General features: G+C 37.9%; 1 protein-coding gene across 1 annotated transcript; it reads right to left on the bottom strand.

The window, feature by feature from the left end:
• Positions 1 to 29,070: 29,070 nt before the first annotated feature.
• On the bottom strand, positions 29,071 to 33,428 carry LOC133834620 (uncharacterized). Its single transcript, XM_062264287.1, has 3 exons — positions 30,663 to 33,428; positions 30,340 to 30,531; positions 29,071 to 29,974 (listed from the first exon to the last, which is right to left on the bottom strand). The coding sequence occupies exons 1-3, from the start codon at positions 32,879 to 32,881 to the stop codon at positions 29,395 to 29,397; spliced, it is 2,991 nt and encodes a 996-aa protein (XP_062120271.1). The 5' UTR covers positions 32,882 to 33,428; the 3' UTR covers positions 29,071 to 29,394.
• Between the last annotated feature and the right edge of the window lie 38,661 nt (positions 33,429 to 72,089).

Genomic DNA, 72,089 nt, shown 5'->3' on the forward strand with positions numbered 1-72,089 from the left:
TCGGGGGGTCTGCCTAGTTTTTTCCATGTGTCCAAGTTTAGTGCCATGTCAGATATGCCAATTTTTGGGATAATAAACGTGCAGAGCCTAACAGGACGCATAGCAGAACTAAGCAGATTCGTGTCCAAATCTACTGACAAATGTATTTCGTTTTTCAATATCTTTAGAGGTATAAAGAAATTTTAATGGACCGAGGAGTGCAAACAAGCTTTCCAAGCTCTAAAGCAGCAACTGGCACAACCCCCAATCCTTTCAAAACCTCTGTAGGGCGAAGAGCTTTGCATATACCTAGCAGTAACTCAACATGCTGTCAGAGCAGTCATGGTTAGAGAAGAAAAAAAGATTTAGCATCCAGTCTACTATGTCAGTAAAAGGCAAGTCGGAGTCGAGAGCAAGTATCCTCTAATTGAAAAATTAACTTACTGCTTGCTCCTGTCATCTAGAAAACTTTGCCCATACTTCCAAGCTCATCCCATAAAGGTTCTTATCGACCAACCATTGCGCTAAGTCTTGCAAAAGTCAAACACCTTTGGTCGGCTAATCAAATGGTCTATAGAGCTCGGGCAGTATGATATCACCTACCACCCTTGAACAACAATTAAAGGCCAAGCTCTTGTAGATTTTGTAGTTGAATGTGCCGGGTTACCAAGAACATATTAAGAAATGGTCGAGCAGTCATCAGAGTCTGGAGCACCACCCAGTACAAGTGCTGAGCAGAACACCGAGCACCCAGCGTCCATCACTATTCATTCTGAGGAAGAACCCCAAGTCTGGAAGCTGCATGTCGATGGCTTATCTACTGACCAGCTGTCTCGAGCCGGTCTCACAGTAATCACTCCTGAAGGGCAACGCATCCATTGTGCACTTTGTTTTGGATTTAAGGCATCTAATAATGAAGCAGAGTACGAATCATTAATCGCGGGGCTGAGGTTAGCAAGGGAAGTGAAGGCTGAAGTCTTGGACATATACTGTGATTCGCAATTGGTTGTCAATTAGGTCCTCGGTGAGTACACTTCTCGGGGAGAAAAAAATGATGGCCTATCTTGATAAGATCAAAGACCTTCTCACTCAGCTCAAGAGGTACAACATCCAACAGATACCAAGAGAACAAAATGCCACAACAGATGCGCTGGCCAGACTAGCCAACAGTGTTATGGTGGACAAAGACAACCTAGTTCCTATTGAATACCTGGTCGAACCAAGTATCAACCTACCAGAACTAGTATTTCTTAAAGATAACACTTCATCCTAAATGACCCCGATTGCAGCTTATCTAGAACACGACGCCCTACCCATTAGTTGCAATGAATCCAAGAAACTGATGAGGAAAGATGCTCGGTACCTAATCCTGGACTGGGTTATGTACAGAAGAGGGTTCTCCATGCCATTACTCAGGTGTGTCATCCAAACAAAATCAGGACGGTTGCTGGAGGAGGTACATGAGGGTTTCTGTGGGAACCATGCAACAGGCAAAGTCTGTCTAAGAAGATTTTAAGGCAAGGCTACTTCTGGCCAAGTATGAACGAAGATGCCTTTGCATATGTTCGAAGATATGACAGGTAATCGTGGCAGTTGATAACTTCACCAAGTGGACCGAAGTCGAGCCACTGGCAACCATCACTTCCAAAAAAATTATTGGTCTTTGTGGTGAAAAATATAATCTGCAGATTTGGTCTAACCCAGAAGATAGTGTCAAACAACGGCAACCAATTTGATAGCCAACTGTTCACTGATTTTTGTGCCAAGCACGGCATCACAAAAAGTTTCTCAGTAGTCTTGTACCGCCAAGAAAACGAGCAGGTAGAAGCAGTTAACCAAACTCTCAAAGACAATCTGAAGAAGCATCTAGAGCTAGCTAAATGAAACTGGTCTGAGAGATTTCCTGAGGTACTCTGGTCATATAGGACTACCGAGCGAACAACTACTGGTGATACCCCATTTGCACTCACGTATGGGTATGATGCAATGATGCCAATCAAGATGACTCCACTATCTCGCTGACGTATAGTATACAACCAAGATCGTAACCACCAATTTCTGGCCGAGTCCTTAGACCAATTTGAATTAAGATGCGAAAAGTCCAACGTACGCCTGGCTGCCTACCAACAAAAAGTTTCCCGGTACTTCAATTCTAGAGTTAAGGAATGAAAGTTTGACGTGGGATATTTAGTATTGCGAAGAATATTCCTAGAAACTAGAGATGCCTCAGCAGGAGTGCTAGGGCCAAGCTGGGAAGGGCCTTACCAAGTCACAGAGATAGTACCACCCAGCACGTACAAGCTAGCATGGTATGATCAAGATCTCCAGTTAGTACATGTCCCCCAATTACTGGAATGGGGAACACCTGAGGAAGTACTACCAATATAGATCACTTTTAAGTGATCGTTGACTAGTCGGTGCAGGCACGAACTGCCCATACCACCAACCAACTCAAGTTAGCTATATTAATTATGCATAGGCAATTTTCCCATTTATTGTAATAATTAATATTTATGAATGTAAGCTACATTATAGCGACGCAACTTGTATGGTTAATTTTTAATCAATAAGACACAATTTTTGTCTATTTGTACAAGCCTTATTTTTACAATGATTATCTTGCTAACTAGTGATTTATTTCCCCGATTGTCAGCAGTGTATGAAACCTTTGTAGGTTTTGGCAAACCCAAGTACCCCTGAACAGTTTATTACAAATAGCTCTAGTCAATTAGCAAGTGACCAAGAGGATAACCCACGAGTTATGAACCATGCTCGGTCACTTGGGGGGAACCATAGTCATACATGGACAAGCAGAGAGAAAAGCGCGTAATCAAAAGGACTTAGAAACGTTAATCTTTATTAATGTTAAAGTGCTTGCGCGTTGTTCGGTATATACCAGACAACAAAAAGGGCCATAAAACAATTTCTGTAGGTAGGGTTGAGTAGTTTTTGTTTACAACTCATTCAAAAAAAATTGAACAGCTCCGATTTACAAAGTCGCACAACTCCAAAAACAATATATGTCAAGTAGCAATAAAAAATAAAGGCACGAGCATATATATAGTTAAAACGAGAAGCATTTTATAGAAAGGTAAAATATTGCTCGAGATTAAAGGCTACTTGGCTCAACCATGCTTTTTTACCAAAGTAAAAGATTGCTCGAGATTAAAGGTTGCTTGGCTCAGCCATTTTTGTCTTTGCAACAATAAAGAAAAGCTAAAAAAAATAAAGTGTTTCAATGGTCTTGAAGCTGATCGGTTGGTTGTTCTTGAGGCTGGACGACAATCAAGTATTGAGGCTGGTCGGTAGGAGCAGAAGTGTCAGTCAAAGCATTCAGACCATAAGGCAGAGTAGAATCCTCGTGAGTAGAAGGGTTATTTTGTTCGGCAACGGAGAAAGCAAGACCCTGGACAACTGGAACCTGTTTGGTGGACACAGTCTGGGCCTCGACTTGTTCTCGCTTAGTGCAGTATTGCATAATCTCATCAAAAGCCTCCCACAAATAACTATAATTCACCCCCTTATTGCGCACCCAGAAGTCATAGAAAGTGCTCATGCCAAATGCCTCATAGGTCGCGGCATCAACAACCCTGCCAGCTTTCTCTTCATCAAGGGCCTTCACTAGTTCATCCCTCTCTTCCTAAACGGCTCTCCCCTCGGAAACATTCCTCATGGAAATGTCCTTCAGTTCCTCCACCCTTCTCTCTAGTTGATTGACATCAAGATTCCTCTGGTTGGCGACAGTCTTGAGCCCCTCGTTTTCTTTGTAAATCTGTTCGGTGGTCTGCTGAAGATTTCAAACTTGCTCGGTCAGTTGGGAAAATTGAGAGGCTTTTTCCTCGAACTCTTTCACTAAGCCATTCACATGTTTGCTCACCCCCATTGGCTCAGTAATGAGCATAGCTGATAGCCAGCATACACTGCAATATGAAATGAAGAAATTTAGAACAAGTAACTAAAGAAAAAGATTAGTTAAACACCGAGCAAATCAATTATTTACCCTAGCAACATCATGAAGACCGGTGCTAGTGATGTAATCCAAGGATTTTGTATCGAGGGTATCCATGAATTAAGCTTGGGAGGTAGACACCCTTTTTATATGTCTTTACTGGATGGCCAGGGATTTCTTCAAAGGCTCGTGGACCTCCTCAGTAGGGTCCTCAACAATGCCTTTTGGAGCTTTGCTCAGGCTGGCCAGCTCTAGTGCAGCAGTCGTACGGGTAACCTCCTCGGCAGAGAGTCCTTTGCTTTTTCCAGATTTGCGCGACAATGTATGCGTCTTTTTCTTAGAGGAATTCTTATCAAGGGTCTTCTCGACCCGCTCAGTAGCTTCAATAGGTGGGTCAACTTTCTGATGCTTGGCTGAGGGAACCTCACTTCTAGGACCACTTGTATACTTCTAGGCAAACTTCTTGAAAAATACGGATGACATATCTGCAAAATAAAAGCAAAATATTAGTAAAGGTGCCGAGTAGGGTCAGAGCAAGCAAAAAATCATAATTAAGAAAAAGTAAAAGCAAGTTGTGAGAAGAGAGTCAGATTACCCTCTTTGACTCCCCCCAAGCATTCGATTGCCTCGAGCAGAAGATCCCCATCATTGCTTGACGAGTCTGAATCTATATGCTCTATTGCATCCTGCTTACCCTTTCCAGGCTGGGGGTAGCAACAGTTTTGAGAGGACATTGCTCAGCAGGCTCCTTAATAGTGATTTCGGCAGAGCTTCTTGTTCGGTGGGATACGCAGGGTCTGGACAGAGGAATCGATGACTTGGTTTGCTTCTTGCTAGGTGGTGGACTACGTGACCAGGCGTTGGATGGAGGTTTCCTAGGCGATTTCTTTGTAGGGGTGGCACCCTTGGCCCTCGTCTTGGGATCAAGGTAGAGCCGAGCAGATACAAGTCTTTTTGCGGTGGTCAAGGCCACCAGATCTTTACAGCAAGGGTCCATAGCAACTAGTTCTTTGGCCCTTATCTCCATTTCTATGGTGGGGGCCAGCCAGATAAAGGGATCGTTGCGACGGAAAGACAGGTGATTAGCAGCAATGTTTTCTGTGACAATGTATTGGCTGGCATACACCCCAACCTTGGAGATACCTTCTATATTTTCTAAGTCAATGTTGGAGTCTCGATGGCTAAAGTAAAAATACCCTGAACTGCCTTGTCAAGGGCTGGACTTGAGGTCAAAGAGATAATTTATTTCGTGTGCAGTCGGCACTGGCCAGTTTAAGGATTTGTATAAAACATAGAGGGTCGAGAGGAATCGAATGCTCTTAGGACTGATATGGGTGCGGCAAAGCCCAAAATAATCTGCCACACTGTAGAAGTATGGAAAAAGTGGAAGGGTGGTGCCAGCGTTAATATGAAATCTGCTCCATGCGTAGTATTGGGCTCCAGGGTGCTCGACGATCGGTACAGTAGTAGGTTTGAGGATGGAAACATCTTTTGAGATTGAAATGCTCTTTTATGTTCTCCAACTGTTTGTCAGAAATAGTGCTAGTAGGAGTTACGTACAGAGGGGCCTCCTCTATCTTTGATGTACTGTTAAGAATGGCCTCGGTATAAATCTCCGTGGCATAGTCCGTTTCAACTTCCCATTCCTTCCCTGAGGTGCTAGATTCTTCCTCAGAGGGTGGGACCTCCTACGCATCCCCGGTGGTGGCACGACGTGCCACATGGGGATCTTCCTCCTCCGCGCCACGGTTAGTTTGTTTGATGCGGGCCATTAATTGTTCCAAGTGATGAGTTACAAGCTGGTTCGGTGGTCACCTTCCCTCTACATATACAAGAAAAAAGGAAAGGTGATGCGAGAGCAGTGAACAGTGCTAGTTGGTATGGATGTCATAGGTTGTATTGATCAGCCCAGAAAAAAACGGGATGACATACCAAACAGAATGCAGATCAGATTAAAAACAAGTGAACCTAATAAAGTGGAGGGTTTTCCCCAAAAGAAAGTTTTTTTGAGTGGTGTTCTTCGTGTTCTTCAAGAACATTGAGTGTAAATCAACAAAAAGGGGACGTTAAAACCCAATTGTTACAAAATCATCGGTTCAAATAGATTACCCAGGCCGAAAGCTACTCAAAATATTCATCTATTTACAGATTCAAGCAACATTTATTCAAGAAATCTAGGGATTTATCAAGAAAGTTACCCACGGTCACAATGAAAAAAAAATTTAAAGAAAAAAGAAAGTATTTTTCATGACTTACAGGAATAACGAAAGGGGAAATGGAAGACTTACTGGTAGCAAGTGGCTGGAGCAAGTGCAGTGCAAAGAGCCTCGGTAGAGCACGACTGAGCGATGGTTGGTGTGGGAGTTTGAGGTTCGAAGAGCTCCGAGTACTGGTAATGTCTAGAAGAGGGAGAGTGTAAAATGATATTAGGGAAGAAGTAGGCTATTTATAAGCTAGGTGCAACATCTTCTCTCCTCCCACGGCATTGATGAGTCATGTCTTCAACTGCTGCAGGCATTCCTCCCCAGACACGTCAGCATGTCCTTCCAATCACGTCACCTCAACCGTCAAGTACGTTAGCCACTTTCTGGTAATTGCACGGTACAATTAGTATAGGAGCATTATGGCGCTTCATGGTTCCAAAAGGAGGCGGGAAAAACTGAAAGGTCATTTCTTGGAAATACTAAGGCTATTAACTACACCAAGTGTTATGCCACATAGCAAAGGGCATGTACCCCAGACCAGGTTAGACGGTATGGTCCCAGAAGAAAAGTTTCCATGTTTTCTTTACACCATTTCAAACTTGGGGGGAAAATGTTATCCTAAAAATTGACATGTATGACGTGGCACCAGAATTGGATACATAGAGTAGGCTGGGCAGACTCCCCGACAAGTTGGTCGATGTAGACCTGTAGGGTATACAACCAATTACTACTCGGCATACTATCTCTAGAAGCTCAGCTGCTCGACAAGACTCCCAGAAAACTTGCTAGTCTATATAATGGTGACTACTCGGTACGCTTGCCAAGAGAGCAGCTGGTTGGTATGACGAACAGACATACCTGCTCGAATGAAAGCAGTTACACTCTCCGTTAGCACTCCGCAAGAATCATCCAACCACCCACAAAGAGCGCCTAACAGCCCTGAAGACTTGGTCAAACCTCCTAACAAATAGGATTGTAACTACCTACGAGAATATAAGGATATTTCCCATCAGTTACGCCCAGGCGCAACTCCTGGGGGACAGAAGCAATATAAATACGAACCTTCTACCACAGTGGAGGGGGTTCAAAGAAATTGTCTACCGACCAGTATTAAAAACATATCGAGCAGACTGGCTTGGTACTTAGCAATGATTCTACCATTCTGTATTGTTATTTACACTTAGAAATCTACCTATATTCACTGGTTATCTTGTGTAAACCCTTAAGATCAATACAAATCTAAGAGGAAGCAGGTCGTTACCAATCCTTGGGGTCGAACCTTTATAAATCCTGGTGTTTTTTATTATTTATTACTCATTATTATCAAGTTCTTGGCTCATTTATGGTGCATTGATTGTCTAATTGAAAGCTTTCTAATTAATTATTTGACTCTGCGTCAGTTGGATAAAAAATTAGTCAACAACTTAAACATGCATAAGCAGTCATAACATGATATAACTCATATAATTCACCTAATTGCACATGTATAATCATAATTAAAACATAAAAATCTAATTATACCAACTTGGCACAGTAATCAAGGCACTAAGCCTTATTAGCGAATTTGGGACGACACTTATGCTTTCGGGGAGATGGCATATCGACCAGGGCTTTGATCTTCTTGGTGTTTGCCTCTATCCCTCGAGCACTGACAATAAAGCCCAAGAACTTCCTAGAGGCAACTCCAAAATTACACTTCTGGGGATTCGGTTTCATCCCAAACCTGTGAAGTACTAAAAAACACTTTTGCTAGATCCTTTATGTGGTCAGGGGTTGTTCTAGATTTGACCAGCATGTCTTCTACATAAACTTCCATGTTTCGTCCCAACTATTCCTTGAACATACGGTTCACAAGCCTTTGGTAGGTGACACCGGCATTCTTCAGCCCAAAGAGCATCACTTTATAGCAGTAAACTCCTTTATCAGTTCGGAAGTCGGTGTGTTATTGATCCGCAACATGCATGGAAATATGGTACGCATCCATGAAGGGCAAGAGCTCATACCCGGAGGTGGCATCGACCATCTGTTCTATTTTCAGCAGCGAGAAATAGTATTTAGGGCAAGCTTTGTTAAGGTCGGAGAAGTCTATGCAGATCCTCCAGGTGCTATTTAGTTAGGGCACGAGGAGCAGATTGGATACCCACTTGGGGTATTGGGCATCGCGAATGAATCTGTTTGCGAGCAACCTATCCACCTTCGCCTTTAAGGCTTCCACCCTGGTTTGGTCAAACGTTATTTGCTTCTGTTGAATCGGAGCGATGTTTAGATTGACATTAAAGTCATGACAAATGATATTCTGGTCAATGCCAGTCATGTCAGAGTGAGACCAGGCAAAAACGTCTTGATTTTTCTCGGAGAAAGCCCACCAGTGCTTCATGGACTTCTGCCTTTAGATTCTTTCTTAATTTTATCTTCCTTTCTGGGATGGAGGCATCGAGGTCCACTTCCTTGACTTCCTCCATGGGCTCGATAGCCCTCTCTTCCTGAAATCGTGGGTCCAACGCATTGATTTCATCAACTTGAACAGCCTGCACCTCCACCACCTCGGGAAAAGGTTGTTCAGGGGCCAACGCCTCAACTACCATTACTGGTTGCTTGAGAGACACATTGTAGCATTGCCTCACCTATTTTTGGTTTCCTCAGTCTTCCAATCCCCAACTCCGTGGGGAACTTCATGCACAGGTGCCAAATGGAGGTGACTGCCCCGAACTCCACTAAGGTCGAACGCCCCAAGATGGCATTATACACCGAGGAGAAATCCACCACCACGAAGGTGCAATACTTGAAGGCCTGGTGAGGCACTTCTCCAAGTGTCACAGGCAGCCTGATTTGGTCCATCGGTATCAGACCTTCCCCCGAGAACCCATATAGAGTCTAGGTGCACGGGGACAGGTCGCTTGTGGTCAACCCGTTCTTTTCGTAGGCTAACTTGAACAAGATGTTCACTGAACTCTCATTGTCCACTAGGATCTAAGCCACCATTTTATTAGAAACTTGGCTCTCGATCATCAATGGATCATGGTGTGGAAAGTGCACTCTTCGAGCACCGTCCTCGAAGAACTTGATGACTTGGTCGGTCATCCTTGGCATCTGGGTTGGAAATTGAGCTAATGCTAACACCTCATTGTCATGGTTTAAGGCACGTGCATACCTATTCTACGAGCCTCAGGAGGTGCCCCCAAGTGGGGTCCTCCAGAGATAGTCCCCACTCGCCCATTCACTAGGGGAGGTTTGTGGACTATCTGCTGTTGCGGAGCTGCAGGCACTGTACCCGGAGCCTGGGGAGCTGCAGGTTGTGTATGTGCTCCCATAGCCAGGGCCTAAGCCTTGCGTGCTCCATCCCAAGCATACTGGTGGAGGTGTCCCAGTTTGATGAAGTCTTTGATCTCATCCTTGAGTTGGCGGCACTCATTGGTGTGGTGCCCCACATCGTTATGAAAATGGAAAATTTGTTGGGATCTCGCCTTTCCCAGTCTCTTTGAATGGGTTGTGGCTTCCGGTAATGGACGTGTTGTTCTGTGGCCACGAAGATGTTCTCTTGAGAGTCCACTAATTCAGTGTACTCAGAGTACTAGGAGACATACTTTTCATCGGGGGCAGCTCCATGTCCTATCTGCACTATCCCATTTCCTTTGGGCTTTCTGTCCTTTCCTTTGCCCCCACGTCTACTGCTTCTAGGGGTACGACTGACTGGGATGGAGCAGCAACTCCAACACTGAATGCAGGATGATAAGCATTGTATCCAATGGGCACTACTCCATATCCCATCGAAGCGGCACTGAAACCAGTAGGTGGCACGACACTAAAGCCAGCTGGCAAAACAATTGGACTGGGCTGGGCTCCCACCACACTCGGTTGGACAGGAGTGTGGGCGGATACTGGGTCCCTGAAACCACGGGGCTTGGCATCATCAGACCGGGAAAGGTGACGAGCCCACCAAATGCTCTAATCCAGTCATCTTCCCAGCTAATATACTCTTGTGCTCGACGAATGAAGTTGGCAAGCCTACGTCATCCTTTCCGCTGGAGGTCATCCCATAACGAGGACCCCGTGTGGATGCTGACCTGCTAGCCCATCAGATGCTGGCCATCGTCGACCCTCTTGGTCCTCGCAGCTTCCTCCTTGAATCACTTGTAAGCTTTGAGGGTATCGAAGGGTCCCTGCTTTATGTTGGCCAAAGCGTTGACCTCAAAGCTCACCTTCTGAGCAATTATGAATTGTCTTCAAAATGAAGACAACAGCTAGTGCCACAAATGAATGGATATAGGCTTGTGTTTCTTGAACCATTCATCTGCTGACCCCGTCAAGGTTAATGGGAACACATGACACTTGGCATCTTCAAAGATGGGATGCACCGACATCAACCTATTGTACTTTGAAAGGTGGTCGGTGGGATCCGTGGTGCCATCGTAAGACATGATGGTAGGCATCTTAAAGCCTCATGGTAATAGGGCTTCCACAATGTGAGGAGCGCATGGCTCCCCATCCTCATCCTCCGAGTCGGAGTTATGGCCCTATTGTCGGGTCATTTTGAGCATTATCCTCTTCAAGCTCTCCAACTCCGCGTGGAGGGGGTCTCAGTCTTGGTTGGCACTTTGTGCCGGGTTATCTCTCTTTCGAGTGTTAAGACTATCCAGGAGGTCTGGTTGGTCCTTCCTCTCGGGTTTGCGCTTGAAAGCCTTGTTACCCCTACGGGCATTAAGGTCTTCCTGTAGGTCAGTTTGACCTAGAATGCACCACTGTCCTTGGGGTATGCTACTTTTGTTTCCCCATCAAACTCATTATTTTCATTGTTAACCAATATGTTGATGTCGCGTTCTCGGTTAATGGATATGTTTTGCTTATTGGCTCATTGGCCATTGTTCCTATGGTGATGGCAAGGTGTTGGCGGACACCACATCCAGGCCTCGCGAGATCCGTATCGGCCCGCCTGGGCGGAATGCTGCGCTGACGGCCTGGCGGTGTCCTCGGGCACCTAGGCCTTTATCCCTACTAGTTGGCCTCCAGACCTAGTTTTCTTCGGGGGTCTGATGAGCCTTCTTTTGCTTGGGAGTAGGGTTGTCGTCGACCTTACCTATGCCATGATCTTGTGGCACAGGTGGGGCTCTGTTGGTATTAAATGATCAAATCAAAGGTACGCAGCAGAATATGGACCCATTTTAAAAATATTAATACCAGTCAAGATCATACACATATATAAATATTAAATCACATACAAATAGATTAGGGATTACCTCTTGTAGCCTATCAAGTGTCCTTAAGTCTTTTTGTATAAATCAACGATCTTCCTATCCAGGTCCTGAGATCTTACACCCTGATCTTCCATAACAATCCTCAAACACACAAGGACGTGTGTGGGCACGTAGGATTCAAAAGGTTGATTTATGTGACTCCCTAGATGTACTCAGCACATGAGATCTAGAGAGTTTTGACAGAGATCAGGTTTAGAGAAAAATATCGCTTTAGAGAGAGTATTTGTATTTTTATTATTGAAAATAATAATTCAAGCCTCTTCTGAAAGTTATGTACTATCAGACTTATAAAGATTTTTTTTTTTTTGGTGAATAAGAATCATTGCATTACTTCCAAATCACAATTACATCAGCACTGAAAAAATAGAACACCTATATCCAAAGCTAATTTCTCCCCTGTAAAGAACTACATATATGCTCAAACCAGACTCTATCTACAACCTTGGCCTTCTTAGGCATTACATGATATATACGAAACTTAACATCACTTTGAATTCTCTATACAGTATGGTTAATTTGCCAAACTTTGTGAGACCTTAGCACATCATTCTAGGCTATCCAGATGTGATAAACCAGAGCAGCCAGGACCATAGTATATATTTGCTTCCTCACCTTGCTAATTTGCTTAGCTTTGTCAATCTAATGCAATAAGCTGCCAAGATTCTTAGCCCGAGAGCCCCATCTCAGCCAAGCTTTCAATTTAGTTAAACAACTCCAGCTGTAGAAGCACTCAAAGAATAAGTGTTTCTCATTCTCCTCGCAGTCTCCACACAGAAGGCAAGAACGATCAATAGCGGGGATATATTTGCTAATCTGAATCTGGGTACAAAGCTTCTCCTTCATTGCAAGCCAGAAGATGAATCTATGTTTAGGAATATTAAGTCTTCCCCAAACATAATTGTTCCATTTAACACGCTCATTAAAAGGATATATAGAGTCAAACCGAAATTGAATACTATAACCTTTAAGGATAAAAGTATTCAAGTCCATCTTAGCTTTAATGACATCCTTAACAGCAACAATCTTCCTCCAATACCAACTAGAATTTGGGGGGGGGGGGGGGCTGTATAACTCCACCAAAACCCAAAACCAACAGGCAAGTAGACACTGTGAATCCACCTTACCCAAAGAGTGTCCTTTTTAGCAGCAATCTCCCAAACGTATTTTCCCATAGCTGCTGTATTCCAGTTAATTACATGGCGAAATCCCAAACCTCCAGCTGTTTTCGACAAACAGAGACTCTCCCAAGCTACATGGCCTGAACCTGAAGCATCAGCTGTCCCTTTCCAAAGAAAAGACCTACAAATAGCTTCCACTTTCCTCAATAACAGCTTAGGAAAAATCATAATTTGAGCCCAATAGGAATGAATTGACATCAAAACAGAATTTATAAGAGTGACTCTTCCCATATAAGATAGATTCCGCGAGCTCCACAAGCGAATCCGCTGGACCATTTTATCAATGATAATCCCGCATTTAGTAGTACTGATTCGTTTGGAGCATATCGGGATGCCTAGATATTTGAAAGGAAGGCGACTTCTCATGAAACCCGACACCTCCAGAACTCTTCTCACTTCTGCATCTGCCATACCACTACAAAAAATATCTGATTTTATAGCATTAGGAAAGAGACCAGAGGTTTTAGAAAATAAAGTGAGCCCCCTCAGCAGCAATAATATAGACACATAATCACCATGACAAAATAAAAGGAGATCATCTGCAAAACACAAGTGATTCAATCTCAAAGGGGTACACTTCTCATGGAACTTAAAATCTGCCATCTTACCAACTTTGGCCAGAATCCTAGAGAGATATTCCATTCCAAGAACAAACAGAAGCGGGGACATCGGATCTCCTTGACGCAAACCCCTCTTGGAAGCAAAAAAACCGTGCATTTCACCATTGATCAACAAGGAGTACTTTGGTGTTCGAATACACGTCATAATGAGGTCAATAAAATTCTGGGGAAACTTAAAAGCAGTTAGCATTTCTTCTAGAAAATCCCATTCCACCGTGTCATACGCTTTCCTCAAATCAATCTTTATCATACAACTTGGTTTACTATTTTTCCTACCATGATGACGCACCAAATCTTGACAAACCATAATATTGTAAGCAATATATCTTCCATGCACAAAACCTCCTTGATTTTCAGCTACTAAATTCGGCAAAATCTTCTTCAATCTAGAACAAACTAACTTGGTGGCTGCCTTATAAATTACATTGCAACAAGTTATTGGTCTAAAATCCCCCACATTATCTGGACACTTAGATTTTGGGACAAGAGTGATGGTAGTGGTATTTACCACAATCCGAAGTGATCAAAGAACCTTCAGGCAGGAATACAACCTCAGAATTAGGGAAAACATCTGACCACTTCGGATTCACAACAGCTCGATCAATTTTAGAACAAATTCTATCTTCTTCCTGCTGCTTATTATTCCATGTATAAAAGCATCCGGAATACTTAAGATCTTCCATCTGGCAGTGCCGCAAACAGTCTCTAAAACTGTCAGAAGGTTTCTGATTACAATTCCTTCCTATCCTTTCCTCATGGCAAAGAATTTCATTAAAATCCCCCAAAATCATCCAAGCCTCATCAATGTTATCATCCAATCCCATAAGCTCTTTCCATAAGTGCCCGCGACCCATATCATCATTGAAGCCATAGACAAAGGTAATTTGAAACCGCAAATTCTTATGAGGAGACTGAGCCACACAATGAATTAGCTGACTTGAGCAAACTCTGATATCTAAGGTATACAAACTAGGATTCCAAGCCACTATTATTCTGCCTTTATCCACCCAAGAGTTATTATTCACAAAACACCATCCAGAAAATAGACTACTGTAAATGACTCCCATGTTTTTATTCTTCACCTTAGTTTCTAAGAGACTAACCAATCCAATCCTCTTCAAATTAATCAATTGATTGATCTCATGATGCTTTTGAGGATTGTTAATCCCTCTAACATTCCAACAAAGGATTCTATCCATTAGAGGAAGAGGGAACTCCCCCCTCATCCATATTCAGCCTCTGTACTTGTTCCAAATCTAACTCCAACAGATCAAAGGAATTAGCCACTTCTGTAACAGAGCCCACAGCTACTGGCAATTTCTTCCCTTTAGCAACTTTTTGAAACCCATCTGCATCCACCTCTATCTTCTTCCCCTCCATTTGGACAGTGTGAACTGGGTTCTTTGGTACCCAAGTGTGCTGTGTTAACCCAGCTTTGGACCCTTTCTTCTTGCAGTTAGAAGCTGAATGACCCATACCTTTACAATGCTCACAAATAATTGGTAACCATTCATAATTCATAGTAAGCACAACATCTTGATCCAGTTCATTAGTAAAAGAAATTACATGTGGAAAGGCTTGTGTAATCGATACCTCAACCAGAAATCCTTGGATAATGAAGTCTCTCCCTTCTTTTGGTGATATTATCCACCTGAAATGGTTTACCCAGCTGACCCACAATCTTGAATAATGCCTTATCACCCCAGTATTTAATATCTAGACCCCCAAGTTGAATCCAGATAGGGACTGACTTAACATCCTCCTTGGTGAAATCATCATTAGGATTCCACTTTTTCATGATAAGAGGTTTCTTATCAAAAAATATGTAACCATCATTCATGGCCTTATCCCTATCTTCCATACTCTGAAACCGAATAATAAACACACCATGAGATAGAGATCCCACTTTATCAATTCCATACTGCTTCCAAATCCTTCTCACAAACCCCTCTAGCACATGTAATGGAGGATTAGCTCCTAGTACATAACAGACCATGGTTGAATGCCAGTAATTGATTTCCTCTTCAATATCTTCCATCTCAATTTTGACTCCTACTGGCTTCCCCTTCTGATCCTTATCATTCAGCAGCTCCCCTGTTTTCAAACTACCGAAACTCCTGTCCAGATTTTTAACCACACTTCCAGTATGAAGGAATGGGGGAGAAATCGACTTACCTATGGCAACGTCCTACGTAGTGTGATTCGATGCCATCAACCAGTTCGAGAAATCCTTCCTGACCTCACTTTGGCGCTTCAGAAACTCCTCTGTCGATCTAGGCGACAGGACGACTTCCACTTGCTGAGAACCTTCATCTTCCTCATCCGCAATTTCCAACTCCTTAACTCCCAAAATCTCATCCATCGATCTCGTTAAAAGTGTAATTCTTGTGAACTTAAATGCTATATTAAATTAAGTTATAATCAATCTTTTTAAATAATTAATATGATTTATTTATATTTGAAAATATTTGATTGTTATTTAATTTATGTTTATCTTGTAGGAATTATATTGTAGTTTTGGGAAAAAGAAAGAAAGAAAAGTGGCATTTGTGAAGAGAGAATAGCACATTTTGGCAAAAAGCCATCTTACTTCAGCCCCACGGATTGGGCCTCACAACCAGCCAGCAAGCTAGGCCCATGCCTGATACACGCCTAGCTATCTCCAGCCTCCACGCCACTGTTGACTCCAACATCACACAATTCCAACTCTTCAGCAGCAGCCTCCTCATCCGTGTCCTCCAAGAAGCCGCCAGCTGTCCATTTCCTTCAACTTCCAAGCAAGTCTCATCACTTCAGCAAAGCACCCATTCGGCCCAAGTCATCTCCCCAACATGCAATCAGTCGTGGCCCTTTTTTCTTCACCACAGCCAGCCCAATTGGGCCTCCTGCCCAGCGTGAAGCCCATTCGGCCCAGCCCCAAAGCCCAGCCGAAACCACCTGCCACCAACACCTTCAGCCACCTCTTGAGCCCATCATTTTGCATTTTGTCCCCTATGACAAAATTGCCAACTTTTTACCCTTTTGTCTACACATTTTCACCACAACATCATCATTACACCCTATATTTTACCTCTACATACCATATTTATTTTATTTAATTAATTTAATCAATTTAATTCATTTAAATTGATTATTTTAATAATCTCATTTTGGCTATAAATATGGAGTTTCAAGACCATTTTAGGGTGCTTAATTTTTGGTTACCATCTTTTTCTCCCATTTTCTCTCTACCATTCTCTCTTCCATTTGGGTTTTTCAAGAGCATTTTGCAAGTATGTATGTCATTTATTTTGTAATTTCTACTCTAGTTATGTGCTTCTAATCTTTTTCATAAGATTATTAAGATCATGATGAAGCAACTTGTAACTAGGTAATATTTATGTTGTATGTTGATTTCCCTAGTAATGCAACAAAGTCTATGGATTTTTCTTCTTCATATATTTCTTTCATCTTAAATATCTTGTATTTTAGATTGTTAGAACATATTTACACTTTGTTCTTCATTAGTGCATAAACATAATATTCTTTGTGTAAGATGTGTCATTAAATTGTACACATCCATGCTTAGAACAAAAATATTATGTTTTGCCTAATAAATAATGTTCGTTGATTTATTTGTTATTTCATTAGATTGATTTACACTAAATGCTTTGAAATTATAATTTTGAAAAGTAAGAAAAATCCTATCTTTTTATAAGAAATTTGTGTTTAAAATTATAAATCTTTTTGGAAAAGGATAGTTTAAATTATTTTAACTATCACTAAAAACGTGGGAATCAATATACTAATAAATATTATTAAACTTACATTTTGTGGATTCTAGTATCTTAATAATCTTTTCTTTTAACACTTATTGTCAAATCATTATTGGTTTATTTTCATTCTCTTAAATAGCTTTATTTTTCAGTCTTTTATTTTATGCTCATAATATTAAAACTCATCAATCTTTGGAACTAGGTTAGAATTTATTAATTTTGATTTAAAATAGTTTTCTTTTTTATTTTAGACAACTCCTTTGGGTTCGACCTCGTGCTTACACGAAAACTATTCTATAAATACGATTCGTGCGCTTGCGAGTATAAATATTTAAACATACCCGTTTTGGATCCATCACCTCCATTATTGGTTCGTTAATTAGAGTTGGTAAAAATTATCATTTTACCCTTCTAATTACCTCTTGATCCTTAAGTACCATTAATTCACTAGCGAATAATTAATCTATAATCTAATTATAGATTTGAGCTCAATAATTATTCAATTCCAGAATCAACTCTTAAGGAAACCAATATTCGATCCATTAGGAGAGCATGGATTCCATTATTGTAATTCATGTTCCCAGCCATCTACGATATTGAATCTCCAAAAAAAAAGTCATTAGCCTCATTAGTCTAAGAGACCTTAACGAGTGAATCAAAAGATCCAATGAACATAAATAGGAGTTCATGAATACTCAGGATTTAGACTGATCTACAAATGATCATCTATTATCACAAGAATTAAATCTTTATGTCAAACGGCAAATTTATAAAGATAATTAATTATCATCGGTCCTGCCATATATAATCTCTATTATATATAGCACATTTACTAAGATGTCTATCCACATCAGTAATCCAAATATAGATTACTTGCATCTCGTATGCTTAGCAAACCGTACTAGTAACCATTCATTAAAGATTCCTTACTTTAATATGTTACTGACTATTTTATTTTTTATATATGATCTTAATTCTCTCATACCAATACAGATCATATTCTCATGAATAAATATGGAATTTTCTTGATATTATTATATAATTAATTCAAACAATAATTTTAACATTAAAATATAATAAAAATGTACTTTTATTTAAATGCTTTTTGCAAGCGTCTACTTTGAGACCATTTTTGCGAGCGTCTACTTTGAGACCCTTTTTGCAAGTGTCTACTTTGAAACCCTTTTTGCAAGCGTCTACTTTGAGACCCTTTTTGCAAGCGTCTACTTTGAGACCCTTTTACAATTTTTGAGGTGATCTCCCCTCGGGTTGGGACTTTTATGGCTAGATGGTCCTCATCCAATTTTAAACTTGGTCAGCGACCCCTCTAGCACAACGTCCCCTTCTATATGGAATCTTCAGACGTATTGGTAGTAGGGCGACTGGAGGAAGGTTCGCTTTCTTCAACATGCGAGCTCTTATGGCCTTCTTCCACACGTATGTACTTCCATGCTCTTTCGAAGAAATCATCTAAATTCGAAACTTCTATTTTGAGCATGTTACCCCATAACTTGCTTCCTGGACGAACTCCGGCTGTAATAACCATCTTGAGATCCGCTTTGGTTAAACTTCCCACCTTTGTTGCTTCCATATTGAACCTATGGATATAGTTCCTCAGACTTTCATTTTCGCCTTGCTTTATGTTAGCGAGGCTGGTAATTGGCATAATGTAATCACAGACCGCATGGTGCTGCTGAAGAAATTCACCAGAGAATTGTTGCCATGATTTGATTGTTCCTAGCCTTAACCTCTTGAACCACTTGTATGCAATACCTTTAAGTGTAACAACAAAGAAATGACATTTTGCTCTGCTGCTGACCCCTCTTAACCTCATCAAGTTATTGAAGTAGTCTAAGTGATACTTTGGGTCCGTAGTACCCTCGTATGGAGTCATGCGAGGCTCTCTGAGGTTGGTGGGGATTTTCTCAGCCTGGATCTCCCTTGTGAAGGGCGAATCATGGTCAAATTCTTCATCATCTCTGTGCCCCCCAGGCACAGTGATAATCTTGCCTTGAGGGTGCTGCATTTTGATGTCTAGTTCCCTCCTCTTTTTGCATAAGGAGTCTAGCGGGTTCTTAGGCTGATCCCTTGTCTTGGTTGTGCTCCTCGAGGAAGCTGCAAGGGGTGCGTTTCTTACTTCTGACCTCTTCCCATGGAGCTCTTCTCTTAGGCCAGGGGGCGCATCTTTTGAGGTGACTTTTGCTTCATTCTTACGACCATCGTCTTCCCTCCACCTTTCCTCCTGGGGGCATTTCGTCGGCCTAGGTCCCTCATGGTACTTTGTCTGGGGAGTTTTACTGGTGTAAAATTGGGTTCTCCCATCATCTGCGGGGACAATATTTTCCCCCTTTTCACGCTCCTTCTCTTTACACTTAGGAAGGGGTATGCTCGTCTTTCCTTGCAAGAGGTCGTTTAAGACCTCCTGCATGTTCTCTATCGTGGTTTCCAGCCTTCGAGTCTTTTTATGTAACTCGTGAATTTCATCCTTGTAGAAGCGAATCCTTGAGCTAGAACTTACCGAGTGTACTCAGGGACTCTTGCCTGGCATGTGCGTCGAGGGACCCGGGTCCTGGTAGCCTGAGCACGGTGTCACTGGGGACCAGGGATGTGGGTACATTGGTGGCTCTAAGTGACCTCTGTCGGGATGGATAACTGGAGATGATGCTTCCTTCTCCTCCCCCGGGGGAGGACATTCCTCCAGCATATCTCCATGCCCAGGCGGAGGAGGGTCTTTCTTGGAATCCCTCATCCATTCTCTGTTCAAGTGAACCCCAACGTCTTGTAGTTGCCGCAAGCGTTGTGAACGCCTTGGCATCTTTCTTTTCTGGAAGTGATGAAAGAACATTGGCTTGATGCTTGTTCTTCCCACAGACGGTGACAAACTGTTGACGGTGAAATCTCTTCAATGAAATTTGATCGGAAAAGTCAAAGGTAAGTATGGAGATATTTAGATCATAACTTAGAATGAACTTGTGAAAAGATAAACATAGATCAACAATGGAGTGAGCCTTTGTATATTACTTAATAGCTTGAGTGTACAATGAATTTTCCAACCCCTTTGCTGGAGGGTTGAAGTTCTATTTATAGATGAGCTCTAATGGCCCCTGATACAAGGTGGTCCTGGGGGACATAATCGTACATAGGTACACTGTCAGGGTAGTGGTGCAGGACGTTGTGGTGTCGACTCTGGTACATGATCGGGGATCCTCAAGTAGTGCCTCCACTCTTCGTACAAGTTCGAAGCACCACTACCTGTTGGGCACAGATGTCAGAGTCATGCCTTTGCTCTTTTCAGGGTTGTACATCCCGTGCTCGTACATATATTTCATGCCTAGTGGTCCCCCTTACCTAAGTATCTTCCCTAGGTTTCTTTATATTTTGGTAAGTATTGAACCATGCTCCTTTTCTCCTGGTCCTATTTCTAGGTATGAGGCCTTGAAATAGGCATGTACGAGGCTTGGGGATGGGTCTCACAAGGCAAGACCCTTGGTGCCTAGGCAAGCATCCATGCGTGACTTGGGCATTCACGAGGCTCAGGGATGGGTTTCACAAGGCGAGACCCTTGGTGCCTAAGTGAGTACCCATGCATGACCTGGGCATTCACGAGGCTTGGGGATGGGTCTCACAAAGCGAGACCCTTGGTGCCTGAGTGAGTACCCATGCGTGACCTGAGCATTCACGAGGCTCGGGGGTGGGTCTCACAAGGCAAGACCATTGATGGCTAAGCGTGATGGGGTTGCATGAGGGTCGCGATATGGTGGTGGCGCGAGGCTCCTTGACGTGGTCGTACCTCGCAAGACGTGCGCGGGTGAGGTGAGGTGTGTCTTGTTGTGCAAGGCTCTAGCGTGCAGCTAGGTCGCGAGACGCGCGCGGGCGAGGTGGGTTGCGCCTCGTTGTGTAAGGGTCCTTGACGTGGTCGTACCTTGCGAGATGCGTGCAGGTGAGGCGAGGTATGTCTTGCTGTGCGAGGCACTGGCGCGCAGTTGGGTCACGAGACGCGCGCGGGCGAGGTGGGTTGTGCCTCGCTGTGCGAGGCTCCTTGGCGAGGCCTTATCTCGTGAGACGCACGTGGGTGAGGCAAGTTGTGTCTCGTTGTGCGAGGCACTGGCGCGCAGCTGGATTGCGAGACGCGTGCGGGCGAGGTGGATTGTACCTCGTTGTGCGAGGCTCCTTGGCGGGGCCTTATCTCGTGAGACGTGCGCGGGCGAGGCGAGTTGTGTCTTGTTGTGTGAGGCACTGGCGCACAGCTGGGTTGCGAGACGCGTGCGAGTGAGGTGGGTTGTGCCTTGCTGTGCGAGGCTCCTTGGCGATGCCTTACCTCGCGAGACGCGCGCGGGTGAGGCATATGACTCAAGTGCCTTCAACATACATGGATCGGGTGCCTTCTGCACGTAGGTAGGCGTATGCCTCGGGTGCCTTTGGCAACTCTTACGCATGTGAGTGCATCTTGACCCATGAGCATGTCAACCTCGCGCGGGCACGCCAGACCTCACTATGTGAGGGCCTTGTGCACCCATCATCTTACAATATTTATTTTGGCCCCTTAGCTTAGCAGGGCCAAACCTCATGGCTCTTAACGTGTTGTTTCCCTTGGGACAATCTACCGTATTCGAAAGACCTACGGCTCGAGCCTGATAGCATGACTAAGTGACCTTTATCCCTGTGTTCTAACCAGGGACTAGAGATTTTTTCCTTGGTGGATTTTTGGCATCCACAACCCTCTTGGGTGTCGATTTTCTGCTACTGAGTGGCCCGTGGTCGCGGAGTGCCACCACTTTTGGCGTCTCCTCCGCATCCATGGGCTGAGGATATTCCTCCTCATAATACTCGTTGTCACATGCGTCGTCTACACCGTCGTATTCGACGTTTTTGTCATAGTCTTCCACCATCTCAGGGAGGTCCTGTGGTGGTGGACAGCTGGTTTCTCCTCCCTCAACTTTGGCGATAGGAGTGTCATCGTCTGGTGTGTTTCTTCGAGTGGTCACCATGAATATGTTCTTTAAGTTTTCTTCAAGCTCTCAACAAAAGTACCAAAATGTTGATTGTCTTTTTCGCTATCAACCTAATCCAACAGTTTAAAGAAAATAATGGAAAAAGAACACAAGGATTTTACGTGTTTCAGGCTATAAAAGAGCCTTAGTCCACGAGTCTCTGGTATTTAGTGAGCTTGAACCTTGTTCGAGCAAGCTTCAATGTTGGTTCTCAAGCAGTGTATATATTGCACTAAGTTACAAAGTTTCTCTCTCTAAAATCTGGACCCTTTACAAGGAGATACCCCAGCCTTATTTATAGAGGCTGGGGTTATTAATGTCAATCTTGTATTATTAATACAAATTCCTCCATTATTGGGGTATTAATGTTGAGTTGATACAAAAAGAGTTGCATTAAATAGAGACTACTACCCAGGCAGATTGCACGGGGCCCATTGCAGAAAGTTGTTTACCAGCTTTATGGGGAACATGCCTCTGCCAGTGTCAAGGTGTGGCTGCACATTTCTCCATGTCAGGCGGTGTCGTGAAAAATGTTGATTATCGAGTGTACGACTTGACACCACTACTCGAGGCTCTCCAAAGGTTGTCAAACGATCTTCTGGTGGCTCATATTCACAGTGACTGATACCTGGCGACTCTTCTAGATCTCGAGGACAAATTCCTAGACCTGGAGGACATCTGACTGAAGAAGCGCGAGGACCTCTAAAATGGTCCTTGGGGCATGACCTCACCTGGAGACATCCACACCTCGAAGTCCAACCTAGGGGGTGGCCTCCCTTGGAGACATCTGCGTCTGGCCGGTTTGGGCTATCTGGAGGAGTTCACACTCCAAGAACATCATGTCTTGTCTTGTCTTGTCTTGTCTTAATTACTCCTAATTGCCACATGTCTGGTGGTGAAAACACGGACAACATAGATAATCAAACACATTAGAAAATAATTTAACCAAAAAATTAAAGATTTTAATTTAGTTTAGTTCAGAGTATAGTATAATTTAATTTAGAAATACTGAGTTTAGTTGTTTTTAAATAGTTTTGAATCCAATATAATTTAAAAATAACTAAAATCAATATCTCTAAACTAAATTATACTTTGAGCTAAACTAAATTAAAATCTTTAATTTTTTTACTTAATTATTTTCTAAATGTGTTTAATTATCTAAGTATAGAATTGGTTGAATTTTAATTTAATTTAGTTTAGAGATATTGATTTTAGTTTCTTTTTAAATTATATTTTGGCTATATTTTTCTATGTTGTTTTATTTATTGGATTTTATATAATTTAATAAATTCAAAAATTAGTTTTTATTTTTTAAAATGATTTTTCTAATTTAAAATCAATCAATTAATTAACAAAAAATTATTTTAAAATATTTTAGTAATTGCCACGTCAGCAAACCGTAACAATTTTGGAGGAAATGGACAAAAGTCTATAAGTGATATAATTTGGGGGTATTTTTACCAAGGAAAACAATTCAGGGGGCAAAAGTTTACAAGTGTTATAGTTTGAGGAAAAAAAGAATTTTGTCCTTTTATGAAATTAGAAAAATATGTGAGTCCACAAATTTGCCGCCGGTCAACCATTTCCTTCAATTCTCCTTCATTTTATTGAAGACGAAACCACTATTTTTTCTTATTACAAGTTTTCACCGGAGATAAGCATGACATTCTTCAATATCACCAACTTCATCTTTCTTGATTGGCTAATTGGGAGAAATGTAATTTCCCTTCAAAAATTTATTTATGAAATGATCTAAATGATTCTAAATATTAGTTTGATATAAAATTTCATTATGAATTCCGAAACTGTTGACATTTTTTAAGCATGTTCTTCATTTCATGTTTTTTGCTGGTTGTTCATTTTTTTTTTTTTTTTTGAAAAAGTAACTTGGCATTTGAATCCCTGCATTTTTTAGTAGAATTATGTAACCTGATACCTTGCAAAATTAATTTGATATAGTTTGATGAATTCACTTTGTTTTTGCAAATGGTTGCCTGAATTTGAAAAAAAAAGGTAACTCGGTATTTGTATCCCACCATTTTTCTTGAGTTGGATTGTGTAACCTGGTACCTGACAGAAATAATTTAATAGAGTTTGATGAATTTGCTTTGGTTTTGTAAATAGTTTCCTGAAACAGAAAGAAAGTAACCTGGTATTTGTATCCCAACGTTTTTTTATGAGTTAAGTTGTGTAACATGTTACCTTGCATAATTGATTTGATAGAGTTTGTTGAATTTTCTTTGTTTTAGTGAATAGTTTCCTAAAACTGAAAAGAAAAAAAATAACTTGGTATTTGTATCCCAGCGTTTTTTATGAGTTGAATTGTGTAACCTAGTACCTAGTAGAATTAATTTGATTGAGTTTCATGAATTTGCTTTAGTTTTGTGAATAGTTTCCTGAAAAAGAAAAAAAAAAGTAACATGGTATTTGTATCCCATCATTTTTTATGAGTTGGATAGTGTGCCCAAGTACTTTGCATAATTAATTTGATATAGTTTGATGAATTTTCTTTGTTTTTTTAATAGTTGCCTGAAAGTGAAAAAAAGTAATTTGGTATTTGTATCCCTGCATTTTTTTTAGTTGGATTGTGTAACCTGGTACCTGACAGAATTAATTTAATAGAGTTTGAAGAATTTGCTTTGATTTTGTTAATAGATGCCTGAAACCAAAAAAAAAAAGTAACCTGGTATTTGAATCACGATGTTTTTTATGAGTTAAATTGTGTAACATAGTACCTGGCAAAATTAATTTGATAGAGTTTGATGAATTTTCTTTGGCTCTGAGTAAAGTTGTCTCAAGTGTTAAAAAACTAATTCATCAATTTTTGAATTCATCAATTTTTGTAGGTTTTTGGTGTAACCTGGTATTTTAATTATGTTATATGTTTCAGGAATGGATTTCATTAAAGCATTGATTCATTATGGAGGAAAATGGGATGAAAACATCTGCTACTCGAATTGTGAAGTAGCTAGAGCACATATTCCATCAAATTGCTCACTTCAAAATCTAAAGAACTTGATAAAAAAAATGAATTAAATAGTGACTTGGAAGATGTTGAGATATCCTACTAAATAGATAAAAGTGACCGAGCAATCAAGTTGTTGACTGAAAACTCTGTGATTTTTTATATGGACATGAAGAGAAGTTACAATTATGTAATTGAATTAACATTGTGTATACAAGGATATAATCAGGCTTCGTCACTAGATTTGGTAACCATTTTACATTTAATCTTGTAAATTCTTTTTATGTACCAATAAACACATAGCTGATTTTATAATTTTGTATTAGGTTACTGCACAACGGTTGATCCAATCACATGCACAACTTTTAGAAAATCTATAAGGCTCGATACTAAACATGGGGGTTGGTTACTTGCTACTCCAACAAACCACAAGAGAAGGAAATGAGATGATCCCATTTGAAGTAGGAAGCTCAAGTAACTGAATTGTTCTTTACCACCTATTATAGAATATGCCAATGAAGTTGTTGAATTCATCATAGAAGAAACAAAAGAAAAAGGGAAGAACAAAGGACAATCATTGCAACTCACAAGTTGCAAATAATAGAAGTAGGACAATTTTTCATAGATAAGAGAATGTTTAAATCTACACTAAGCTACTGTGCCATGTTCAACAACTTCTAGTTTAAAACGAAGAGATCAGAACCTAAAGAGTACGTCGTAACATGTGTCGCAGATAAATGAAAGTGGTTCATTAGAGCTACTACATTAAAAAATAATGAAAACTTCATAGTTAGAAAATATGTGAAAGAGCACACATGCTCATTGAAAGTAATTATGGAGAATCATAGATTGCAATGTCATTTGGGAACTTGTCAAGACTAAATTCACACCATTCAAGAGAGTACACACCGCAAATAATATCACGAGAGATATGTTAGAATACTTTTGCATATCAATGAATTACACAAAGACATGGAGATCAAGGGAAAAATCTCTACAATTAGCAAGAGGAAAAACAGACGAATCATACCAACAATTACTAATGTATCTTCATATGTTGAAAGTGGCAAATCCAGGAATCATCACTACATTAATCACAGACAACAAAGATCGATTCAAATACTTGTATCTAGCATATTCTAACTCCATCAAAGGATGGCCACATTGTAACCAGTTATTATGGTTGATGTAACCTTCATGAAATCTTCATATAGAGATCCCTTGTTCAAATAATAGAAGTAGGACAATTTTTCATAGATAAGAGAATGTTTAAATCTACACTAAGCTACTGTGCCATGTTCAACAACTTCTAGTTTAAAACGAAGAGATCAGAACCTAAAGAGTACGTCGTAACATGTGTCGCAGATAAATGAAAGTGGTTCATTAGAGCTACTACATTAAAAAATAATGAAAACTTCATAGTTAGAAAATATGTGAAAGAGCACACATGCTCATTGAAAGTAATTATGGAGAATCATAGATTGCAATGTCATTTGGGAACTTGTCAAGACTAAATTCACACCATTCAAGAGAGTACACACCGCAAATAATATCACGAGAGATATGTTAGAATACTTTTGCATATCAATGAATTACACAAAGACATGGAGATCAGGGGAAAAATCTCTACAATTAGCAAGAGGAAAAACAGACGAATCATACCAACAATTACTAATGTATCTTCATATATTGAAAGTGGCAAATCCAGGAATCATCACTACATTGATCACAGACAACAAAGATCGATTCAAATACTTGTATCTAGCATATTCTAACTCCATCAAAGGATGGCCACATTGTAACCAGTTATTATGGTTGATGTAACCTTCATGAAATCTTCATATAGAGATCCCTTGTTCACAACATCAATAATGGATGCAAGCAACAATATCTTTCCATTAGCATTTGGTGTTGGTGATGCAGAGAATGATGGAGCTTGGGAATGGTTCTTCACAAAGCTTAAAGAGACATATGGAGAACGTAAAGGTAACCGATTACCTTACCTTTGTAATTTAATGCACTAATAAAGTAATTTGTTACAAACAAAAAAAATCCTTACAATACAAATGTTATTGCAGATCTAGTAATCATATCTGACAAGCATCAAAGCATTGAAAATGCTATACAAAAAGTCTACCCTAATGCATTTCATGGAGCATGCATTTTCCATCTACTCAACAACATTAAAGTAAAGCTTGTTATCCATGGAGATGATTTGACTATAAACTTAAAATTCAACATCTTCTGTCATTGAACACACCTCTCGAAGCATTATATGATGAACTAGTTGAGTTTGAAAGCATATTCTAGAAACTCTCGAAAAATGTCCAAAAGGTGTCGACTAAAACAAAACCTTTTGTTCTTCGGTCAAAATCTTATTTATCTCCTCTAATACCTTCACCTTATTGAAATTCTGAATTATACAACCAAACCTCTTTGTTTGGATAATAATAAAATCAACATTCTTCATTAAAAAAGATAAAATAAAATAGGTTACAATGCAACAAAACAGTATGAGTATGAAGCTAACAAGTATAATATTAAAACTAACCAATAACATACCCAATACCATAATAAATACATGATTTGCATTATATAAAGAGAAAACATGGTACTTTGATAAATATTACCCAATGAAAAAAAAGAAATCAACAACTATCTACTTTTGATAAAAGTAAACTGAAACATTCAAATCTATTAATCAAAGAATAAAAAGTTCTTTAAAACTAATAAGCATATACCAAACATATATCAACAAAGTAAAAGGATACTTTTTAAAACTTTAGTGTCCATTAAAGTAAAATGATAATTTTTAGCAATATAGTGATTAAAAAAGTAACATGTAACATTCCAACATATAAATCAAAAAACACAAAAAGTAAGCTGGAACAAATAGCCACATAACAAGAAAATTTAACACACAAAACATGTCCAAAAAAATACTCTAGAACATTTCACATATACCAAACACGGCTTAAAAAGGTAACAAGATACTTTTGATAGCTCAATTACATATAAAATAAATTAAAAAAATGATCTACATTAACATACCATTTTTTATTTGGATCTTCCTTTAACAGTATTTTTTGCAGTGGCTTTCATTTTAAAACCACTATTAGAAGAAGGTGAAATTCCTTTTCCAGTTGATTTCTTCATTGGACTTTCAAAGTCAGATGAAGACATGATAAATCAAAATCCTGAAGAATGTCCACGCAAATAGATTTCGATTTTAGCGTCTGTTAATAAAATAAAATATAATAAAAACACTCTCAGGAAGTGCTAGGCAAAGAAAATAATGTATCAATAATTCTAAATCATTATGATATCAGCAAGTTAGATAGTAACAAGTTGTGACAACAAAATCTAAAATCCATATCCATAAAATATTATTAAGCAAGCAGTGACAGCATAATTTACAGTGAAATTGGCGCAGCAAAACTATTGAGAAAATGATGGTAAAATCAATACATGAATTAGGCAACAAATTAGACAAGTTTCTGAATCATCATCTTGCATCCACACCACAAACACACACAACACTCACACTGTATACTCCAACCATTCATATTTGAACCTATTTCTAGAGAATTGAAATCAAATATAACAAACTCCTCAAAATGAAGTTTCCGAGTTAAAAGAAGAGGAAACCATTAATGGAGGTCGACAACACTGGAAAACTTACAGAAACTACAAGAAGAAAGAGGAAGAAACCAGCAACGACAAGAAGAAGAGGAAGAAGCCAGTCATGGAGGCAGATTTTTCACTAAAATCAGACAAAGCAAGAGGAGCAAGCTAATGAAGAAACCCAGGAAGCAATGGAGAAACCCTTCTTTTCTCCCTGAGATCAAACAAAACGAACGGAGAAGAAAGAGGGAGGAAACGTAAAAACGACAAAGAAAGAGGAAACGTTACTTTGTTTAAAAATTAATCAAATACAATTCAAAAATTGAAATGACAAAAATATCCCTAATACAATTCTCCAAATATTCAATATTAATTAAAAATTAATAAAATTTGATTTTTACCATACATTTGAAAAGAAACGTAAAATTTCCATATTCTATAAAATCTCCACTATAAATTACTACAAAATTAAGCACCGTCCAGATGGGAACAGTTGTTGTGAAGGAAAGACAACGTTAAATGAGTGTAAGATTAGATTATTTTAAATAGTTTTATTGCCTAGAGAGACAATAAGATAAACAATCATGATGTTCATGGTCCAAAAAAAACTATTAGTACTTTCCATAGTGTTAGGAACCCCGAAATACATAAATAAATAAGTCAATAAATTTCCTAACTGGTTTTTTTTTTCTTAACTTTATGTTGACATTATTCATTTCACCAAATGAAAATTTTAATACATATTTTCACAAAGAACTGGTATAAAGTATAAACTAAACTTGGAAAGAAAATGTACAACTCTAATAATGATTCTTACAAATAGTTGCTGGTTTAAACCAAGTGTCTCCCTGAAAAATGTTCCTTGACTGGATCTAATTTACAGGTCGTCTTGAAACAATGCCTTGGAAACACTGGCACATGACTGACTACTGAACTCGTCGTCGAAGCTGTTATACTGCGAATCAAAGCTGTTCCGTCGTGAATTTGAACGCTTCTTTTCTGTCACTGGAGTTTCGCATACTGTGTCATTGATTTCCTCTACATGTTTCTTCCTTTTTGACGGCTTTGGAAGTGAATTTGACCTCGGTTTCACAGCCTTGGGCTGCTTTGGAGCCCAAACTCTCTGTAAATCAGGCACCCAGCTAGTAAAAGAAGAAAATCTCCGAGCTCTTTCTCTCCTCTCTTGAGCTTCAGTTAACCTGCGAGCAAGCTCTTGAGCCATTCCTTGTGTTCTACGACCATGTTCAAGCAGCTGATGGGACTCATCTTCTGCTGATACTGGTTCACTAAATAAAATATTTTCTCCCACTTCATCTTTCTCTTGTTTTTCCTTCCAAGATTGATTGCTATCCTCGCTATTGAGTAAGCAATTGGGAGGTAAATCCTCATCAGCAAAGAGCAATAGGTCCATTTTTTTACAGATCTTATGAACTACATCTTCAAGAGTGGCACTGTACCTGAAAATTTGGGTATTCAAACATTACTTTATCACTAGCACTAGCAAGCATAACAGAAAGCTTTTTCAATGGTAAAATTGCTGTAGAGTTTCATGTTTTCTGCATAAGCTACAACAAAGAAGCAAGCCACTTTATCTAATGTCTCAGTAAAACAATTTTCTTTTCTTCACCTTACCTTTTTCCAACTATTTATTTTCATTATAATACAAAAACTGTGAAAATAGCACTTAATGCTAGAGGGATTGCAATGTACAACACATGCCTTAAAACAACAAACAAAAGCAACGTGATTTGGCTTCAGATTAGCTGACTTATCAATTAAGCACTAATTGTTGAAGAAAAACTTGATTGTTCTATCAGAATACCTGGCTTTTATGAACTTCTCCACATAACTATCTAGGCTCCAATCACCAAAGAAGCCTCCCTCCAAATGGCACTGAATGGTCTCTAGAAGCAAGCATATCTGTTTCACAAACTTCTGTTTCAAAGACTCTCCAATGCTCTCTCGAATCTCTGATTGTAGTATTTCCATCCGAAACAAAATTTGCAATTCATATCTTGTGCATATTAAGGAAAACGTAAAATAAAATGAGCTAGAGATAAATGCAATTAAATAACACATAAAAAATAAAGGTAGTTAACTAAGCCATAGCACATGCAAAACAAGAGGGAGAAAAAAAAAGGATACTCTCTAATTATCTTTTCTGATGAAACTTCAGAGGACTGAATGGGTGGATCGTTACTTCTGCACTTTGAGATCAAGTCCTTGGGGTCCTTTAGTAAAAGCTTTAGCAATTCTTCAGTATGAAAACTACCAGCGGTATCTTGAGATGATATAACAGGTGATTGACCTTCGGAAGTGGTTTCTACCTCACATTTTTTCTTTAACCAATAAATAGATGAACACACAAGACGCTGGGCCAAAGCCCCCAAGTCTACTGCCTCAGATTCAATCCCTTGTTGGATTTTATTCAACAAACTACTGAGAAAACTTTCAGAAGCTTCAGGCTGAAATTCAGCTGCAGATTCATCCTGAATTCTGGAAGGTTCATTTAAAAAAGTTTCTCCAGCTGAAGCAGACAAAATTGGCTGTTCGCTTTCTTGATGCAACTCAGTCAATCTGTCATTGATGCCAATTTGAACCTCCTTAAGCGGATTGGACTTCTCCTCTATAACAGGTGAAGAACAGTTAGACCTCTTAATCTGCTTCATCCAGCATTTCAGAAATCTCAACTTTTTTGAGTTATTGCATCCCCTGGAAAAATAGGCCTCTTCCAATTCTAACCCAGAATTTTCAAATGCTGCAGCACAGAAGCTGCTCCATGTTTGGTCTTGGAGAAACTTCATACTTCTTTTGCTCCTCATCTTTTTCCCATTATTACCGGAATGCTTAATCTCATTTTTCGTTTTTGAACTTGATGGAGTCACATTGCCTCCATCAAACTGATCCACTATCATCTGCGGGCAGAACTCGTCATTTGTAATAAATAGAAGAGCAGAAGAAATTGTAAAAGGCTTAAGGACACCCATAAGGGAATGTCCACTGTCATTTGAAAGAGACACCAATGCCCAATAACCTTCCCTATAGAGAAAACTAGAGAGAATCTGCCAAATGGGTGCGGATTTTCTGGGCACAAAGTCACCCAATTCAGTTGCCATCATTTCCAGTACCTTGTCTGCAAAAAACTCACAACTTTCAAGCTTAGCTTTCCCAGGGTTCGTCGAAAATTCACGGACAAGTATAGGATCAGATAGATACCCCTTGAATTTCTTGAAATCGTTGAACCTATGCAAAGCCTTAACCTGGAGATTGTTCACTCCATCACTGAAATTTCTCCACAACTTTTCATTTAGTGCGCTACCTCCTTTCCTTTTATTCATAATTTCCAATATATGCAGAACGTCGTTATCGGATCTATTTCTAGGCAAAAGTTTAAAATTGACAAGCTCAAGATCACAACATTTGCATTCCAAGGGCTTCTGAGCTACATCTAATATCTCAAGACTCAATTGCACATGAAGCCTCTTCGAACAGTCATTACAACCAAAATTGTTGGGTAAAATTGCAATCTTAGGATAAATCAAACCAAAAGGAACAAGAGCTGAACCAAGAACAATGGAATCAGTAGAACAAAATCCCCATCCCAAATTCCTAATCCCATTCTCAAAAAACTTAAACCTCAATTCTGATTCGTCAATCCCAACCTCAACATCATCACCCATTCCATATCGAACATCAACCCAACTAAATTGAATATCCCTACTAACAAGGGCATCATTCACATTAGCAAAAGATCCAGAAAATCTCTCACAGAAAGTATTCACGTTTTCTAAGCATTCATCGTCAATTCCCACATTCAAGAACTCAGATAAATACTTCACTGAACTACAAAAAGGTGAAAACAGAACAACCAAATTAGACCTCACGCGAACTGAATCACAATTCAAAAGCGTACCCGTTACAGGTTCCTGGATAATGGGGTCCCAGGCGTAGTCGTGGACGAGCTGGCGCATCGAAGCAGCAACGCAAGAAGCCCGAGGAGAAGAATCCAGTGATGGGTTTCCGTTAATATGAAATGGTGGTAAAGAATTGAGGGTATGTGAGATAGACAGAAATGTGGAGATGGGGTGGTCGAAAGAAAGAGAAAGCTTGGAGTTAGATATAAAATGGTGGAGTCTAGAGGAAGAGAGAAGAGGAGATAGAGAAGAAAAGAAAAGCTTGAAAGCAAAGAGAGAAGAGAAAAGAGGAGGAAATGTAAGGAGGGTTTTGGCTGAAGAGAGAATGGAGTTGAGAAAATGAGTTGGGTCTTTAAGAAATGTTAATGGGTTGAGATCGATTAGCAGAACAATACGCTGGGTTTGACTGTAGTCGATGATTGGATCCTTTGAATTTGGGTCATTTTCCATGATAGGCGGAAGAAGAAGATCTGAACGATGATGCTTTGAACCTTGAACTTTGAAGATGAAAACTGGGCGAAATAAATGAAAACGGCGAGGGCTGATAATATTATAGGCGGGAAAAGGGGAAACGAAGGACCATCACCGAAAACGGTGTCGTTTAGGAGTGGGCGGGAAAACAAAATATGGCGCTAATGATAAAAATATTCAAGTTTAGGTGACAATAGACAACCACTCCACGCACATGACCGCCCGGCCAGCCGGCCAGGTGTTATTTTGTTTTTTTTTTTATTTAAACGGTGATTTTTTATTTTTGTCAGTATCACATAAATTGTTCACAGCAAGAATTTTTTTTTTTTGTTTGATCTCCATTATTAGGACTCTTAAAATATAATTGTTAATTAATCCCATGATTTTCTTACATATCTTGTCCTCTCTTTTTTGATACACAGTATTCATTACTTCCTATTCAAAAAAATATATATTCATAATCATCAAATTATTGTAGTATAAGCATGTTACTCGTGTTATTTGAAAATATCTCATGTGAAGTGTTTTTGAAGTACGTATCCGTCTAAAGACATAGTTTGATCCTCAGCAAGTAACCTATCATGAAGTTATCAATCCCCTAAGTATACGACTGATGCTACTAAAGACCTAGTTATAAGGGAACTCGACTAGCTCCTCGGGTCCCGAAAGCTTACATCCAAATTAACTACCCAGTGACAACTTCGAATTTTGTAAGGAGAATAGCAGCCAAAAAAATAAATAGTGCAAAAATACAATAGATAAAATGTTTGATAAAAGTAATCTTACAACTTAATTGCACAAAAATATAAGTAAATAGATGTAGAAAAAAAAAATACAACTAAAATCATAAATAATACAAATAAAGATGAAGACTAGAATAAAGAAATGAAAAACAAGAAAGGAACAAGAACTCTCACACAACCAAAGTGTAGAGTAATAGGGATCACCAACTTGAACAAGGTTCAAAATATTTGTCCAAAAGCTTATTTCTGACTATTCTCTAAGCACTAAATGATATCTCAAGGAAATAGTTATCTAGAATTATCAAGCATCTATGGTGTAATTCTAGTCAATTGTTTGGTGGATAGAATATGGTGTATCTTACAAGTGAGTATTAGGCTCCTATATATAGAGTTTTGAGATACCTTTGAATTTCAAATTCCACCAACTCTCATGGTTGTTATCAATGTTTTAATTTGATGTTTATGGAATTAAAATGAAGATTTTGGGAGTTACTTGAAGTTAGAACCGTTCAAATTGGAGAAAAAACAAAATTAGAATAGGTTGTCAGCGGCCCAGGCCGCGGCCAAGAGTACCAGTGGTCGTGGCCACTGGCCTCTATCTCCCAGGTTGCGGCCAGTGATAATCAGTGGTCGCGACCACGGTGTAATTTCAGCTTCCAATTTTTCAATTTTCTAAAAAAACATTCCAATATCTTCACACATGATTTTGTAATCTCCATACACCTCACAGGAATTAAAAACATGTCTTCAACAACCATATTACATAATAACTCTATGAAATTCAAACACAAATGTGTAACTCTCAATCTACACATTTTTTGGTAATATTTGTGAGTTACAAATTTTTAACTAATTTTGTAACTCCAAAATATGTTACATTTGAGCGCACATATGTGTTCAATTTTGTAACTATTAATAATATGTTACAAGGTGTGACAAATCACATTTTGTCACGTTATTTAATATAACATTATATTATATGAAATAATATAACATTGTAAAATAAGTCATGACTATTTACATAAAGACAAAAAAAAGTGTGAGGAACATGACTTGACCCTAAAGCATGCATAACCTACTATTGACAACGTAGTGGTTTGCAAGAAGAGTGGTTGACCCATCCATACAACTAACAATTCGAATTGTCATCATAACAAAATCACACTTGGGAAGTGGGAGTGCATCGCCTCACACTGTTCGCCACTTCCAAAAACATGGTCATGTTAGGAATGGGTAAATACATAGTAAAATTAGTTATACACAAAGAGGTGCAAAATCATAACTATTCCACTGAAGTTAAATATGAGCGGGATGACTTTTGTTGTAAGCACTTAAAAATTATCTTTTTTAGGTCCAAAGTATTTCTTTGGAGTATATAAGAGTACCCAAAAAGTTTAATGACATTTGGGGGTGTTTTGGGTCGATGTACGGTGTCAAAAGTCAGTGCAACAGGCGTTGCATCGCCTGTCTTATGACAACCCAGGCGGCACGTCGCGTGGGTCGTCCTAACGGACCCGTACAGTTACTTGTTTTGGCTCCAAAAGTTATTTGAAAATGCTCTAATCTCATTAGTTAACACTAATGACGTTTCCTACGCTATTTAAGGGGTTCATTTGAGATTTTGGTGAATTGATCACTCTCCAATCTCTCTCTAAAACCCTTTCTCTCTCTAACTCACAAAGATTACTAGTTTTCTCCAAGATCTTTATCAAGGAAGCTTGACTTGTTTGAAGACCAAGGCTTATTATTCCCAAGACTCATTCCACCATTGTAGCAATTGTTGGGGATTAAGCTATGAACAACCTTAGTTTTGTGCTACAAATCAAGACAAAAATATAAGTAATATAACTATGATGATAGTAAAGCACAAAGAGATCAAGGTGTAGAGTAGACCATTTTTGAAGAAAAATCCTTAGAACATAAAATCACAAACCTAATATTTTTATGTGAAACACAAAAGTTGCAAGGTTTGACACAAACCTAGGTTTGTTGTCCAAAAATCTCTATTCATAGCCTTCTCTATGGAAATGCTTGAAGCTACTACAATAAAATCAGAATGGGATACACAAACATTTGATATTCTTACAAGACAAGCTTTCTTGATGAAGATATTGGAAAAAACTATTAATCTTGGATGCTAGAGAAAGAGAGTTCTTCCTTTCAAGAGAGAGAGAGGTGAGTGATCAATCCACCAATTAACTCATATCAACTCTTTAAATAGTATATGACCCTCATTAGACTCAACCAATGATATTAGAGCATTTAAATTTAAGTTTTTGAGTTAAAACACATAAATGTATGGACATGCACATACAATCCAGGCGATGTATCGCCTGGTCCATCTTGGGTTGTTTTTCATTGGCCAGGCAATGCATCGCCTCCCAGGGACAACACATCGCCGATGCCTTTGACTTTCCGCTCCAAAATTTGTCTCAAAACATCCCCAAATTCTCCCAAACTTATTGGGTACTCTTATATACTCCAAATAAACATTTTCGATCCAAAAAGATGATTTATAAATGCCTATACCGAAAGTCAACTTTCACATGTTGACTTTTGTGAAATCGTTATTGTTTTTGCACCTCTTCGTGCTTAAATATTTTCACTGTGTATTTAACCAATTACAACATTCCTCCACTTGGTTAAATACATCCTCACTTCTCTAGCCAAACAATATTAGTTCATAAAGTAAAGTACATTTTGGATTTGAACTTTACCTTAGTGAAAACACTACAAAGTTTAAATCGAAATGTTAACGTATTCTGAAAGATTGAACCCAACATTGCTAGTGATAAAAATCGATAATATCTCACATACCTCTATCTGATTACTTATGTATTTTACATTGTTCACACTTAGCACTATTAATGGACTTGTGCTTGATCCATTCATGAACCAACCAAAGAGAAAACTCTTACTCAAGAGAGAGGCAGTACAACCCTTAGGTTCACATAGGTGAAATTCTTAAAGCATCTTTGCTACCTTTAGAGATACTTGTTGTTGTTCAACTGAATTTTATTAAAAGCCTAAGCCTTAACCTTCATTTCTGGTAGCAACCAACATTAACTCACCATTGATGGGACCTTTAAGTTGGTAATGTTTAAACTATTCCCTTATCAAATGACTTGTTCTTACCCATTGAACTCTACACTCGATGTAAACAAGTTTTGAGTTGGGTTTCCACCATTTGAGAATCTATTTGTCTAGGAGTTTTAGTCACATCCCTTTGTTTGTAGAACTAACCAAATCTCTCCTAAGAGGTTGGTAAATGGATCCGCTAATTTCTCACATGATTTTACATATGAAATTGATAAGATAATATTATCAATCAATTCTATCACATAGCCATGTCTTAGATTTATGTGTATAGACTTCCAATTATAAATTTTGTTGTAAGCTCTACTTAAAGTGGCTTGATTATCACAATGTATCGAAATCGTCGATACATCAACCGCAGTTTTCAGTATCTCCAACATGAGATCTCTTAGCCACTTGGCTTTTTTGCCAGTTGCCACTAGAGCTATAAACTCATACTCCATGGTTGAGTGACATATACATGTTTGTTTCTTAGATCCCCAAGAAACTGCACCCCCACCAAGGGTGAACACCCAACTAGTTGTGGAGAGATTATCTCCTACACCGGATATCTAACTTGCGTCAGAATATCCCTTAAGCATCTTAGGAAACTTAGAATATTGGAGGCATAACTCTTTGGTCCTTTTAAGATGTCCAAATACTCTTTCAACGACCTTCCAATGTAAGATACTTGGGTTTCTAGTAAACTTACTTAGTTTACTAACCACAAATGCAATGTCCACTCTAGTACAATGAGCGGTATACATCAAACTCCCAATTGCACTTGTATACTCTAGTTGAGTCATCACTCTCCCTTCATTCTTTTCAAGCTTTTGACTTTGATCGAAGGGTGTGCATGCCTCTTTGATATTAAGATTGTAGTGTCCAAGAACTTTACTTAGCTAAGTTAGATAGTAGTATAATAGTAATAATAGTATTATCTTTATGACTGTGGATTTTTGGTTCAGACCGAGATTTATTTGGACACTCATAGTAGTACTTGTAGATTTTCTAAGTTTAACCTATAGTTTAGGAATATTAATTTTAACCTAAGGTTTGATTAATATGACTGATATTGAGGATAATATTTATTATACTATAAGGTTTAGATAAGAACCAATTAGATAATAGCACATGTTATGTATGGGTTTATTAATGATTAAGTATTTTGAGGATTAAATTTATTAAGGTTAAAATTTGAATACTCTAAGGTCAGTCAGCAGCTTTGAAAACGTTAGAGGGCTTAGTCAAGGCTGTTTACTCAATTTAAATTAAGCTAAAAATGTGTAATTTCGTGTTTAAATAATCAGCGTATGCCGATATATCGCAGCTATAGGGGGCGATATATCGCAGCACGAAGATACGAAAAACACGAAACGTTGCACGATTGCCTCGGGCATACTGGCCCAGGCGATATATCGCCCCTCTCAACATATTTTGAAAGTTTTCAGAAACGTTCTCCATTCAAACCTTCAACCTCTTGATAAGTCCAGCATCTTTTTGAACGAGTCTTCAGCCTCTACTGAACGATAATTCAAATTATTTTCACTTAAAAAGCCATTATTTTTATTCAAGTTAAATGAAGATCTTTTCATTCCTAAACTCTATAAATAGGACCTAGTACCCAGCCATTTATTCATCTATTACTCTAAGTTCAGAGGCTGCAAGTTGCTAGGTGAGTGTGAGAGTGTAAACACTTGGGTTGGGAATTATAAGCTTGATCACTATAAGCTTATCAAACACTTGGGGAAGTAAGGTTTATTCACATTTCGGTTCAAGGTTTAGATTGGTCATATAAGTCTTCAAGGTATTTTGAAACTCTAGTCCATTTCTGTATTATGTTCTTTAAAAATTCTCATAGTCTTCTACTCATTCTAACCTTATTCTTATTCTTGGCTAGGAAATCCGAGTTCTTAAGCACAAGGTTTTTGGTAAGTATATTTTGATAGCATAGTCCCTTTTTCACTTTCATCCATTTTCTTCAATATACTCACCATATTATAAATGGTTTTTAGGAGTGTTCCAAGGTCCCAAATCAGTTCCCACATCCCGGTTATTTTGGTAAGGAAAATAGGATAGGATTTATGTGTTATATGCTTTTATATGTTATCTTATAATTTTATGTTATGTAATATGTTATGTTAAGTATGATTGTAGACTTGGGCATATGACCTATATGACTAACAAGCCCCAAATAGATTATGGGCATATGACTTGCTTAGCTAGCAAGACCCCACTAATCTAATGGGCATATGACTTGTTTAGTTTATGGGACCCCAAGTAATAATGGCCATTATAGTATGTATGTGACATAAGTGTTATAGTATGTTTTATGTTGCATTATGAATTTTTATGTATATGGCTATATGTTAGATTTTCCTTGCTGGACATTAGGCTCACTCCTTTTTGTTTATATGTGCAGGAAAATAGTGTTAGTGGCAGGTAAGGTTCTTGACAGCTTGGGGAATGTGTATTGAGGCGGAATGGATTCAAAGAGCCGAGAGTTTCGATTCAAGGATGTAGTTTTTGTTCTTATGGTTTTTATATGTATTTTTCCGCATTTTATTATGTAATCTCTTTTTAAATTATCATTATGTCATGTTTTGGTTTTAAAACAATGGGATCCCATATCCTACTTTAAATTTTATGTAAGTTTAACATTTGTTTTTACAAGTTTTAATAAAGTTATGATCTTTTCACTTGTAAGTGTTATTAAGAATTAGTGTTTATGTATAGTTTTCGTTAATGGTCCAAAAGTCTAGAGTAGTTGGGTCATTACAAAGATGACAAAACATGTCAAGCATTTTCTCAACATAATGATCTTAACCTAAGGCATACCCATCAAAATTTCTTCTAACTTTAATAACTCATATGGTATCAACCTCCCCAAGGTCCTTCATTTTGAAATTAGAAGATAGAAACTTCTTTGTTTCTATAATGCCTTTCATGTCATTGCTTAGTATCAATGTATCATCAACATATAGACACACTAAGATGGAATAGTCATCACAAGACTTAGAGTATAAGCACTTGTCTGCACTATTGTGTCAAAACCCATTCGAAATAATGGCCTCATATGTTGGGATTAGTGTCATTTAAAGCATATGTATTGAACAATGTTTTATGAAATAAATAATTTAAATGAATTTTTGCATACATTTATTTTTTATTGTTATTATTAGAATAATATTATATGAATATCAAAAAAATTCTTAAATTCTTTATTGTGACTACAATCTTGTATTGGTATGAGAGGATTAAGATTGCAGGGAACAAATTTAAATAGTTTGTGGTAAAACAAAGTTATGGAATCTATGAATTAAATACTGTAAGTACGGTTCACTAGTATTATGAATACATGTAATCTAGATCTGGATTACTGATGTAGTAGGACATCTTAGTGGAGGTACTTTGTATAAAGTGGTTATACATGAACGAGACCCGATATGTTATTAATACTTAATAATACAGTTTACTCTATAAGTATTAATTTAACATATCAATAAGATGATCATATACAAATTGATCTTAATCCTGAAGTTATTATGAACTCATATTTATGTCATATGAGCTCTTTGATTCACTCGTTATGGTTTTTCATAACGATCAGGCTGAAAATTTTTATTTTGGGAACTCATTGATGTAAATGGTTGGGAACATAATATACAAATATGAAGTTTATACCTTTCCAAGAAGAACTGAATAATGGTTCTCTTAAGGATTGGTTTTTGGAACTGAAAGGTTATTGAGCTCAAATTTATAAATTTGTTTATGAATTAACCTTCACTAGTAAAGTTTTATGAATTAACCTTTACTAGTAAAGTTAATGGTACTTAAGGAAACAAGATATAATTAAAGAGGTTAAATGGTAATTAATTCTGACTTTACTTATGAATCATTAATAGATTATTGAATTGTATGTAGTGATTAAATAGATGGACACTTTTTATATACTTAAAAATACTCACTAAATAAATGTCTATAATTACAAGAGTGCAATCTCATTTTTTTAGTGGAAAAATATTGAGAATAATAAATTAAGGTTATTATATTAAAAAGTTTTAATTAATAATATAAATTTATTGGAGCTTGAAATTATAGATCCATAGGTCCCTGAGATGGCTCTATCAACATTATTCAAGGTAAAAGTGGAAATTGGGAAAAATCAAGAAAATGACATATTTGGAAGAAATTTGTTCTTCAGGGTCAAATATATAACTGAGACAAATTATTTAATTAATACAACAATTTTAGAAATTGGTATTCTAATTAAAGGAATTTTTAAAATAAAATGGCAATTTCGAAAATGGCATTTAAATAATTAGGATAATTAATTTTGAATTAACTAATTTTATTTATTTAAATAAATATGAAAATATATTTTTGATAATTCAAATTGGAATTGAATTTGAGGTTTAGATATTTTTAAATAAAAATTAAAAGAAAGTGGTTATAACACATCCCTGAAAGTTATGAAATCTATAGATTAATTACTGCTTGTACGGTCCACTAGTATTATGAATACATGTCACCTAGATCCGGGTACTAGTGTAGTATGACACTTTAGTGGAGGTACTTTGCATGCTGAGAGTATGTAGAACTGGATCAGATGCGGTTTAATAATATTTGTTAAAATACCATTTCATAGTATTATAAAACACATCAACTAATGATCATATACAAATTGATCTTAATCCTGAAGTTACTATGAACTCCTATATATATCACTTGATCTTTTGATTCATGCGTTACAATTTTTCAGAATAATCAGGCTAAGAACTATTGTTTTGGGGACTCAATGATGTATATGGTTGGGGACACAACTTAACAGATATGGAATCTATACCTTCTTATAGATTGAATGATGATTCCCTATTGGGTTGACTTTTGGAACTGAAAATGTTATTGACGTCAAATTCATAATTAGATTATTAATTAACCTTCATTAGTAAAGTCAATGGTACATTAGGAATCAAGATATAATTAAAAGGGTAAAATGGTAATTTTATTCCCACTTAATTATGAATCATGAATAGAGGATTATTTTGTATGTAATGATTATATCAATGGATACTTTATGGTTACAATAAAGTACTCATTAAATATATGTCTTTAATTCTCAAGAGTTCAGTCTCATATTTATAGTGGAATAATCATGAGATTAATAAATATCATTATTGAATCAAAGAGTTTTGGTTAATAATTTGTTAATTATTGGAGCTTGGAATTATTGGTCCATAGGTCCCCGGGGCGGATCTATCAATACTATTCTAGGTAAGAGTTGATACAAGGGTTAAACTGTGAATGGTCTATTTGAGAGAATATTTATTCTTTGGGATAAATGTGTAATTATGTGATAATTGAAGTTGCACAATTTATTATTGCATTTGTGCAATTTTTGAAATTGTGTAGAAATAGAATAAATTGATTTTAATCAATTATTTTATTTAGGTGTGAATAAATAAATATGGATAGTCAAAATTTGGCTTTGATTATTATATTTATTTAATTAATAATAAGATGATAATGGTAATTCAAATTTTGAATTTTGAATTTTGAAATTTAAGTTGTTATATTTTCCTTAAAAATATGATACCTTATTTGGATATCTAATTATTAATTAATTAAAATAAAAACACATAAAAAAATCAAAATCCCATTTTTCAGGGATATGCCACACGCATAGGGCTCGGACTGCTCTATGCTTGTGGCACTTATGATGTTATCATAAGTTTGTTTTTTATTTTTATTTTTAATTAATTAATAAAATATTTTAAAAGGGGTTTTAAAATGGAATGTTAGACTTTGTCTTTCATCATTATTATTATTATTATTATAAAAATATGATTGTTTTTTCTTTATTATTATTATTATGGTAATAATGTCTATATATTCAATATGATAGAAAATAGAAACAACAAGTCTTAACAAGTTTTTTTTACAAAGAAGAAAAAACTATCTTTTTTCACAAAAGCAAAAACATTTTCTTTCTAGCCTATAGCCAAGAGTCTCATAAGTTGAGAAGACTTTTGATTGAAAAAATTGATCATTGTTCTCTATGTGCCCACCCACATCTTGAGGTGTAGAGAACGTCTTGGAAGATTTAGGTGTGACTACTCTAGCAAGGATAGGAAGATCGAAACATATACGAAAAGATTCACGGATTCTTGATAGGCTACAAGAGGTAAATCGATTTGCATTATTTTTCATATACATATTATATATATTGATTAACATATTGCATATTAAAAGATCCTCATATAAAGTTGTTTATATGAAATTTTTTGTTGTATTGGAATGACCCAACTATTTCTAAGACTTTTGACCATTAAAACTACTAGACATAGCTACTATTTTGATACAAACATAAGAAATAACATATCTTTATTGAAAACCCAAAATATTGTATCAAATACAAGATAATATAAAAATATAAAATGTGATAGATATGGTATGGGATCCCATTATTTATAAAACATAAAAATATAAACCATAAACTTTAATCAATTGTTTAAAAGACTAAATGCGGAATTACAAAAAAAAAAAAACAACATAATTCAAACGAATAAATAACGTCATCCTCGATCGACACGCGGTTCATTCATTCCATTCTTCCTTAACACACAAGTCAAACTGCCATGAATCCTTTCGCCTTCCATAATCATTTTCCTGCATCAAGCTAAAAATAAAGAAGTGAGCCTAATGCCCAGCAAGAAAAATCTACTAACAATCATATTATCATAAATCATAAACATAAGACCATAACATATACGATAAAACATATGACTATATAAAAAAAAACATATATCATACAGGACTACAATATTAATGGCCACTAACTCATTAACATGGCATGTGATAAACCATCTAGGTCCTCTGTCTACTAATCGAGGTAGGTTAGATCACATGGTAGTATATGATAACTCATCTAGGTCTCTACTAGTCGAGGTAGGGTAAATCATTACTCTAAACCATGAAAATGATAAATAATCTTGGGGTTTGCTATCTAAGCAACTATAAGCCCCAAGCGACATAAAAGATTGGGGTTTGCTATCTAAGCAACTATAAGCCCCAAATGACTACAAAACATATTTATACATATATATATACATATCATAACATAAAACATATAATAACATAAACATATCATAACATAAACATATAAGCACATAAAATCTATCCTATTTTCCTTACCGAAAACCGGGATATTTGGGAACAAGAACAGGATTAGAACACTCCTATAAACCAATAGTAAGAATGGTGAGTATCTCTAAAGAAAAGAGATGAAAAGAACACTAAACCATCCAAGAAGAAACTTACCAAGAAGAACCTTAAGTTTTCAAGAAACTTAAATACCTAATCAAGAATCATAAACAAGAGTTAGGATCTGAATAAAAGAAAACTAAAGAAAAATATAGAATCATAAAGAACTGAACTTAGGGAATAAGAATACCTTGAATGATCTTATTAATTGATCTAAACCTTGATACTGAAATCTCACTATATCTCACTTCCCAAGTGTTTAGAAAAGCTTAGAATGATAAAGCTTTTAACCCAAAACCCAAGTGTTTCTCTCTATAGTAATACTAACAACTTGGAGGCTTGAAGACTTCTTAAAGAATGAAGAAAATGACTGAGTACTATGTCCTATTTATAGAGTTCAAGGAGTGAAACTAACCCCTTTTAATTTGAATAAATTAATTATTATAAAATGAAAAAAATTTGAATTTTCATTCAACAGACGTCCAGAACTCGGTCAAAATCGTTCAAAGGTAGGTCCAAGTGGTTAAGAGTATTTTTTAATTTAAAAATCATCAACATTAAAAAATATATCACCAGGGGCGATATATCTCCTACCCTGGGCGATATATCAGCTCCATCATAATCCCGAGCCCCCTTCGTACGCTCGTGCAAAGTCGACGTGTTTTCCGTATCTTCCACAGGCGATATATCATCCCCTAAGCTGCGATATATCGGCATACGTTGATATATCAAACACATATTTGCACTTTTTCAACATATTTTGAATTGAGTAACAACTTTGACTGAGTCTTAATACGATCCTAACCATTTCTGGAAAGTTCTAGAGCTTCTAGATCTTTCTTTTATTAAAACTATCCATAAAAAATACTTAATTCCTTTATATACATGATCATGACAAGTGTCGTGCTTTTAATGGTTCTATCTAAACCTTAGGCTATAATAAATATATTTCTATGACCAGCAATATTAATCAAATCTTATGTTATAATTAATATTCTTAAATTATAGGTTAAACTTATAAAATCCATAACTGTTGCTATGAGTGTCAAACTAAGTCTCCGCTTGAACCAAAATCCATGGTAACTAACATACTACAAACTAATACTAACTACTACTGCTACCTAGCTAGCTAAGTAAATATTCTAGGACTCTACACGTATACCATTACTACAACTTCCACTGCGCACTAGGAACCGTTCCTAACAATTGGTACCAAAGCCATCTTTAATCCCTGCATATGTTAAAAACTGTGTGGGTATCATATGCATTTTTATATTGTGTAATATATGAATGGATGAATGTTTGTGTATGAATCGTTTATGTTCTTAAGGGTTGGTTTTCATGGTGTTTTTGGGTTAGGAAAAGTCTTTAATTTTTTTCTAGATATACAAAAATTGTAAGCCATTTTGGGGCATAGGAATTTTATAATTTATTTTTAAAATTCTGGAAAGAATTTTGTAATGGCCCGAGCCCCGAGCACAAGCACCTAAGGCCTGAGCCGCTACCTCTGCGGCCATGCGCACTTCTTGGCCTCAGCGCCCTTGCGCACCCGCAGCCTACACGCCAGCGCCCAATGTAGCCTGCGCACCCACAACCAGAGCCTCTGCGCACCCAACACTGTAACGACCCAAAAATGCTCATAGAGTTTAGTGCCTTGGTTAACGTGCCAGGAGGGCATAATTGGATCATGTGTGATTTATTGATTAAATATGTGACTACATGACATGCATGATTTATATGATAATATGAATAAATTTATATACATGTTTATGAGTATTAAATATGCATGTGGGCCCCTTATTGTTTATAAGGGAATATCTGTAGTTTTGGCCCGTTAAGGGCATAAATGTGATTATATGTGTTAAATGGTTGAGACCACATTATTATGTGGATATATTTGCAGTATACAGCTCGAGGCGATCCTAGTGAGCGGATTGGCGGAATAGTCACAACAAGGTATAATACCCTGCTCGGGGTGAGCTTAGGGGCATTTTGGGGAAGTTTAATGTATATTTGAGATTTATCGAGTAATGGGTAGGTATTTGGTATTAGTTGGGCATGACAGAATTAATTGGGGATCTGTAGGACGACTTGAGGAAATAGCGAGAAAATGACCATTATGCCCTTAAGGGAAACTAGGAGGTTGGGTTAGTACTATGGGCAATATGGTCCTTTTTAATTAAGTGTTATACTTAGTAAGATTCTAGGAAATGGACAGAATCCACTAGAATACTCTTACTCCCTCTCCCTCTTACACATTCTCTATTTCCCTCTCTAGAGCCTAAGAAAACATTGAAGTTTTGGAGGAGAAAACTCAAGGAATTTAGTTGATAAGTTTGGGAATTTAGAGCTTAGAGACTGAAAGATTGAAGCTAGAAGTAGGCAAGGAACAGCTGAGGATTAAGCCATCAACTGAGGTAAGAATTTAGATTCTAATTACTGAATTTGGTTGGGTTTGAATTAGTTTAGGGATGCTCGGGTTGGTTCCTGAATTTGGGAGTTTTTGGACCTAGTTTGGCTTGAATGCATGTTTGGGGTCAAATTTTAGGCCTATGAGTTGGGAAAAAACGTTGGAAACCCAGGGATTTCTGGGTTCGCAGGAGTGCTTCGCGACCCAGTTCATGGATGTCGCGGCTCGTGTGCCTATAAGACCCTGGGAGGGCTTGCTGATTTGTGGGCGCGTCGTGACCCTAGGGGGCATGTCACAGCCCGCCTCCCCCAAGAAGCAAGAGGTTGCACCTCTGACTTGAGGCACGCCACGACCCTTAAGGCCAGGTCATGACCCGCCTAGGCAGCCATAGCCTAGGTTTGTTTTTAGGCTCGAGGATTTAAACCTAAGTGCTCAGGACGAATTCTACTACCCAGTTTAGTAGAATTCAAGGTCCTTGAGGCTAGTATTTGTTTCCAAAACATTTAATTGGATTAGAAGTTGATAGCTATCCATTGTTGCTTGAGACTAAGGTTACCGTTAAGGCTCAGGACTGAGGATTGTGCTCGGGACCACTCTTTACCCTACGCTCGGGACTTGAGGTAAGAAAACAGCACCCAAGTGATTATTAATGGGACTGAGATTCCCTGTAAATGAACATATGAGTTATGTAATTTATGTATCTGTTATGTGTGATGTAAAAGTATGGCCTAAGGGACCCGGGGCTGATGATTAGAGTATTGAACGCAACTCGGCCTAAGTGAGCCGGGATCAACTAAATAACCAGAGGGTGCTCTAAGGGTGCCGACACCTACATATTGTTTTAATGATTGAATTATATGTTTGGAAGTACATATGTTTATCGTTGCCTAGCTTAATACTTGTATTATGCTGATTAATTGAATTGTTTGGATTGAAGTTTGTTACATACTCTTGTTGCTGTCTATGCTTGTTGATTATGGTTTTCTTGCTAAGCCTTGCCTCACGGGTGGTATGTGGTGCATGTAAAGGCAAGGGAAAGTTGGACCAACCATGAGTTGGATAGCCTTGGGGGTAGAGTGTACATCGATAGATACTCGACTGCCACGGCCGAGGGAATTACAGGAACTAGAGCTCAAAACTTTATTTTTCCATTTAGACTAGCTTTTGTTGTATAAACTTTTGAGGGTTGTTTCCGCCATGTAAACCTTATTTTTGGGATCCCATTTATCAAACTTTTATCTTAATGAAAATCAATCATTTTACGATCAAAATCCTTTAACCATAACCTATTAGTTGACTTTAGAAACACATTTATGTTCAAACGACTTGATTAGCAAGTCTTGCACTATTTTAAACACACAATGTAACAATCTTGGTTATCCAGGGCGTTACAACTTGGTATCAGAGTGGTCTAGGTTTAAGGGTTCCTAAAGACTGGCTGGGCATGTACACTCGCCGCTAAAGACAAGCTCAACTTAGAGTTTGGTAACCGAATATGTGATTATATGTTTAAATGTTTAAATGAAATATAAATTCTTTATTTGCACGATTAATAGGGAGCATGAGATATACTGATAGGGCTTGGCCCTCGACTATTATGTGAATATGTTAGAGCGTGCTCATTAGCATTGCTACTGTATGCGAATAATTGTTTAAATGCATGTTTGCATCATGATTGTGCTTTGTGGCCTGGATATTGGCGTTGGACCATGGAATGAATATAAACCTACTATCATTGCCTAACCAGCTGAGTCATTGATTACAGATAAACTTTATTAGTTATGCGTCCAAGGCGATCAATTCGACTAGCCAGCACCAGGGTCAAGGCTATAGATGATGAGCAGGGCCAGAACTCTCCGCCAGTCCCTGAGAACTGCCAGCAGTTACTTGCTGTTATGCAAGTTAGACTTCAGAGTTAGGAAGAGGAGATTCACCTTCTGAGGCAGTAGGCTCCGTCAGGGAGTGCTGCACCTAACTTGCCACCTGTTGTGGCACCAGCTGTACAACCACCTGAGATTGGAAACAGCTGGGAGCCACTTTATGAAAGATTCAGAAGACAACATCCTCCAATCTTTGAGGGAAGGACCAGATCCACTAAAATTTAAACAGTGGATGAGTATGATCACCTCCATCCTGGATTTTATGAGGGTAGAAGGTAATGACAGGGTGGCTTGTGCCACCTATATGCTTAGAGAGGATGCTCGTATTTGGTGGGAGGTGGCATCATAGACTCGATATGTTTCTGCTATGAGTTGGGAAGGGTTCAAAGATCTGGTCAACCAAAAATATTACAACATTTTCGTCAAGGCAGTAAGGGTGAATGAGTTAACTGGGTTGGTTCACGGCAGCATGACAGTTACTGAGTATGCCCTAAAATTTGACTTACTGGCAAAGTTTGCACCAGATCTAGTGCCTACAGATGCAGCTAGACAGGACAGATTTGTTCGATGGCTTAATGCTATGATATCCTGAGATGTGAGGATCACATCAGTACCTAGGGAGACGACTTATGCCCAGGCAGTTGAGAAGGCCCTCACTTTTGAGGAGACGGAGAACAAGATCTGTAGGGAGAATGCTGCGAGATAGAATGTTCGCAAGGCAGTGCCCCCATATACAGGGTTTGGTAGGGGTGCAGACCCCAGTGATCAGAAGAGGAAGGCCCCTTACACCTCGACCACTACTGATCCTGATAGGAGGGGCCGGGGTGCCTAGGGCGGCTGCCAAGGAGGCGGTGAGTCCTGGAGATGCTATCCAAAGTGCACCAGATGAAAGAAGTGCCATCTGAGTGAATGTTGGGCCAAGGCTTGTTACTTGTGCGGGGTTGGACACCTCAAGAAAGATTGCCCGACATTAAATAATAAGGAACCAGGGAAGGTAGACAGCTTGACTCCAACTCGAGTGTTCACCTTGACACAGGCAGAGGCTGAGGCTAGTCCCTCAGTAGTGATAGGTCAGCTTTCTAGCACTGGCTCTTCATATACTGTATTGATTGACTCTGGTGCTACACATTCATTTCTTTCTAGTAAAATGATTGATATATTGTGTAGGCCTAGAGAGTATTATACTGCGGGGTTTGGACTATACTGCCTACAGAGGAGCTGGTAGTTTCTAGGAGATGGATTAGAGCACTACCAGTGATGGTGGATAGTAAGGAACTATCAGTGGATTTGATTGAGTTGGGTATGGATGATTTCGATATGATTTTGGGGATGGATTAGCTAGTCAAATACGGGACCACTATAGATTGCAAGAAGAAGATGGTGACTTTTGAGCCTAAGGGTGAGGACTCCTTTGTTTTTGTGGGTGTTATGCATGGACCCCGCATTCCTTTGATATCAACGTTGAGGGCTAAGGACCTATTACAAGGAGGTTGTATAGGTTTTTTAGCTAATGTGATGGATACCACTAGAATTATGTCAGTGGGGCTGGGAGAGACTAGACTGGTATGCGAGTTCTTGGATGTGTTTCCTGAGGACTTACAGGGACTTCCATCACATAGGGAAATTCAGTTTGTCATTGAGTTAGCGCTGGGTATAGAGACAGTGTAGAGGGCACCGTATAGGATGGCTCCGGCTAAGCTAAAGGAGTTGAAGATACAATTGCAAAAGCTTCTAGACTTAGGATTTATCAGACCTAGCTTCTCACCATGGGGTGCTCTGGTTTTATTTGTGAAGAAGAAGGATGGGACTCTGAGAATGTGTATAAACTACAGGGAGTTTAACAAGTTTACCATTAAGAACAAGTACCCCCTACCAAGGATAGATGGCCTGTTTGACCAGCTACAGGGTAAGACGCTATTCTTGAAGATTGATCTTCGATCTGGTTATCACTAGCTGAGGATCAAGGACGAGGATATTCCGACGAGGACCTTCCGTATGAGGTATGGGCATTATGAGTTCTTGGTCATGTCGTTCGGTTTCACCAATGCCCTAGCAGTATTTATGGATCTGATGAACAGGGTGTTCAAGGATTTCTTAGATCAGTTTGTGATTGTCTTCATCGATGACTTCCTAATTTACTCCAGTTCAGAGGCAGAGCATGAGCAGCATCTCCGACGGGCATTATAGAGATTAAGAGAGCATCAGTTGTATGCTAAGTTTAAGAAGTGTGAGTTCTGGCTATCGAAAGTGACATTCCTTGGACACATTGTTAGTGGATATGGGACTAAGGTAGATCCGGCCAAGGTAGAGGCAGTTAGGGATTGGCCGAGGCCAAGGAATGCCTCGAAGGTTAGGAGCTTCCTTGGACTAGAAGGATATTACAGACAATTCGTGGAAGGGTTTTCAAAGATTGCCACACCGTTGAATGAGTTGTCACAGAAGAATGTGAGGGTCACCTGGTTAGACAAGTGTGAGGGTACCTTTTAAGAGTTGATGTGACGATTGATTACTACTCCAGTGTTGAGCCTCCCTTCAGAGGGAGGGAAGTTTGAAGTGTATTGTGACGTATTGAGACTGGGGTTAGGACGTGTGTTGATGTAGAATGAGAAGGTTATTTCCTATGCATCGTGGCAGTTGAAGGATTATGAACAACGGTATCCTACCCATGATTTAGAACTAGCACCAGTGGTATTCGTATTAAAAGTATGGTGACATTATTTGTATGGGGAGAAGTGTGAGATATACACCGATTATAAGAGTTTGAAGTATTTCTTCACCCAGAAGGACTTAAACATGAGACAAAGACGTTGGCTGGAATTAGTGAAGGACTATGACAATGACATCTTACCACCCAGGAAAAGCCAATGTAGTGGCAGATGCGTTGATCCGGAGGGGCCCAAGATAGTTGTTTAGTTCGAAGAAGATATTTAAGGAATTGGCAGAGGATATGGCTAGAGTGAGGATATAATCGGTTGTGGGCCAGTTGGCCAATATTACTTTACAGTCTACCCTCCTAGAGAGGATAAGAGAGGGTCAGTTGGATGATGCTTAGTTGCAGGAGGCTAGAGGGAATATCCTAGCTAGAGTGGCTAAGGATTATTCTATTTCAGAGACGGGTTTACTGTGGTACAAGGATCGGATCTGTGTTATGATGGATATGGGTATTAGACGAGAGATACTTGATGAATCACATACCACACCATACTCACTCCATCCATGCACCACAAAGATGTACTAGTATCTACAGAATTTATATTGGTGGCCTGGGATGAAGAAGGATGTGGTTGAATACGTGGCCAAGTGTTTGACCTGTCAGCAGGTAAAGGCTGAACATCAGCGACTGCCGGGATTGTTACAACCTTTGGGTATTCTCGAGTGGAAGTGGGAAGACATTACTATGGATTTCGTGGGAGGTTTACCCAGAACAGTGGGGCAACGTGACTCGATGTGGGTGATAGTAGACAGATACACCAAGTTAGGTCACTTATGTCAGTGAGGACGACCTATACTGTAGATTAGTACGCGAAGTTGTATGTGAGGGAGATTGTACATCTCCATGGGGTTCCTAAATCTATAGTATTGGACCGGGATCCCATATTTACCTCTAAGTTTTGGGGTGGTTTGCAGAAGGCTATGGGAACTTAGTTGAAGTTCAGTACAACCTTTCATCCTCAGACAGACGGACAGTCTGAGAGGATAATTCAGATATTGGAGGACATGCTTAGGGTGTGCGTGCTAGACTTCGAGGGGTCTTGGAGTATGTACCTTCCGTTGATTGAGTTTTTGTACAACAACAGCTATCAATCAACGATTGGAGTAGCTCCATATGAGATGTTATATGGAAGGAAATGTAGATCGCCCATTCATTGGGATGAGATGGGAAAGAGGAAATATTTGGGACTGGAGATGGTTCAGAAGACTAATGAAGCTATTGAGAAGATCCGAGCTCGAATGCTTGCTTCGTAAAGCAGACAAAAAAGCTACGCTGATCCAACGCGTAGGGACATGGAGTTCCAGGTAGGGGACCACGTGTTTTTGCGAGTTTCACCATTGCGAGGGGTGATGAGATTTGGGAAAAAGGGCAAGTTGAGCCCTAGATTTATAGGACCTTTTGAGATCCTTGAGAGGATCGGGCAGGTAGCCTAGAGATTGGCCCTGCCACCGTCATTATCAGGAGTTCATGACGTATTCCACATCTCAATTCTCTGGAAGCACGTCTCAGATACAACCCATGTGTTGGGATATGAAGATCTGGAGCTACAGATCGACTTATTGTATGAGGAGCGACCAGTTCAGATCTTAGACAGAAAAGACAAAGTTCTAAGGAACAAGACAATTCCTTTAATCAAAGTCTTATGGAGGAATAACAAGGTCGAGGAAGTGACCTGGAAGCTTGAGTCAGCTATGCAGGATCAGTATCTTGAGTTATTCAGATTAATTTCGAGGATGAAATTCTTAGTAGGAGGGGATAGTTGTAACGACCCAAAAATGATAATAGGGTTTAGTGCCTTGGTTATCGCGTCAGGAGGGCATAATTGGATAATGTGTGATTTATTGATTAAATGCGTGACTACATGGCATCCATGATTTATATGATAAAATGAATAAATTTATATGCATGTTTATGAGTATTAAATATGCATGTGGGCCCCTTATTGTTTATAAGGGCATATTTGTAGTTTTGGTCTGTTAAGGGCATAAATGTGATTATATGTGTTAAATGGTTGAGACCACATTATTATGTGGATATATTTGTAGTATACGACTCGAGGAGATCCTAGTGAGCGGATTAGCAGAATAGTCACAACAAGGCATAATACCCGGCTCAGGATGAGCTTAGGGGTATTTTGGGAAAGTTTAATGTATATTTAAGATTTATCGAGTAATGGGTAAGTATTTGGTATTAGTTGGGCATGACAGGAGTAATTGGGGATTTGTAGGACGACTTGAGGAAATAGCGGTAAAAGGAGAAAATGACCATTATGCCCTTAAGGGCAACTATGAGGCTAGGATAGTACAAGGGGCAATATGGTCCTTTTTAATTAAGTGTTATACTTAGTAAGATTCTAGGAAATGGACAGAACCCACCAGAATACTCTCTCCCTCTGTCCCTCTTACACATTCTCTATTTCCCTCTCTAGAGCCTAAGAAAACATTGAAGTTTTGGAGGAGAAAACTCAAGGAATTTAGTTGATAAGTTTGGGAATTTAGAGCTTCGAGACTGAAAGATTGAAGCTAGAAGTAGGCAAGGAACAGCTGAGGATTAAGCCATCAACTGAGGTAAGAATTTAGATTCTAATTACTGAATTTTGGTTGGGTTTGAATTGGTTTAGGGATGCTCGGGGTTGTTCCTGAATTTGGGAGTTTTTGGACTCAGCTTGGCTTGAATGCATGTTTGGGGTCGAATTTTAGGCCTATGAGTTAGAAAAAATGCTGAAAACCCAAAGACTTTTGGGTTCGCGAGGGCGTGTCATGACCCAGTTCATGGGCGCCGCAACCCGCATGCCTAGAAGGCCCTGGGAGGGCTTGCTGATTTGTGGGCGCACCGCGACCCTAAGGGGCAAGTCACAGCCCACCTCCCCCAAGAAGCAAGAGGTTGTGCCTCTGACTTAAGGCGCGCTGCGACCCTTAGGGCTAGGTCGTGGCCCGCCTAGGCAGCCATAGCCTAGGTTTGTTTTTAGGCTCGGGGATTTAAACCTAAGCGCTCGGGACAAATTCTACTACCTTGTTTAGTAGAATTCGAGGTCCCGGAGGATAGTATTTTTTTACAAAACATTTAATTGGATTAGAATTTGATAGTTATCCATTGTTACTTATGACTAGGGTTATCGTTAAGACTCAGGACTAAGGATCGTGCTTGGGACCGCTCTTTACCCTACGCTCGGGACTGAGGAAAGAAAACTGCACCCAAGTGGTTGTGAATGGGACTGAGATTTCCTATAAATGAACACATGTGTTCTGTAATTTATGTATCTGCTATGTGTGATGTAGATGTACGACCTAAAGGAGTTGGGGCTGGTGATTAGCGTACTGAACGCAACTCGGCCAAAGCGAGCCGGGATCAGCTAAATAACCAGAGGGCTCGGCCTAAGGGTGCCGACACCTACATATTGTTTTAAAGATTGAATTATGTTTTTGGATGTTCATGTGTTTATCATTGTCTAGCTTAATACTTGTATTCTGCTAATTAATTGAACTGTTTGGATTGAAGTTTGTTACATACTCTTGCTGTCTATGCTTGTTGATTATGGTTTTCTTACCGAGCCTTGGCTCACGGGTGCGACGTGGTCTAGGTAAAGGCAAGGGAAAGCTGGACCAACCATGAGTCGGAGAGCCTTGGGGGCGGAGTGTACATTGACAGCTGCTCGACCGCCATGGCCGAGGGAATTATAGGAACTAGAGCTCAAAACTGTATTTTGCCATTTAGACTGGCTTTTGTTGTATTAACTTTTTAGGGTTGTTTCTGCCATGTAAACCTTATTTTTGGGATCCCATGTATCAAACTGTTATCTTAATGAAAAACAATCGTTTTATTATCAAAATCCTTTAATGCTAACTTATCAGTTGACTTTAGAAACACATTTATGTTCAAACGACTTGATTAGCAAGTCTTGCACTATTTTAAACACACAGTGTAATGGTCTTGGTTATCCCGGGCATTACAAACAATCCCCACCCCCCCCCCCCCCCCGACGCCTGCGTCCCTACGTGACCAGCGCCGCGTGCACCCGAACCTACACCCCTGCGGCCCAGCGCACCTCTAGCCGCACCACGGCTTGTCGCAACACAACCATTGACACACCCATTCGGGTTTGTGTCATGCAAACCCTAATGGATGTGTAATTATCCATTTGGGCATGTTTAAGCCCAATATAATTAAAAATGTTTTAATTATAAATTTTGAGTTAATTGTAGTGAGTCCAAATTCCAATTGGGCCTCAATAACTTGTTGGGTATTAAAACCCAAAGTTTGATTATTTTAAATTTGTTTAGAGTAATTAAAAGGTTATTTAGCTCATAATGGTTATTTAAATGGTAATGGCGCAAAGACTAAAAGAGAAGGTCCAAAATCAAAGGAGTTGCTTTTTTATTAGGCCTTAGTTAGTTTAATTATTTTTGTGTATTTTTTTGCAAGTGTTGTAATTTTCTAGAAATACCCAAAACACCCAACCTGCATTTATTTATTTAATTTGCTTGAACATGATTAAATTGTTTAATACTTTATCATGCATAATAATATGCCATACATATTACCCACATAGTACATATTAAGCATGCATTTTTTTAGAAACATGCTTAGGATTGATTTATATGGTTTTATTTGATAACTCATATAATTAATTTAGTCTTAATTATTAAGATGGTAAAAATAATTTAAAGTTGTTTATTTTCTTATTTAATAAAATTGTTTTATTAAATAAAATGGTATTCTATTTAAAAAGGCATAATAAAATCTAGGGCATGATTATTTATTTTGCATAGTTGGATTAGTATTTATTAGAATATCATTTGGTAAAATTAATTTAATTAGTTTTACAACCTAATTGAAAAATATTGATTTTGATAAAAACACAATTTTTAAATAGTGAGTGGGAGAGGGAATTATGACAATATGTCACATGGTCTCCATTATTGGTTGAACACCGAGAGGCATAAAAAGGGCCTCGGGTCGCCTCCGTTTGTGGCCTCCCCAAGGAAAGGCTTCCGAATATGTTTATTTTATCTCAAGGTTGACTTCTCATATGAGAATAATATTAGTGATGTATTTCAAGTTTGACTGACCCTAAGACACACTCTTGAGTTAAGTCATTGATCGAAAAATAATGGGTTACACTCCGAAGATGTATCTAGGCTTTCGAGCGCGATTAATGCATCTTGACCAAACTAACGGTAATTCATAAGTCAAAAGAGAAAAAGGAGATTTTAAGTTTTCACTTATGGAGTCGGGATCTTGTCTCAAGGTTAATTTGTGATTAGTCTGACCTACCCTAAGGCGGTCCATTAATTTTTCAAATTAATCAATCGTGGACTAGTAATTAATTCTTTGTGTTATTTTATGTGTTGCATTCATGCATCATATTTATTATTCCAAATAAAACTGATATTTATTATGTGCATTAATTCATTATATTTTATTTATTTAATTTTCAGCAATATGTCCAATCCAAACCCTGTAACTGCATTACTTGCTAATGAGAAATTGACTGGTGGTAACTACATGAAATGGAAATCAAACATGAACATTGTTTTGATATGTGAAAACCACATGTTTTTCCTTAATGAGGAATTTCCTAAGGTTCCTGCCCTCACTGCTGCCAAAACTACTATAGAGAAGTATGACAATTGGATCTTATCTAACAATAATGTCAGATGCTATATGCTTGCTAGTATGAGCAATGTGCTCAGAAAGAAGTTTGAAGCTGTTGAAAAAGCCTATGAGATTTGGGAATCTCTTCAAGGCATGTTTTGCCAGCAATCTGATAAGTGCACACATGATGCTACTAGAAGCTTCATGAATATGAAAATGAAGAAAAATGTTTCTATCATAGAACATGTCCTAGACATGATCAACATATTGCATGATGCAGGAATCCATGGTGTGACCATTGATGAGAGAACTCAAGTAAGTGTGATACTTGATTCTCTCACACCAACTTTTGCGACATTCACTATCAACTATGTTATGAACAAGTTGGAGTACAATATGACCCAACTGCTGAATGAGTTACAAACTTTTGAGTCTCTAAACTAAAGTTCCACGAAGGTTGAGGAGGCAAATGTTGATGAAACCATGCCTTCCACTTCAAATGATAATTCAAAGAAGAAGAAGGGTGGCTAAGGAAAGGGCAAGAAAAAGGACAAACAACTAGATTAGACCAATAAGTCTTCCAAGAAGAATAATTCTGCAAAGAACTCCAAAAAGAAGGCACTAAAAGGAGCATGCGTTCATTGTGGAGTTGATAATCATTGGAAAAGGAATAGTCCTAAGTACCTAGCTGAATCGAAAGACAAAAAGAAGAGTAAATTTGATTTACTTATTTTAGAATCTTGTTTAGTGGAAGGTGATTTTTCATCTTGGATAGTTGATTCTGAAGTCACTAACCATGTTTGTTTTTCTTCGCAGATTCTTAGTACTTCAAGGAAGCTGGCTCATGGAGAGGTGACCATGAGAGTTAGAAGTGGATAGGAGATCTCGACAACTGAAGTTGGAAAAGCTCGCCTAGAGTTTGATAATAATAAATTTATTGTGTTGGACAATGTTTATTTTATTCCTGGATTTACTAGAAATTTAATTTCCTTATCAAAATTTCTTGAACAAGGTTTTAATGTTTCTTTTAATAAAAATTCGATTGTTATTTTGAAATATGGTTTTGAAATTTGTTCTGCAAATCTGAAGGTGGACTTTACAAGTTAGAGTCCAACATTGAGCATGTTTATAATTCTGAATTATTTAAAACTGCAAATCCTAGATCTATTAAAAGACAAAAGACAAATTTTAATAGTGAAACATATCTGTGGCATTTGAGATTGGGACATATTGGTCTAGACAGAATTATCAGACTAACAAAGGATGGTCCTTTAAGAGAACTATCTATTGGTTCTCACCTAATTTATGAATCCTGCCTAGAAGGAAAAATGACCAAGAGACCTTTCTCTGCTAAAGGTTCAAGAGCCACATAACCACTTCAACTTGTACATACGAACATTTGTGGTCCAATAAATGTCCAAGCTAGAGGAGGTTATAAATATTTTGTCACTTTCATTGACGATTATTCAAGATATGGTTACCTATGTTTAATGCAAATAAAATTCGAAACCTATGATAAGTTTAGGGAATTCTGAGCAGAAGCTGAAAAGAAATTAGGTAAATCACTAAAAGTACTTCGATCAAATAGAGGTGGAGAGTACTTAGATTATGAATTTGAGGACCATTTGCGTGAGCATGGAATTCCCTAACATTGCCTTTGACATTCTCATCATTGCCTTTGACATTCTAGGGTTATGCAATAAAATGTGCTCTATACATACTCAATGTTGTTCCATCTAAGTCTATTCAGAAAACACCATTGGAGTTATGGAATGGTACTAATCTAGTTTATGATATTTTCGTATATGGGGTTATCCTGCACACGTGCTTAAAGGAAGGACTGGTAAGTTGGAATCACGCACTGAAGTGTGCATGTTTGTAGGATATTCCAAAGAAACTAAAAGTGGTATATTTTATAGTCCTAAAGATAACAAAACGTTTGTATATACAAATGCAACTTTTCTAGAGCATGACTATATAGATAATCTTAAACCTCAAAGTAAAGTCATACTTGAGGAAATGGTCTCAAGTAAGCAAGACCAATCACATGCAATGGCAAGAGAAAAACAGCTAGAGGATATCGCTAGTTCTAGTCAGAACAATAGAGAGCTTCGTCTTAGTGGAAGGGTTGGTAAACAACCAGTACAATATGAACGTGAAGTTCAAATGCTTGTGTTTGACACAAACAAAGATAATCCAGTGACTTATATAGATGCAATGGAATATTCTGACAAAGAAAAATGGCTAAACGCCATGGACCTTTAGACTCTTGAAGATCCACCTGAGAATGTTAAACCTATTGGTTGCAAATGGATATTCAAGAAGAAAAGAGGGGCATGTGGGAAAGTAGAGACTTTCAAAGCAAGGCTAGTAGCAAAGGGCTACACATAGAAAGAAGGAGTTAATTATGAAGAAACTTTTTCACATGTGGCCATGTTCAAATCTATCCACACACTTTTATCCATAGTTGTGTGCATGGATTATGAGATTTGGCAAATGGACGTTAAAACATCTTTTCTGAATGGCTATCTTGATGAAACCATTTACATGTCTCAACCAAAAGGGTTCGAAGTTTAAGGTTAAGAGCAAAAAGTATGCAAGCTTCTTAAGTCTATTTATGGACTTAAAAGAGCTTCAAGATCTTGGAATCTTAGATTTGATGAAACAATCAAAACGTTTGGTTTTGAATAAAACATTGATGAACCTTGTGTTTATAAACAAATCAAAGATAAGATTGTGGTATTCCTCGTTCTTTACGTTGATGATATTCTACTCATTGGGAATGACATAGAAACATTATCAAAAGTAAACAAAATGGTTAGCTGAGCAATTCCAAATGAAAGATTTGGGAGAAGCCAAATATGTTTTGGGAATTCAGATCTGTAGATATCGAAAGAACAAAATTTTGGCGTTGTCTTAAGCAACTTATATTGATAAAGTGCTAGAACGCTTTGGTATGCAAAACTCCAAGAATGGCACTATGCCTATTGGTCAAGAGTTAAATTGTCTAAAGAACAATGTCCATAAACATCTCAGGAAGAGGAGGACATGAAACATCATCCCTATGCCTCTGCAGTAGGTAGTCTAATGTATGCAATGTTTTGCACTAGACCTAACATCAGTTATGCAGTAGAGATAGTTAGTTGTTATCAATCCAATCCTAGATTGAGTCATTGGACAACAGTAAAGAATATTCTCAAGGATCTTAGACATACTAGAGATTACATGCTTGTGTATTCAGGTAGAGACCTGAACCCCCTTGATATACTGATTCTAATTTTCAATCAGACAAAGATAGTTGAAAGTCAACATCTGGATCAGTTTTGACACTTGGAGGAGGTGCTGTAGTTTGGAGAAGTATTAAACAATCCAGTATTGCAGACTCCACCATGGAAGTCGAATACATAGCAGCTTGTGAAGCAGCTAAAGAGGTTGTGTGGCTCAAGAAGTTCTATATTGATCTGGAAGTAGTTCCAGATATGGATCAGCAACTTGTTATGCACTGTGATAATAATGGGGCAGTAGATAATTCAAAGGAACCCACAAGTCACAAGAGGGGAAAGCACATCAAGAGGAAATATCACTCGATCCGAGAGACTGTTAACCAAGGAGATTTTGCTGTCTTGAAGATTGCCTCCCGAAGATAATCTTGTAGATCCGTTCACAAAGACTTTATCTATTAAATCTTTTCAGGATCATGTAAGAGGCATGGGGTTAAGGGAAATGCCTCATTTGCTTTAGGGCAAGTGAGAGATTGCTGGGAATTGTGCCCTTAAAGCAATTGTAGTAGACAATGGTTTTAATGAAACAAATGAATGAATTGAATTATTATATATATGTAGCTTATGTACTATATTATTGTTAATAATATTAAGTAAATATAAAAAAATTCTCAAGTTCATCTATGTGGTCTCAATCTCAAATTTGTATGAGAGGATCGAGATTGAGATAATGAACTTAAATAGTTCGCACTAAAATAAAGTTATGGAATCTTTAGATTAATTACTGCTAGTATGATCCACTAGTATTATGAATACATGTGACCTGGATCCGGGTTACTAGTGTAGTAGGACACTTTAGAGGAGGTACTTTGCATGCTGAGAATATGTAGAACTAGACCAGATGTGATTTAATAATACTTGTTTAAATATTGTTTCGTAGTATTATAAAACACATCAACTAATGATCATATACAAATTGATCTTAATCCTGAAGTTACTATGAACTCCTATATATGTCACTTGATCCTTGATTCATGCTTTACAGTTTGTCAGAATGATCAGGCTAAGAACTATTGTTTTGGGGACTCAATGATGTATATGGCTGGGGACATAGCTTAACAGATATGGAATATATATCTTCTTATAGATTGAATGATGATCCCCTATTAGGTTAGCTTTTGGAACTGAAAATGCTATTGACGTCAAATTCATAATTAGATTATGAATTAACCTTCACTAAAAAAGTCAATGGTACATTAGGAATTAAGATATAATTAAAATGGTAATTTTATTCCCACTTAATTATAAATCATCAATAGAGGATTATTTTTTATGTAATTATTATATCAATGGACATTTTATGGTTTCAATAAAGTACTTAGTAAATATATGTCTTTAATTCTCAAGAGTTCAGTCTTATATTTATAGTGGAATAATCATGAGATTAATAAATATGATTATTGAATCAAAGAGTTTTGGTTAATAATCTTTTATTTATTGGAGCTTGGAATTATTGGTCCATAGGTCCTCGGGATGGCTTTATCAACACTAATCAAGGTAAGAGTTGATACAAGGGTTAAACTATGAATGGACTATTTGAGTGAATATTTATTCTTTGGGATAAATGTGCAATTATGTGATAATTGAAGTTGCACAATTTATTATTGCATTTGTAAAATTTTCAAAATTGTGTAGAAATAGAATAAATTGATTTTAATTAGTTATTTTATCTAAGCGTGAATAAATAAATATGGATATTCAAATTTTGGTTTTCAGTATTATATATATTTAATTAATAATAAGATGATAATGGAAATTTAAATTTTGAATTTTGAATTTTGAAATTTAAGTTGTTATCTTTTCCTTATAAAGATGATACCTTATTTGGATATCTAATTATTAATTAATTAAAATAATTACACATAAAAAAAATCAAAATCCCATTTTTCAGGGATAGGCCACACGCATAGGTCTTGGACTACTCTATGCGTGTGGCACTTCTGATGTTATCAGAAGTTGGATTTTTATTTTTATTTTTAATTAATTAATAAAACATTTTAAAAGGGGTTTTAAAATGGAATGTTAGACTTTGTCTTTTATTATTATTATAAAAAGATGATTGTATTTTCTTTATTATTATTATTATGGTAATAATGTTTATATATTATATATGATAGAAAATAGAAACAACAAGTCTTAACAAGTTTTTTTTTTTTTTTTTTTTACAGAGAAGGAAAAACTATCATCTTTTTTCACAAAAGCAAAATCCTTTTCTCTCTAGCCTATAATCAAAAGTATCATGAGTTGAGAATACTTTTGATTCACAAAATTGATCCTTGTTCTCTATGTGCCCACCCACATCTTGAGATGTAGAGAACGTCTTGGAAGATCTAGGTGTGAGTACTCTAGCAAGGATAGGAAGATCGAAACATATACGAAAAGATTCAAGGATTCTTGATAGGCTACAAGAGGTAAATCATTTCGTATTATTTTTCATATACATTTTATATATGTATATATTGATTAACATATTGCATATTAAAAGATCCTCATATAAAGTTGTTTATATGAAAATTTTTGTTGTATACGATTATCGCAACTTCCGCTGCGCACTAGGAACCATTCCTAACAAATACATGTTCGAAGTGGACAAGCTCTTTGACTTTTTGGAAGGATTGAAGCCTTGGGAAATGCATGAGATCGAGAGACAATGAGTGGAAGACTTGGCCACCGCTCAAGCTACTGCCGAACGATTGACTGATTACTCATAAGGGAACATTCAATCGAAGAAGACTAATCCTTCACCTAGCAGAAGCAACATTGGGGGTAAGAAGTTGGGAAAGTTTTGGAAGAGCAAGAGTGGGGGAGGACAAAAGAGGACTGTGGAGTCTAACTCTCCTAGCAAAGGTAGTAGCCCCCGTTCAAGAAGCCTCTTACATGTTGGATATGTGTCAGTCTGCATAAGTCGATAGAATGTCCTCACAAATCCAAGATGAGTGCCCTCCAGGCATCCCAAGGAGAGCAAGCCAACAAAGAGGAGGAGGAATATACGCACATGGTGTGAAAGTGAAGAAAACCTTTGGAAAATGACTAATGTATGTGGATGCCACTCTAAACGATAAAATGGTCGGGAGCGTGATGATCGACATGGGCGCCACTCACAACTTCATTTAAGAGATCGAAGCAAAATGTCTGGGACTGAAATGGGAGAAAGACTATGGACGCATGAAACCAGTTAACTCAGAAGCCTTTGCTATAACTTGCGTGGCTAGGAAGGTGAACATGAAGATCGGCTTGTGAGAGTGGCAAACTGACTTGGTGGTCATGTGAATGGACGACTTTGATGTGATATTGAGTATAGACTTTCTTGTAGAGAAGGGAGCCATTCCCATTCCAGCTACGAGAAGCTTACTCATAATGGGAGAGACACCTGCAGCGGTGCCTGGTAAAGTGGAGCAACCCCCATAAACTAAGTTGTTGTCAGCCCTGCGGTTGAAGAAGGGCGTGAGAAGACAAGAACCCACATATGTTTCCCTACCCACAATATATGAGAATACGGTGGATGAAGTCATTCCACCAAAGATTCGAATGGTCTTGAAGAAGTATAAAGATGTTATGCTGGATCAACTACCCCAAGCCTTGCCAACTAGAAGAGGGATTGATCACCAGATTGAGTTTGTGCCTAGAGCCAAACCATATGCGAAGGCGGCTTATAGGATGGCGCCCCCTGAACTAGAAGAACCGATGGAGTAGTTGAAGGAGTTACTAGAGGCATGCTTCATCAGACCATCGAAGGCGTCATTTGGTGCACCCGTGCTATTTTAGAATAAGCATGATGGGAGCTTGAGATTGTGTATTGATTACCGGGCTCTCAACAAGGTGTCTGCGCAATAAGTAACCCATCCCCTTGATCGTAGACCTGTTCAAGCATTTAAGTGGAGCAAAATTCTTTACAAAACTGCATTTGAGATCAGGCTACTACCAAGTGCGGTAGTAGAATGGGATGAGCCGAAGACAACGTGTGTGACTCGATATGGGGCATTCAAGTTTGGAGTCATGCTGTTTGGGTTGAAAAAATGCACCAAACACATTCTGTACATTGATGAACCAAGTTTTCCATGAGTACCTGGATAAGTTCGTTGTAGTCTACTTGGATGAAATTGTTGTTTATAGCGCCACGATAGAAGAACATCAATGACACTTAGCTCAAGTGTTTCAGAAGTTGAGAGAGAACCAACTCTATGTGAAGCAGGAGAAGTGCTCCTTCGCACAAGAGAGAATCACGTTCCTAGGCCACATTATGGAGCGTGATCGAATCCGCATGGATCTAGAGAAGGTGCAGGCTATTTAAGAATGGAATACCCCCACCAATTTAAAGTAACTACACTCTTTCCTTGGTTTAGCCAATTGCTATAAAAAATTTATGGAAGATTATTCAAGAAGAGTGGAACCCTTGACCGAGTTGTTGAAGAAGGGTGTAACTTGGACGTGGACCAATAGATGCGTTGAAGCATTTGAGAGTCTAAAGGAAGCCATGATGTGAGATCATGTCCTCACCTTACAAGATGTTAGTAAACCCTTTGAAGTGCAGATAGTTGCATCTGATTATGCTTTGGGAAGAGTACTTGAAGAGGGTCACCCCTTAGCTTATGAAAGCTACAAAATTACAGAGGCGGAAAGGCAGTACACTGTGCAAAAGAAAGTGCTTATTGCAATAATTCATTGTCTACGAGTGTGGAGGCACTATTTGTTGGGGTCGAAGTTTGTGGTGAAAATGGGCAATGCAACAATAAGTCATTTCCTCACCCAGCCAAAGCCTACCCCCAAGCAAGCAAGATGGCAGGAGTTTGTAGCAGAATTCGGCTTTCTTTTCGAACACAAGGCAGGTCATCTAAACAAGGCAGCTGATGCCCTGAGTCGTAAAGCCGCAATTCTAAAATTGCAAGAAAACATGTCGACTAGCGCGGTGACTGTTATATTATTTCATATAATATAATGTTAGATTAAATAATGTGACAAAATGAGATTTTTCACACAAATGTGATTTGTCACACCTTGTAACATATTATTGAGAGTCACAAAATTAGACACATGTGTGTGCCCAAATGTGACATATTTTGGAGTTACAAAATTAGTTACAAATTTGTAACTCCCAAATATTACCCAATAATGTTTATATTATATGTTACACATTTGAGATTGGATTTCACAAAGTCATGATGAAATATGGCTGTTGGAGACATGTTTTTAACTCCCAATAGGTGTTTGGAGGTTACAAAATCATGTGGGAAAGGATTTGGGACATTTTGGAAAAATGAATTTTTTTGCTTAAAATGGCCTGTGGCCGCGTCCTGGGGGACAGAAGCCAGTGGCCGCGGCCACTGAAAAGTCCTGGCCGCGGCCAGTGAGGCTGACAGCCTATTTGGTTTTTCATTTTTTTCCAAATTGAACGGTTCTAACATCCCAAATAACTCCCAAATCTCCATTTTAATTCCATAAACATCCAATTAAGCATTGGTAACAGCCATGGGGGTTGGTGGAATTTGAAATTCAAAGGGGTATCTCAAACTCTATAAATAGGAGCCTAATGCTCACTTGTAAGACACACCATTTTTCCATCCACAAAGCACTTGGGTGGAAAATACACCATAGAGGCTTGATAATTCTAGAGAGCTATTTCCTAGAGAGATCCCTTAGTGCTTAGAGAATAGGGGGAAATAAGATTTTGGACAAAGGTTTTGAACCTTGTTCAAGTTGGTGATCCCCACTACTCTACACTTTAGTTGTGTGAGAGTTTGTTTTTTCATTGATCTTTTCATTCTGTTGTTCTTCTTGTATTATTAGTGTATTGAGTTTGTAATCCTCTACTTCTATTTATATTTACATATTCATTGGTATCTTTTGTTTTAGGGTTTTAGTTCTTATAATTCTCTTCCTTCTCTTATTTCTATTCACTTGTATTTTGAGCAATTGAGTTGTAATATTTATTTAATCAATTACCTTGTCTATTGTATTTTTTGCATAGAGTTGTATTTTGGTTTTTCCACTTTTCCATTGAGTATAAAAATATATTCTCTAACAGTGACTACTCCTATCTGAGAGCACATTAAGGAGAACATGGAGAAAGGCTTGTTGGTGAAGACCATCATGAATCTCACAAAGGAAGGAAAACTCGCCATGTTTGGGTGGAAGACGATTTTTGTGGGCCAAGGGTGGACACTTATATTTTCCAAAGATGGGAGATTTGCAGAGGATACTAATGAGTGAGTGTCACGACACCTTGTGGGCGGGTCACCCAGGGTGGCAGAGGACACATGCCCTGTAGAAGTAAGGGTACTACTGGCCATAAATGTGCGATGATATAGTGGAGTATTGTTGGAAAACTTATACAGGATCTTTATTTATTTTCATGTATATCTAATATTAAACAAATTAATACGAGATAGCCTAAAACATGTTTCTAAAATTGAATTCAAAGAGAAACAAATAATATAATACTTACAGTATACGCAGCGGAATTAAAAGTCCTTCCTTTAGTTTCTCTAACTCTTGTATCCTTTCTGTCGCAGAGTATTATCAAGAAACTGAACCGATCTTCTATTTTCTTCACGATCTTCCAATGTATCCTTAGAACCACCTAGACTAGTGTGGGCAATTCTCAACACATGAGATAGATATAGAGAGAAGAAGAGAAAATAACAAAGTGGCATATAAAAGGACTTGTGTTTAGAGAGAATATAAAACTATCAGAAAATCTGACTTGTGACTTATCTGTCTTCTCTAAAATCTTCTCTCTAAGCACTCCTTTTATAAACTCAATTAGGCCATTTAATTTAATTAAAAAAATCAATAAAATAACAGCCATTTTGAAGCCCTAGGTCGAAATTATCATGGGCTATAGGCCCGTGAAATTTCCCATTTGATTATAAGCCCATTGGACTTAAAATAAAGGTCTGTATTATTTTCTATTGATTTAATTAATTAAATAATTATTTAAATCCTTTATCAAATTAATTATTTATAATTTGAACCTTGATTTAAATTTATTTATTAATTTAGATACCAATTTATCTTAATTAACAAATCTGCCATAATTTTTCTTTTCTTCTCAAAATTACACAACTCTGTGAAACTATCCAAAATTGATCTGGTCAACTTTGATAATTCTAATTGATAATTAAATCAATTAATTGAGACTATCTAGATGATTTTATCCAAGGTACAATGGGGACCATGGGCCTATGAAATCAAGCTCCAATAAGTTATCATAAATCCAACAAATAAATTTACTAACTTATTAATTCCTCGTGACTCCACTATAGACTCGGAATTGCACTCTTGAATTCATAGAACGCTATAACAAATATAGATAAACTATTAATTATCCATTGTTACAACCATAATTGTCACTCAATCCTCTATAGACGGTCTACAATGAGATAGGACTAAAATACCATTTTACCCCTCATTGTATTTTATCCTTAAAACACTTAGTTCCTTGTAAATGATATTTCAGTAAACTAATTTAATTACTGAAATGAGATCTCTATCATTTAACACCTTGAACCAAACTAAAAGGAAACCATCGTTTCACTTCTTCATCAGAAGCTATAGATGTTCATACCTATGATTAACACTCCCACTCAATTATACTACCGAGTTCCCAAGATGTAAGTATGGGCTAGTCCGTAGGGTAAGCTGGTAACGAACAAGTCAAAGAACTCAAATAATACAATCAGTTAGCATACTAACCACTCAGAATTGAGATTGAATTGACCTATGGTCAACTATATGATATGACTATAATAGATAATAACGACATGTTTACTTATCTTATCAACTGTCAATATCGGTCCTGTCCGATGTAACATATACATTCGATCTTATCTACTTTGCTAATGTTCTGGAAAGAACATAACACTGTAATGTGTAAGTAGATCATATCGTAGATTGGCAAGTCAGTGTAAATCCGGTGCACTGACTAATCTTAGGACTAACTTATTTTGAACATATAATCATATTTATATTCCACTGTGATTACGTCACTATAAATAAGATTAGCTATATGCTCGGGATTTAATAGAAGTTTATATTAAACAAATAATCATGAAAATAAAACATGTGAGCAAAGTGATTGACCAAGTCAAAAAATGATTTCTATTCTTTTATTGATAATAAAATAAGATTACAAAGAATTTGGGTTTTAATTAGGGCATAAAACCCCAACAAGTATACCACGACCTGTCTCACCTGCCAGCAAGACAAAATGGAGAGACAAAAGATGTCAGGGTTGTTAGAACATTTGTTAGTCCCAAGCCGACCATGGGAGAATGCGTCACTTGACTGCATTACTAGTCTACCGAAGACAGGAGACTTGAGTGTGATCTTAGTGATCGTGGATAGATTTTCAAAGTATGCAACATTCATACCGGTGTCGAAGTATTGCTCGACAGAAGAGACATCAAGACTTTTCTTTAAGTACGTTGTTAAGTATTGGGGAGTACCCCAAAATATAGTCAGTGACCGAGATGGAAGGTTCACATCTGAGTTATTCAACCTTTTGGGGTCACAACTAAACATTTCCTCGAGCTACCATCCTTAGACGGACGGACAGATTGAAAGATTCAATGGGATGCTGGAAGAGTACTTGCGACATTTTTTCAATGCCAACCAAAAGAATTGGCCTCAACTATTGGACGTAGCTCAATTTTGTCAATTTTGCTTCAACTCTCAGAAAAAAATTTCATCAAGCAAGAGCGCTTTTGAAGTTGTCAATGGCTAGCAACCACTGTTACCCCACATAATGGATGAGTACCCAGGAAGAAATCCAAGAAAAGCTGGAAGAAAACCATCGAGATTGCCTGAGCCTATCTGGAGAAGGCTTCAAAGAGAATGAAGAAGTGGGCAAATTAGAAGAGACAACCGCTGGAATTCAAAGCAGGCGACTTAGTGATGATAAAGTTGAGGCCCGAACAACTGAGATTTCAAGGGAATAAGGACATCAATCTCATCCGCAAATACGAGGGTCCTGTTCTAGTCATCTCGAAAGTGGGTCTAACCTCCTACAAAGTCAACTTACAAGAATGGATGAAGATACACCCAGTCTTGCATGTCAACAACCTCAAAGTGTATCATAAAGATCCAGAAGATCCAGCTCGCAACTAGTCTACCAGAGAATGAGTCAGCGTCAAGATACGAAGCAGCACAACCTGAAGAAATCCTAGTAGACAGGACCGTGGTCGTGGACAGAAAGAAGAAGAAAGAGTTTCTAGTGAAGTGGAAAGGGCTCAAAGATGAAGAATTTTTTTGGGAAAGGGAGGAGGACTTGCACAAGCTTACGCAAAAGATTGAAGATCAGCAAGGAGCAGGTTCCTCGAGGATGGCAAAGATTTAAGTGGGGGAGAGTGTGACATGCTGCGACATGACACACCTCTAGGGGGCCATTTTTTATGTATGAGCATGCCTTGGTGCTTGATCATTAGTTAAGCCTTGCACCAAGTAACCTTAGGGGTAGGGGTTGACACTTTTGTAATTATGTATATGTCTCCCAGGAGAAAATTATATATGTTCCTAGGAAGACTTTATTTCCTTAGAATGCTCCTTAGGGGGAGGTGATCTAGTGACTTAGGGAATCAACATTGCCACCAGCAGATAGAAGCTTAAGCTGTGTACTCCCTTGCCCTATCAAGGCCATATATGAATAAAACGATGTTTATCCATGTCCCATTGTGTATGCTTTCTTTATGGTCTATGTGTTACTTTTTTGTTGCCTTTGTTGGGCCATCGTGTGCCACTTGCCTATGTTGTATGCTCTAGTTGTTGTGAGGGATGTTGTCTTTGGATGGTTTTCTTTGTGCTTGCTCATGCTACGTCATTGCCCTTACAAGTGCGAGACTTGTATTGCTACTAACTATTAGGCTTGTTTGTCACATGTGTGAGTTTTAGGCTAACTTGCTAGCTGAGTGTGCTAAAAAATGCCTCATGTTCCGTCAATCCGTGGAGTAAATTTGGCGGCCCATGACATCAGGCAGCAAAGTCACTATGAACTTGAAGTTCAAATGCTTATGTCTGACACAAGCAAAGATGATCCATTGACATACAGAGATGCAATGGAAGATTATGACAAAGAAAAATGGCAAGATGCCATGAACCTAGAAATGGAATCGATCTATTCCAATTCCATCTGGACTCTTGATGATATTCCTTAAAATGTTAAACCTATTGGTTTCAAATGGATATTCAAGAAGAAAAGAGAAGTGGATGGGAAAGTGGAAACTTTCAAAGCTAGGATAGTAACAACAGGTTACGCTCAGAGTGAAGGGGTTGATTATGAAGAAACCTTTTCTCTTGTGGCCATGTTTAAATTCATTCGCATACTCTTGTCCATAGCTGCTTGCATGGATTATGAGATATGGAAAATGGATGTTAAGACAACACTTCTGAATGGCTATCTTGGCGAGACCATTTATATGTCTCAACCAGACGGGTTCAAAATAAAAGGTCAAGAGCAAAAGGTTTGCAAGCTTCTTAGGTCCGTTTATAGACTCAAACAAGTTTCAAGATCTTGGAATCTAAGATTTAATGACACAATCAAAATGTATGGTTTTGAACAAAACGTTGAAGAACCTTGTGTCTACAAACAAATCAAAGATGGCATGGTATTCCTGATTCTTTACGTTGATGATATTCTAATGATTAGAAATGACGTAGGGACATTGACAAAAGTAAAGAAATGGCTATCCGAGCAATTCCAAATGAAGTATTTGGGAGATGCAAACTACGTTCTGGGCATCCAGATCCATCGGGATCAACAAAACAAAGTTTTGGATCTGTCTCAAGCTACTTATATAGATAAGGTACTAGAGCGATTTGGTATGCGAAATTCCAATAAGGGTGATATGCCAACCCATCATGGAATTGCCCTTTCTAAAGAACAGTTTCCTAAGACACCTCAAGAAGAAGATGATATGAGACAGTATCCCTACGCCTCTACAGTAGGCAGTCTAATGTACGCCATGGTGTGTACAAGACCTGACATTTGTTATGTAGTAGGAATGGTCAGTCGTTATCAATCCAATCCTGGATAGAGTCATTGGGATGCATTAAAGAATATTCTCAAGTATTTTAGGAAAACTAGAGAATATATGCTTGTATATTAAGGTGGTGATCTGAACCCCACTGGATACACTGATTCTAATTTTCAATCAGACAGAGATAGTCAAAAATCAACTTCTGGATTAGTGTTCACACTTGGTGGAGGAGCTGTGGTCTGGCATATTATTAAACAAACCAGTATCACATATTCTACCATGGAAGTCGAATACATAGTGGCTTGTGAAGCAGCTTAACAGGTTGTGTGGGTAAAAAAGTTCTATACTTATATGGAAGTTGTTCCAGACATGGATAAGCCACTAGTCCTATACTGTAATAACAGTGGGGCAGTAGCTAACTTGAAGGAACCAAGAAGTCATAAGAGGGGAAAGCATATCGAGAGGAAATACCACTTGATTAGGGATATTGTTCACAGAGGAGATGTAGCAGTTATGAAGATAGCTTCGAAGCATAACATTGTCGGTCCTTTTACTAAGACTTTGTCTACCAAGTATTTTAAAGATCATGTTAGCAATATGGTTTTGCGAGAGATGCCTCATTAGCTTTAGGGCAAGTGGGAGATTGTTGGGATTAATACCCTTTAAAGCATATGTATTGAACAATGTTTTAGGAAATAAATAATTGAAATGAATTTTTGCATATATTTATTGTTTATTTTTATTATTAGAATAATATTATATGAATATAAGAAAATTATCAAATTCGTTATTGTGACTACAATCTTGTATTGGTACGAGAGGATTAAGATTATACAGAATGAATTTAAATAGTTCATAGTAAAACAAAGTTATATGGAATCTTTGGATTAAATATTGTAAGTAAGGTTCACTAGTATTATGAATACATGTAATTTAGATTTGGATTACTAATGTAGTAGGACATCTTAGTGAAGGTACTTTGTATAAAGTGGTTATAGATGAACGAGACACGATATGCTATTAATACTTAATAATACAGTTTACACTATAAGTATTAATTTAACATATCAATAAGATAATCATATACACATTTTTCTTATTCCTGAAGTTATTATGAACTCTTGTTTATATTATATGAGTTTTTTTATTCACTCGTTATGGTTTGTCAGAATGATCATGCTAAAATATTTTGTTTTGGGAACTCATTAATGTAAATGGCTGGGGAAATAATATACAGATATGGATTTTATACCTTTC

This window comes from Humulus lupulus, chromosome 5 (genome assembly GCF_963169125.1).
Source record: "Humulus lupulus chromosome 5, drHumLupu1.1, whole genome shotgun sequence".
NCBI classification, from domain to species: Eukaryota; Viridiplantae; Streptophyta; class Magnoliopsida; order Rosales; family Cannabaceae; genus Humulus; species Humulus lupulus.

Coding starts and splice junctions, on each gene's coding strand:
- LOC133834620 (XM_062264287.1), bottom strand. CDS start 32,881: ATGGAAAATGACCCAAATTCAAAGGATCCAATCATCGACTACAGTCAA. Junction 30,532..30,662: donor TCAGAAAAGATAATTAGAGA/GTATCCTTTTTT, acceptor AATATGCACAAG/ATATGAATTGCAAATTTTGT. Junction 29,975..30,339: donor GAGAAGTTCATAAAAGCCAG/GTATTCTGATAG, acceptor CCAAATTTTCAG/GTACAGTGCCACTCTTGAAG.